This window comes from Hyaena hyaena, unplaced genomic scaffold (assembly GCF_003009895.1).
Source record: "Hyaena hyaena isolate Hyena2069 unplaced genomic scaffold, ASM300989v1 scaffold_421, whole genome shotgun sequence".
NCBI classification, from domain to species: Eukaryota; Metazoa; Chordata; class Mammalia; order Carnivora; family Hyaenidae; genus Hyaena; species Hyaena hyaena.
This window is the reverse complement of record NW_024081057.1, coordinates 66,518-131,579: the sequence shown is the minus strand read 5'-3', so window position 1 is coordinate 131,579 and position 65,062 is coordinate 66,518. Positions and strand designations below refer to the sequence as shown.

Here is a 65,062-nt window from a genome sequence, read left to right as displayed (position 1 = left end):
GAAAAGGAACTGTTTCCACTGCAGCAAACACCAGGGTTCAGAAAGCACGTTGCTTCATGGGCAGCCAGAGAAAAGGAAACTGGAATTCGGCCAGCAATCCAGGATGCCAAATTGGGGGTCACAGAGACTAGGGGGACGTTGGAGACGCTGGAGGACATTGGGGACCATTCGCCACAGGTCCGTTGGGCAGCTAAGTAACCTGGACTTTGATCTGGCTGAGATGGGCCCACGGGAGGGCCTTCAGAAATAAACCACTATCAGCCACAGCGGAGTTAGGGTCAGCCGGGAACAGATCAAGGACAGAGAGGCCAGCCAGGGGGCGCCACACAGCCCCATGAGCAAGAGCGAAGGCAGGCCTCCTCACCTGGCCTCAGTCAGGTCTTCCCAGCGGTGCACCCAAGAGGCTGGTCTCAGGGTGTTCCTACTGAAACTTGGTCCAGGAGGGCAGAAAGAGCGCATCTCTTTGATTGATTAATAGTGGGTGCCCGGAGAGCGGTCAGGACCTCCGACCCCCTGCCCGGGAAGGAAGGCCACCGCTGATTGGTGACGTCTGAGGTGGGGCGGTCAGGGGGTGTGGCAGCGCCCATTTGTTCATCCACACCTGGTCGACAGACTTTCACCTACTCCGTGCCTGATCTGTGTACTCCGACGCTGTCCTCTTCGCGGGAGCTCGGTTCTCAAAAGGCTCTCAGCTCCAGAAAGGGCAAAAAGCCCCACGCCCAGGCTCCACTCTGCTCTGGACCCTCTCCCTTGGAGCCTCTTTGAGGTTTTGGAAAAGGCCTGTGTCCCATTCTCTCGGGGTCTTGAACAAATTAGCTGCATAGTAGCTATTTGTGGAAGGATGGAAGTAAATGCGGGAATCACCATATTTTCCACTTTTTATTCATTTAACAAAGAAACCAATATATAAATTTTTCTAGGCCTTTTCGAGGATTTGGAAATGGATTAGACACCATCTCAGCCCTCTAGGAATTCATAGTGCCACCTGAAGTTTAGACATGTGCCCAAATCTGTAAAACCGGGTCATTATTTATAAATCCAAGTTCCTTGGGGGTGCCTGGCTTCAGGAAGGCAGACAGAGCTTGTCTGGGGTCTGGGGTCTCAGAGGGGAGAAGTGTGTCAAGGTGAGAACCAGGTGGGAGGTCAGGTAGCAAAGGAAAAGCCAGCTGCCCTTCCTCTGGTCCCTCACTGCTACCATCTCGCCCAGGCAGGGCTCCCTCCCTGCTGCCCCACGCTCCTGGAGCCTGGAAACAGATGCAGCTCTGCAGGGGGGCTGCAGCAAGAGGTCAGGGTGACAATGGCATTACAAGTCCCCTTGAAGGAAACTCTTGGAGATGTCAGAGTTTTGTTCTGAGAAGGCCAGGCTATCTGTCACCAAGCTACTGGTGAGGACTACGTTGCTGCTCAGGAAAATAGCATGGACGGAGGGAGGCAGCTGGCCTCCCACAGCACAGCGCTTGCCCACATCTCCGCCCTGGATCACGGGCATGAGGGGCGCTGTGGGTTCCCCTGGCTCCCAGCACAGTCCCAGCACAGTTACTGGTTCCCTGCCCCTGGGACCTGCCCCTCCTCCTCGCAGGCTGGTGAGAAAGGGGGAAGGGGGGGTTGGAGGAAAAAGGACAGCCCAGGCCTTGGAAGACTTGGGCTGGTAGAGGGAGGGTAGGAGGAGGTCTCTGGCCAGAGTGGTGGCCATGGGGACAGAAAGGAGTCACCGTGTGGGGAGACGGAATCCACCGGGGCCCTGGCCCAGCTGTGAGCCCAGAAAAGGGGCCCAGGGACTCACGGACCACCCTCCCCAGAACTTAAGCCTCTCTTCTGGGATGATCTGGGGCCAGAACCAGGAAGCAGTGCAGCTGATGTGCACCGTGTTTGAAGAGTCTTAAAACGCTGGGTGGAGCCGGGAGCTCCGAGTCCTGGCGCGGTTCTTTGTGGGCCGTGTCCTGAGGAGAGCAGGAAGCATGCGTGCTGCAGGAACCAGGCAGGCACTCAGAGGTACACACACGACATGTGTGGCACACTCACGCAGGTCCCCTGTGTCCTTCTGTGGCTGCTGACTGATGAGCCATCACCAGCACGCGGGGCCAGGACCCAACGAAGCAGGAGGCTGTGCCACAAGCAAGCCTGCAGGGCTCTGTGACCACAAACCCTCAGCTGGACTGGGATATGAGGAGGGTGGTTCTTCATAATTTTGTATTTGGCCAAGGGTCTTCCTGCATGGCTGCTTCCATAAAACGGCCCGAAAGAGGGCCAGTGAAATTGGCAAGCTCAATCTACCTCAAATGGATTGCCCTTCCCCAGGAATGTCTGCAAGTGTGTATATAAGTGTGCATGTGTACACAAGAAGGAGTGTACATTTGTGTGTGTGTGTGCGCGCACATGCGCGCGCGCTCAAAAACACAAGCTGCTGTACCGGGGGAGAAGCTGGAAAAAGAAAGAAAAGCATGGACTTTTAATTATTCACACATGTACGTGTGTGTCCATGTGCACATAGAGTTATACACACACACCCACGTCTGCTCATCCACATTTTTGGCCCAGCCTGTATCCCACATCAGTGATTCTAACTCACTTTTTTGTCAGAGACCTGAGCCCACTTAAACCAGTAGCTCTCCATTTTGCCAGCACTTTGGAATCATTTAAAGAGCTTTTTAAAATCCCAAATCTAAGGGTGCTTGGGAAGCTCAGTTGGGTGAGCACCGACTTCGGCTCAGGTCATGATCTCATAGTTTGTGGGTTCGAGCTCCGCATTGGGCTCTGCTTCGGATTCTGTGTCTCGTTCTCTCTCTGCCTCTCTCCCAGTCGCTTGCTCTCTTTCTCTCTCTCACACACTCTCTCTCAAAAATAAAATAAATATTAAGAAATTTTAAAAAAGTCCCAATGCCCCAGTCACACTCCAGATGAATACATCAGAATTCATGGAGATGGGCCTTTGGCATAAATACTTCATATCAGTATTTAATAATCTCCTTAGGTGATTCCAATGTCCCACCAGGGTTAAGTATTCCTATACATAGGAAACTTCTGTTCATCCTCCAAGACCCAACTCCCATGGCCTCTTTGGAGGAATTGCCTGAAATCCCCAACAACATCTTAGTCCTCTGACCGTATCATAATTATTTGCTTATCTGTCTGTGCAGATCCATGAGCTCTGTGAAGACAGGTGCTGCGTGAGATCCATCTCTCGCTTGTGAACACCCAGCTTAGTGTCTGATATGCAGCTGATGACCAATAGATGCTTCAGAACGAAAGGGACGTGTGTAATGAAGGCCAGGAACAAGAGAGGGGTGCGAGTGGAGGCCACGGGCTGTTTCTTAGTGGAAAGGCTGTGGGGTCTGGTCCCCTGGTGGCAGGCTGGGGGTAGTTCCCCACCTTTTAGTAACAGAAAGGGTCCTCTTATGTCAATACGTTTCATGCTGATTGGTCTACATTTCTTGCTTCCCAAGGAAGTGCCACCAGCATTACTCAGAAAGTCAGGGAGACAAGTGAATGGGGTTATAACTTGTGCCTGGAGCCCTAGGTGACCAATCTTTTTTTTTTTTTATGTTTATTTTGAGAGAGAGAGTGGGAAGGGGCAGTAAGAGAGAGGAAGAGAGAGAGAGAATCTCAAGCAGGCTCTGCACTGTCAGCACCGAGCCTACTGCAGAGCTCGATCTCCCCACCATGAGATCATGACCTGAGCTGAAACCAAGAGCCAGATGCTCCACCGACTGAGCCACCCAGGCGCCCCAGTGATCATCCCCTTGGAGCCCCCATCCCAAGCCCACTCTGTCTTGCAGGGCACCTTTGCTCTGAGGAGCGCTCTCAGCAATCTGGGTCCCCCACTTCTGTGCCAGATCCAGGACCTGCCCAACAACCTGGTTCTTGGCAAAGGACGGGGCCAGGCCTGGGAAACACTAGTGAAGGGGAGGTGTCTGCAGATATTCAGGCCTCTGCCCAGGAGCCTACGGAGCAAACAAAGAGGGTGTCGGCTGAACCAAGGGACAAACATGCATCCTGCAGGAGCATAGCTTCTTTCCTCACCACCTCCCTTCTCCCTGGGCAGCCGTGCTCCTGAGAGTCTTCTCTCCATTCTTGTCGTATTATCCCTCCACCACCCCCAAAGGCCCACCGAGGTAAAGCCATGTGACAAGGCCACACAAAGACTTTGGGTCCAGACTGGACAATGGGGTGGGAAGGGAGGTAAGAGCACAGGATTTGGCATGAGACCACCCTGACTGGAGGGGCAGCTCCATCACTGTCTCCTTGGGGCCTTACTTCTTCATCTGTAAAATGGGATTAAAATGACAGATCCCACTTCATAAACTCGTGAAATGGATTAAGTGAGGTATGAAGTGGAGAGAGCTCCTCACATGTTTCTGACCAGGCCTCCTGGTTACTAGTCCAGGTTTGAGGTAATGGTGAGGGGCCCCTACAGGCGCACGCGCACACACACACACACACACACACACGCTCAACCTCTAGGCTGACACCAGCCTCTCCTCTCCCCACACAACTCCCCCGTAACTGACCAGCCAAAGTCCTGGTCACCCACAGAGTCCATTTAACACGAGCAAGTGTTTTCTTTACATGTTTGGGCTTTTACTTCAATTTGAAGCAGATGGTTGAGCACAGATGTGAACAGCTTTGGCCTCTGAGCACAAGGAAGGAATAGGCCTTGGCTTTGAACATGCCCCTTACCACCTTACTGGCCCATTCCCCTGGTCCCTTCCTTTCCTCTGCCCAACCCCTGCATAACCGGGAACAGAATACTGGCCTTCATGTAGGGCGCCATCTTGTTTTCCCAGCCAGGAGGGTGGGCCATGGGCAAGGAGTGGCTGGCTGGGCTGGCTGGGCAGCAAAGACCCTTTAGGCTGGTCACCTTGGGGGGCAAGATCCTGGAGTGGGGTCAATATGGCTTCTTTTCCCCCTTAGTCCCTTGCCATGATGCTCAGGGCTCAAGAAGCCTGGACCCGGAACACTGACAATCAGGGTCAGAGGCCTAGGCAGCCAGTGGGAAGGGGAGAAGAGGGCCAGGATCTCACATCCCAGTCCATACAAGCACCCCCAGCCCCCTCTCACAGCCCCCAGAAGGATTATCTTGTACCCAGCCAGCTCGGGACCCAGCGTAGAGAGTCCCAGGTCAGAGGGTAGAGCGCTTCCAATGGTCACCAAATGTCCATCCCTTCCGTGAGTTTCCGGTGGAATTACTGACTCGTCTTTGGCTTGAGGTGGAACTCAGGCAGCAGGAGGAACAAAAGTTCTAGAGCAATGGTGTGGCTTTTCACCGTGGGGCTTTGTCACCACAATTTCTTCAGTGTCTTTGTGGAATCTTTGGCAATGAATTTTTGCAGCCAGACAGGGGCCTCGGGCTCAGGGCAAGAGGGAGGCATTGCTGTCCCCTCTCCACCAGGCGGAGGGCAAAGTGCGCAGTCACCAGAGTGGCTGAGCGGGGACAGGAAGGCGGGAGGGAGGCGGGTGTGCCCCTGCCCCACCCTGAGAGGCAGTGGCCTGAGCGTCTGGCGGCATCCTGGAGAAGACAAGGCCGGGCTTGGAGAGCTCACCTTCTCCTCAGGCTTGGACAGAGCGAGGGCCCACAGCAGCATCCTTGGTCTAGCCCAGGGCCAGTCACTCCTGAAAGAAACCACCAACCGTCAGAAAAACTCAACCCTCCTCATCCTGTTTCCTAAAGGCCAGCTGATCCTTGCTGCTGGCACCCCAGCACCGGCTCTCCCTTGATCCTTGCTGGCTGCTGCCCCAGGAGGGACTCCTGTGGCCCAGGCAGGGGACCCTGTCCTGAGGGGCACAGTAAGTGATGGAGCCGGCCTCGGGACCCGGGACTAGCTGCTGCCAGAGCCCACACTGTCCCTTTACTCCTCACTCTGCATTTCAGAGCCATTGCTGACTTGGCCGGTTTGGGGACATGGGCAGGGCTGCAGGGGCTAGAGGGGGGCTCAGGAACACCTGGTGCTGATAAAACAGTCCCTCAGGTCACACCTCGGAGGCATGTGAGCCAGGCCTGCCCCCCGTGGGAATGGCCACCCGCAGCCCCTTTTCCCTACGCTGCTCAGACAAGAGCACTATACCAGGAGTCCAGGGGCCTCCTCTAGGTGCTGCCCATCCACCCCGCCAGCTGGGTGACCTGAGACAAGTCACCTAACCCCTCTGGGCCTCGGTGTTCTCATGCCACAGCCAGAGCAGGTCAATAATCTTCAAATGTCTTATAAGCAGCAGAAATGGAGTCTAACCCGCGAAACCCTAACACAGAAAACAGATAAACATGGTCTGGTGGGTTTGGAGCAGCAGGGTAGGAAGGACACAGGGAGAGGGGGTCGCAGGGTGTGTTCCCTCCAACGGGAGGCCTGGGACTTCTCTGGGAACCCAGGGTGCTCCGGAGCATAGTTTGAAAACCACTAGGTCGCAACATCTTTAAGTGCCGCGCAGCCCTGACCTTTGGAATCTTCACTCCGGCAGCTGAACTTGGTGTTGCTCATGAGAAAACTGACCACAGGGTGTGACTTGCTTCCAGAAAGGGACAAGAGACAGGGAAAGGTCATAGGGGCTGCTGGGACTTCAGGTTTGGGGGGGCATGGTCAGAACTGCGGGGGAGGGACGGTCTCCGAGGCCTCCAAGCAACAGAGGCCCAAGAGGAACGGCAGTGCCTTAACCTGGCCCAGCGCACTCCGACTAAAGCAGCTCCAGACCCCGCTTCTCTGGGATTCTTGCGACAGCCCTGAACAAACAGCTAAGCACTCGTGTCTGAAGCAGAACATCTGTCAGGCACCCCCACTGTGCCAGGGGGGCTTTCTCCACATCCTCATCCCAGAGGCGTGCCATTGCTGGTCGAGAGGAGGTACTGGGGGCTGGCGGCACCAGGATCTGAATCCAGATCGACAATGTTTATTCTACCACAGAGAAGCTGCTTCTGCTGAACCGGAGGCTTGGGGAGCCAGGATGGAGCCAAACCGCAGCCTGGAGGGCCTGCCAACCACAGGCCCCGGTGAGCCTCACAGGCCTGGGGCGCTGGGCTTGGCCGGCGGCCAGGATGCGAGGCGGGGGTAAGGCTGGAAGTGGGTCCGAGGAGCTGGGCCTGGAGGGGGCGTGCCCCCCCAACAGAGGCTGAGAAGGGAGAAGGGGAAGAAGAGGGAGCCCCTCGACGTGGAGAGTCCCAGCTCGCACCCTCTGAGCCCCCGGGTGCGGTGCGTGGCTGGCCCCAGCAGGAATCTGCTTCTTGTTAACTGAGCCTGAGGAGGAGGATTAAGAGACGGAAAGGAAACCCGTGGGGATGGCACAGGGTCTGTGGTCCACGGGGTGATTTACAGCCCGCGTCAGCCGGGCGCTGGCTGCCTGGGCGGGCCCTGCGGAGAAGGGCCCAGAGTTCCTCTCTGTCCAGCGGGCCTGTGGTCTGGGAGAAGGCGCGGAAAGCTGGCTGGGCGGGCAGGCCGGAGCTGTCCCACTGGCTACTCGGTCGTGGCGCCGGGGCCCGGCCCCAAGCCCGGTATTGTGTCTCGGGCCCTGCGGAGGCCATGACTACCACCCAAGAGTGAAGGAGCCTGGTTCTTCTGGCCAAAGCCTGACCTTCAATGCTTGCTCCCACCCTTTCCCTGGTGTCTCCACTGGCCCCGTGTTCCCACCACCCACCTCAGTACAGGAATCCCAGCACATGTATCATCCATACGTGGAAGTCTTATGTCGAATGGGGCGTAGCAGGAAGAACACCAGGAGGCCTTGGGTGCCAGGGCCTCCTCTGGGATTAACCAGCTTTGTGTCCTTGGGGAACTCCCCTACCCTCTCTGTGCCTAATTCCTTCACTTGTTCAGAACATACAAGTACGGAATACATGGATCTGCACTCCCCTCAAAGGGTAGGGACATCAGCCAGGTGAGGCTATCCCACCTGGGAGTCTGGGAAACACTTTAGACCTTGGTCCCATCTTGGAAAGTCACTACATATATTAGCATATTAAAGGCGCTGAAAATTCCTGCAATGAAGAAATTTACACGGCTTATTTACTCATTGTTTTCTGACTCCTATGATCCTGTGATCACAACTGCACCCTGAGTCAATCTGTGGCCCTTCCCTCTGGGCACCTCCCAGAAGCGGCACTCAGCCACTTCCAAGTGTCTGCTTCTTTCCTGCCTTACCGGCTGACCCAGTCTCTCAGCACCCCAACTCAAATGTCCCAGTGGAGGCAGCCGGTTGGCCCAGGCTCAGTCAGATTTCTTCTGTAGATCAGCTATGGCTGATGGTTAGGAGACAAACCCATGCATGTCCCTTCAGAAGGGGCAGGGTGTATGCGTATTAATTACAGGCACGTAATTACAAATTCGAGGTGGAAGTCCCCTACTTTGGCAAACATACCACAGCCCCCTTCTCGTGAAACTGGTGGTAACATCCTATGTCATCCCATATGAGAAGCACAGCTTGAGAGGACCTCTTGAATCCCATCCAGTTCTGGCCTTTTATAGGTGGTGTTTCCTCTTTGGGCCATGGCTCTGGGTATAGCTGGGAAAGGCTCTTGGATCACTGCTCGCAGAAGTCCCCTACATCCCCTCCCCTTACCATAGACGATGCCCTTTAAACAGGTCCTGTGGCAAAAATAAACTTTGAACATGACTAGACAAGATGGCCTCCCAGGTCCCTGTCTGGGGGTCTGATGTGCTGAGTCTGATGGAGGTGATTTGGTCAGTGCGGCAAAGTGGCTGAGTCTATTACATTTGAAAATCATCTTTTTAACCTGTTCATTTGTGGTCAGAAGAGCATTTGTGAACAGAACGTCAGCTCCGTGAGGACAGGGACATGGTCTGTTTTGTTCGCTGATGTAGCCCGAGGGCCTAGAACAGTCTGGACACACGCTAGCATTTCGATAAATATTTGTTGAACAAGCGAATAAATATTCCAGGCACAGGCATTTTATTCACCATAGCTTTCATATACCATGGAGTATGTTTCCTGTTTCAAACGTAACTCAGCAGTTTTAAAAATATGCCTATGCTCTAGGGAAACTTGGGGTGATTATTGTGAATCCTGGAACAATTTTGCATCCTTTTTGCTTTTGTTTACTTCCAGTTTTTTATTTCTGATTATATGTCCTCTGCTTATCAAGTCTGTCCCTGGCTTTAGGTGGGTTGGTTTCCTCTCTTGATCATTTCTGTGTACTGCAGGGCAATTTTACCATCTTAGGGGCATTTAAAAATGACTGTGTCTGGGGCGCCTGGGTGGCTTAGTTGGCTAAGCGTCCGACTTTCGCTTAGGTCATGATCTCGTGGTTCATGGGTTCGAGCCCCGTGTCGGGCTCTGTGCTGACTGCCAGCTCAGAGCCTGGAGCCTGTTTTGGAGTCTGTGTCTCCCTCTCTCTCTGACCCTCCCCTGCTCATGCTGTCTCTCTCTCTCTCTCTCCTAGAAATAAATTTAAAAAAAAAAATATTTAAAAAATGACTGTGTCTGCCTTCTAAAGTATTTTGCCTTTTAAATTCATTTTCAGGCCACGTTACCTACTTAACCATTTTTCACTATTTTTAAATTATACATTCTTTTATATTTTTAGCAATTTGGATATAGCCTTCCCATGCAGAAAAAGACATCCAATGGAACTGAAACCCCTATCTTTTTTTTTTTTTGTATTAGTTTGTCCTAAAAAGAACAGTCAGGTTTCAGATGTTTTTTTTAAAACAAAAATACAAAAGACAAGCAGAGAGGGCATGGGAGGAGTATTTTTCAAGAGCCACACTATGAGGTATTATTTCTTCTTTCACTTTTAAGTACACCCATGTGTGGGTTGGGAAGGGGGTCTTGTGTTTGGTTCCAAATGCAGAACACTGGGGTTCACCTTGGCTCCAAAGTCAGCAGGCCCTGGGGCCCTGGGCAGGAGAGTTAATCTCTCCATGCCTCAGTTTCCTCATCTTTATAGTGAACACAGTAATAGTGTGTTCACCACCTTCCAGTTGCCCAGAATCAATGAGACAATGGAGCCGTGGCCCCCCCAGCAGGGCCTGGCACCCGGTGGGAGCACTGGAAGGTGCTGGCTCACGTTCCTGCAAAGAGCTGGGTCCTCGGTTTGACTAACGGGTGTTTAAAAACATAAAATGGCATCACAGGCTGAAATGTCTCAAAATAAGTAACCAGAAGTTCACACTGAACCAACTGCCATCTTGACCAATTTGCTTTCAATTTTTTTTTTTTAATAAACACAACTTCTAAAATCACCTAAGTCACATCCATCACCTCATGAATGGATAACCAAAGTGTGGTACATCCATGCAATGGAATATTATTCAGCCACTAAAAGAAATGAAGCACTAACACACACCAGGACATGGATGGGCCCTGAGAAGAGTACGCCAAAGAAGCCAGGCCGTGAAAGAAGCCAGTCCCAAAAGACCACAAGTCACAGGATTCAATTTACATGAACTATCCAGAATGGGGAAATTGTCCAGAAACTGTCCAGACTAGCGGTTCCCTAGGACTGGGGGCCAGGGAGGAGCGCGGGCTCGGAAGTAATAGCTAATGCATATAGGGTATCTTTCTTGCCTGATACAAACATTCTAAAATTGACTGCAGTAGTGGCTGCACATAGGTGTGAAAATGCTAAAAACCACTGAAGTGGACACTATTTTTTTAAGTAATTTGTTGTTACGTTTATGTATTTATTTTGAGAGAGAGAGAGAGAGCCCGCAAGCATGCACACAAACCAGAGGAGAGGCAGAGAGAGAGGGAAACAGAGAGAATCCTGAGCAGGCTCCATACCATCAGCGCAGAGCCCTATGTGGGGCTCAAACTCACGAACTGTGAGATCACGACCTGAGCCGACACCAAGAGTCAGACGCCTAACCAACTGAGCCACCCATGTGCCCCTGAAGTGGACACTTTAAACAGGTGAGCTATATATGATCTCAGTAAAGCAGTTAAGTTTTAAAAAAATTACCCAGGTAGGACATGTTAATTATAGAAGAGCTAGAAAATACAGAAGAGTGAACAGAAGAAAAAAATATCTCCACCACCTCCATCTTCCCACTGGGAGCAAACCACTGATAGTATTGGGCAACTAATGTTCCATATAGTTTTCTAATGCTTAGACATACCCATATAGCATTTTTTTGTTTGTCTGGGTGTTTATTTGCTTACTTATATTTTTAAATTTTTATTATTTAAGTACGCTTGGCACCTATATAGTAGTTTATGGAAGTAGTTATGTTGTGTAAACAGCTGGTGTTTGTGTTTTCTCCAACACTCTAGCCTGTACAGCTCTGCACTGGGCAGATGTGTTTTCACATCTCCACGGGCCAGGCTGTGCTGAGGTTATTCTGGGCACAAGCACAGGCCTGGGCTTCTGGCCTCCCAACTTCCCAGGGAACTGGAAGCAGGTAGGGACCAGCCCACCCCCAGCGCCTCCCGCCCCGCCTGGCCTGGGCGCCAGGGGTGACAGGCAGGAAATTTATGAGCAGTTGGAGTTGGCTGCTATTTTCTGAGGGCGGGAACATGGTGTGAATCAAGGATCCCACTGTGTCCCGGCTGGGAGGGCCCTCTGAGGTCCCAGCCATCTACGATTTGCAGAGTTAGGGCCAGAGCCCCTTGCGGGCCAAAAGAAGCCTCCTGGGGACCGTGAATTGGGAGAATTCATGTACCCAACAAAGATGTACTGAGTCCCTACTGGGTGCCAGCTCTGTGACAGGCACGGGGTCAGAGTCCCTGCCCTGGGGCAGCTGACGATGTTAACTCCAGGGGGAGGCTGAAAACCATGGCTGCTGGTACGTGCTGTCGATTCGCCCAGTCCCCCTTGTGTTCGTGCCTCTCTGGAGGGGCGGCTGAGGTGGCCAGGGGCTCTGGGCTACGGTGTGCAGACAGCTGCCTGTGCAGCTATGATGCTCCCCTGTCCTCTGGACCCCAGGCTCCCAGGCAGGAAGCATGTGTGGGTCCGGCAGTCTAAGCTCCCCATTAACTGAGGCCTGGGGAGACATTCAAAGCTCAGTCAGTCAGTGACATAGGGAAGGACTTGCCCACCAGGAAGAAGGGATCGCCGCATCAGACGACATTGAGGATGAGAGCTGGTAACCCTGGAGGCCCCTCCTGTGCTAAGATGCCAGCAGCAGAACCGGGTCTGGGTATGCTGGGCAAGCACCCCGAGAGCACTGTCCACACACCCCACGGTGTCCTGAAGCCTGACTCGGAGTCACTCCCGCCGGCGGAACCATCAACTCCAGGAGGGCAGCGTTTTATGGCTGGGTCCCTGCTGTGTCCCCAGTCCAGGACAAGCGAGGCTAACTCAAGTCCAGTCCCCTCACCCCCACTGCAGGCTGAGAAAAATGCGCATCTCCTCTGCACTCCCCAAGCACCATATATGGACTCCCAAATCCCTCCGTGCCACGAATCATCGCTGGCTCCTGAGGGAAGGAAGGGGCCACGTCGTCCTGTCCACCACTGTCCTCCCAGGACTAAGGCCAGAAGTGAGCGAATCGGTGCCCAGAGCCACCATTTACTGAGGGTGGCGCTCCTTTGCACGTGCTGTCATACATGCTCTCTGGGAGGTGGCCATTGCTGCTCCCATTTTGTAGATGAGGAAACAGAGGCTGGTGCAGTTTCCCGGCTCTCTGGGTCATGCTGCTAAGATGCGGCAGAGCGAGGCAGCCCCCTGACCTCTCAACTTCTTCACTGACAAGCGGGACTGGTGCATCCCCAAGCCATCCACCCAGCCGCCACCTTCCTTGGTTCTAAGAAAATCTGTCTTTGTCCCTTGAGCCTAAGGGAAAGGTGGCTGGCCGTGGGAGGCCTGGCATTCCCGGAGCCACAGCCAGAACCATAAGGGGCCCAGCGCGCCTGCAGGGGAGGGCCCAGGAGACCCAAGGCCCCCGCCATGCCGACGCCTTCTTGGGCTACAGGCCGCTCTCTCTGGCTGCCAGTCTCTCCGTTTCTTTCTCCACGCTTCGCCTGTGTGTCTCCGTGCCAACTCTCTCTTGGCCTCTCCCGTGTTTGTATCTCCCCGTCCGTCAGCCTATCTGTCTTTCTTGGCCCCCGCCCCACCCCACCCAGAGCACAGGGCACCATGAGGGTCAAGCTGGCCCGAGAGAGGCCTGAGGCCCAGCTGCCGCAGCTCCCCGTCTGCTTCCCATTCTGTGATGTTGTCCAGCCAATTCCACTCAGCTACACACTGCTCTTCCAGACCCCAGGAGCTCAAGGAGCCCGTGACCTTGCCCCAGAGCCAGGGGAGGCACTAAGGCTGGAGGGGGGAGCAGACAGCTGGGCGGACAGGTGCCCCGGCCAGGTGAGGAAGGCCCTGCTCCCCGGCAGCTGACCGGGGGCCCTGGCCTATGCCCCTCATCCCCAGCCCCCACCCCTGCACGTGCTATACACGCACACACATCCCCCTAACCACAAAGCCGACAGATCCCAGGGATTGCTTGCCATCACCCTCCACATCTCTCAGTGCCTCCCTCTCTGATCCTTACTGCAACTGACAGCAGGGGAGACGGGGAGCCAGGCAGACGAGCCAATCCATGTCCACATGCTGGCCAGCACGCCTTCGCAAAGATCATGATGCATCTCCAGGAGACCCCCAGGGAGGAGTCGAGCTGCGGACATTTCAGGACCAGCAGGGCAATAATGTGTGGTCGTGCAGCCCCTGGAGAGCCCAAACAGTCAAACGACTTCCACAAAAACAGTGTGCAAATGAGTTTTAAGGTGAGAAAAAAACATCCCCCTCCCCCTTCGCATCATTCCTGGCCCCTCGTAGCTAGATTCTGGAGGCACGGTGGGATCTGAGCAAGTGGGGGACATCTTTGATCAGGGCTCCTTGCTCACTGCCACCCTGTCCATCAGTGACACCACAGAAGTAGCTCCCAGCCACATGAGGGAAAGGCCAAGGCTGGAAGAGAAATGATTCTTTTACCCACGTGCATGTGCACTCGCACACTTACTGGCAGGCAATGCAGCGTGGTGGCTGAATGTGCCAGCCACAGTATCACACAGCCTCTGTGTGAATGCTGACTTCCTCATTCCACCAGCTGTGTGACCTTGGGCAAGTTCCTTAACCTCTCTGTACCTCAGTTTCTTCACCTATAAAGTGGTAATAATAGTAATCTACTGCAGGAGGCTGTGGGGAGGACCCGAGAACACAGTGGCGGCCACGCAAAGCACTCAGCATTAGGCAGCCACGTGCCAGAGCTCACATGTGTGTGTCTGTGTGTCCCTGCCATTGGCCCGTTAGCTCCTCAAGGCAGGACTGTATCTCCACCTCAGACTGCCAGGGTCCCACCCAGTACTGGACAGAGGAGCGCCTATTAGATACGGGGGAAGAACTGGAAACCCTTCCTTTCCTATGACTTCCCTTCTTCCGTTCTTCCAGCAAACATCTACGGAGTGTTTAGACCATGCTGGGCTCCCTTTGAGGGCACTGTGGAGGCTGCAAAGAGTGAAACAGACATGGAGCCCTGTCCTCCCCGCCCTGACATCCTAGAACCAGCCCTTGCACAGAAGCAGACTTCCCTAGAGAAAGGAAGCCCCGTGTTTTCTGTGCCAGAACAGCTTGGACAGGTCCTTTCCTAATAATTGAGCCACTTCCCTGCATTCTCAGTCCGATGTTACTGGATGTACTTTAGCTTCCTCTTGACAACCCAAGGTCAAGCCCAGAAACATTGGGCCAGAGAAGGGACCTCCACGGGTCCTCGAGCCTTTGGGGGCCCTTTACTCGGACACCAAATGGCTCAGAGCCTCTGGCACAGCTTTTTGTTTTTCTGTTTCTTCCCACACCATCAGGCCTCTGGCTGTGACCCCGGGCGCTGTCACTGCACCTGCTCCAGGAGCTGGTCCACCACTTCAATGGGTTATTTCTGTTCAGCTGCTCTGATAGGAGACACCGGGGAGTCAAGCTTGTCAGACAGTGCGCAGATTAAGGGTAGTGCACTCTGAAGAAGGTCCCTCTAGGGCTCCCACGTGAGCTTTTATGCATGACCCTTGTGTCATTTAGCCTTTCACTCCAAGGGGTGGGGACTTTGTTTTGTTCTCCAATGTGACCCTGTGCCCAGAACAATGCCCGACGCATCGTGAACACTTCAAAGCATTTATTCTTAAATAAATGTGCAGGAGCTTCATGCTTGCTTCTACCTTTTCTGCCCTGGTTAACTCAAGAGACTGAGCAAGTAAGAATCACTGTGTGTATATGCTAAGGGGGTGGGTGGGTGAAAGTGGGTCAACCTTTGCCAATAAGCATGCTGGCCACCCACCCATGTCTCATGTGTGCATGCTGGTGGGGCCGTGGGGGCAGGAGGACATCACTGTCATGGACTGGGCGGGGTGATTCTCAGCAACACCGCTGCCCACCTGGACAGGAACTCAACCTACCATGTAGGGGGCCAGACACCCACCAGGATGCCCGTGCGTGCATGTGCGTGCAGGACAGACAGGTGTTCTCTGCATGGCGATGGAGTCAAGTCTTCTGTGGGCAGCCCCGTCTGCTATCCATTCTCTAAATCATTGGGTGGGAAGGGAACCCTGGGGGCCTCTCTGCCCAGTGTCCTGATGGACAGGGAGACCTCTCTGACTACGCAGCATTTCCAGATGACAACGCCCTTTCTCAGCCATTGTTTCCTTGGAGCCTGCTCACCTCTGGCCATTTCCATCCATGTTTTAGGAGGAGCAGAGCTTGGAGAAGGCAAGTTGCTGAGGTCACAAAGCCCATGAGTGGTCGGGCTGACACTCAGACCCACATCTCCCGGCCCTGGGCCTTTTACTGCCAGACTCAAAGGGTGAGTCACGTAGCTGCTTAAACCTGCTGCAGTCCCAGCTGAGAGATCCTGATGTCTTTCTCACTTTTGGGGGGAGCACCCCTTCTTCTAGGGAAGGTAGGGGATGTCTGGCCAGGATGACTGATGAGGAAGAATGTTCTTTCCAGCAAAGCCGCTATCCTGCCTTTGGATGTAACATGAGGATAAAGTACCCAGTGCTGTGGCAGTCACTATGTAGCCATGAGGCGAAGACAGAAAGAAGCCTTGGAGCCCAGGAAGCAGCTGCCTCCTTTCAGCTTTCCTGAGAAACAGGAACTTCTACTTAGTTTAAGCTGCTGCTTGAGGGGGGATCTGTGATCTGAAATGCAAAGCCTTCCTCACTGATTCAGGGGAACAAGGAAACAAACTCCCCAAATAGGGGCCTGAGGGAACACAGGGGCATTTCCCTGGTTGTGTTCTGAAGCCCCTAGTTTATCCTTCCCTCAAGTCTCTGCCCTAGAATATCTGCCTTCAGCCTAGGAATACTCAGCCCCAGCTGTGTGGATATTAGTTGAAGGAATGGTGTCCATTACTTGGGGGCTTCCTATGCACCAGAATCCGGGACACAAAAATGAAAGGGCACCCAGTCTGGCTAGAGAAGCAGGCACCAAACAAACACTGTATACCATATGTCGTTTAGTGTGGGAGTTATAATATCACCTAATATATCGTGTAACATACCAGCTAAAAATATAATGTAACGATATAACATGAGTTCCGGTATATCACATAATAGAACATCTTATGTCGTTACTTCACAGCCTAGCTTAGGACACTCTCCTGAATTAGACTATACACACCCCTGTGGTAAGGGCAAGTAGAGTGGCTCTGCTTATGAGGCCCTGAGGAGGAGCCTGGGGTAGGGGTCAGGGAGGGCTTCCAGGAGGAACTGAGCCTTCCAGAATGAGCAGGAGTCAGCCAGCCAGACAGGGGAGAAGGGCATTCCAGGCAGAAGGAACAACATGAGCACAGAGGCCCAAAATAGCCCCTTTGGGCGAGGAGTTCCTTGTTGCTAGAGTGTAAATTGGGACACAGGGAGTGACCGGCTGGCTGGAGCCAGGTCACTTGGGGGAGGGTCAGGTGTCCTACTGGGGGTGTGGCCTCTACTCTTGGCCTGTGGGGAGCCCCTGAGGGTCCCAAGTGAGGCAGTCAGAGCTGGCTTCTTGCTGAGCTGCTGGGGGCGGTGGGAAGCAATGGAGCCTGGCAGCTGGGCCAGGTCCCTGGTGGCTGTGGGTTCTGGGTATAGGCCCAGGAGGGTCCTGAAGGAAGAAATGGCTCCCTACCTCTCCCTCCAGAAATATTTTTACTAGGAGCTCACGGAAGGCAGGGATTGATATTTCCCCCTAGAACCAGCTTTCTGGTCTGCTAGGGCAGATAAAGGGAGGAGCCGGATCAAGGACAGGCGAGGAAGCGGGGCCTGCAGGCGCCCCTCGGAGTGGGCCCTCTGCTGTGCTGGGTACAGGTGCGCAAGGCCGGGCAGGGAGCAGGGAAGCCTCAGGGCTGGAAAGCAATTTCTGCTCACTGGGCTGACTCCACATTACAACCAGGAGCCTGGGGCCAGTGGTCAACTCCTCCATCCCTGGGGCCCTCTGCACCTTTGGCCCCACAAAAACCAATTTCTCAGGCAGAGGACGTGGGGGAGAGGAGGGAGTTCACGAAAGTTTTGCATACTTTGTGCATCACTCCCTGAGTAGATCCGGCAGGCAGGCTGGGCATCTTCCAGATATGACGCTTGAACATGGCCGCCCAGTCACACAGCCCCAGGGCAGAGCTGAGGCTGGCTTCAGAGTCTGGGCCCAGACACCTGCCCACTGAGACCAAGCAAGGAAGGTAGATCTCAGCCCGCTCTGAGCCCTTCAGACGGCGAGATTAATGGCCCTGAAATTGTGATCAACGTAAATATTTGGTCCTTCCGGAGCTGCCTCTCTCCAACTAAAACTGGGAGGGGAGGAAAGGAGGGCAAAAGAATGGCATGCAGGGGCCTGGGCACAGTGTAGATGAGATACACAGACACCCTCCAATGCCCATAGTCCTTGGCTTATAATAAGCCAGCCATGCATAGCCACGGGACAAACACACTTTTTTCCACTGCTGTGGTGAGGGGTTCTGGAGCTTCTGGGTCTGCTGGGGCGGGGGGGGGGAGGGGAGCGACAGTGGGAAAGGGGTGCAGGGAATTGAGAAAGGAAAGGGGAGACCCCAATCCCTTGGCCCTGACCTGTGGGTCCCCCCATATCAAATCAGCACCCCCGACACTTGGGAGGCATCCCTCTCCCCACCCCCACCTGGCAGCCCCGGGACCTGGCTCTCAGCTCCACATCCGTCCTCCACAGGGTATGAGGAAGGCGGGCTCATCCGCCATCGCCTGTCCTCCCGGATGCTGCTGTCCCAGCTGCTGGCCCTGCCCCAGTACCCCATGGCCTCCAGACAGACCACCAGGCGACTGCTCCCAAGAGGTGCCCAGATTCCAGGCACACATCTCCCAGAAGCCTCTGGCAGAGGCAGCCAGTTCTTTAAAAAGGCTTCATGTCATACTGCAATCAGCTGAGGGGCCCAAGCACAAGGGTGTTTATGAACACCACCAATCTCCCAAAGCATCTCCACGGTGCTTTCTGACGAGCCGACGGGGGTCTCTGCATTATCTTCACCCCACAGACATGGCTGGCATCTTTGATGCCTGGGTTTGACTTTCTGCCTCTCATCCAAGACCTGAGCATTGGTGGCCGGGCCCTGCCTCCCAGGCACCTTCTTTCCCTTCTGTCCCCCCCAGCCCAGGTTTTACAAAAACAGTCACTTCCAACTGTCCCCAATCCTAACAGTTCTGAGAAGGAAAGGACTCTGGCAGCATCCAGGAGAACTAATTAGGTGGTCTTCAGGCACCTCCGAGGAGGAAGAAAAGTCGTAAGCAGTGTAAGAAGAGGAAGAAAACAACATAAAAAGAAAACGAGGGGAAACAAAATAAAAACCAGAGATAAAAAGTCCGGAGAAAACGGCGGCGCCTGAGAAACAAGAATTCCAGCCGCCAACTTTTACGGCGTCCAGCCCTGTTATTCATAAGTGAGTTTCCTCTCTCACAAAGGACCTTTTGCACGGTTTTCCCTTCTGCCTCCAAACCAGCTGCTCGCGCTGTTGTATCCTGAGTGATGATGAGGCTCTGAAAGGGTTTTTTGGGAACAGATGGCCAGGGGAGAGCTGGGGAATGTGCCAGCAGAGGGCCGGGCGGGCTGCCAAGGCCTGCGGTGACTGAGTGCTTGGGCTTCCAGCTCGCGTGCTTTCCCTGCCCTCTGCCCTCCGTGGCGCCAGCAGGCCTTCCCAGCGAGCGCTCGGAACATCTGGAGTCTGGGGCTGCCAGGAGGGGGGGCGGCGGCGGCCGGGCGGGGGACCCTCTGTTCCAGCGAAGCTCCCATGGACTCGCCACCAGGCCCGCCTCGCAGAACAGCTAATCAAAACCACAGCGGCCCGAATGGGAACCAGGCGCGCTCCCAGCTGCAGCCAGAGGCCGCCAGGCGGCTTAACCCGGTGTCAAGCCTCGCTGGCGGTGCAGCGCTGGGGGTGCGCGGGGGTGGGGGTGGACCCCCCCGGACGCCCCCCACCGACCCCACCCCACGCCACCCCCAGCGCCACCCCCGGCGGGCTGTCGGCTCCCTGCAGCTAAATAGGGCCTCCACGTGCTGCCACCCGGCTGCTTACATAAGAGCTGCTGCTCGGGGCAAGGTGCTGCCCCCGGCATTTGCTCGGGGCCGCTGGGCACTGGCCACCCCGATGGGCAGTGGGTGAGCCTGAGGGCCTGGCAGGCCCCCAGAACTGAAAAGCATGGGGCTTGGAACCAAAGAGACACAGGCTGGAAACGGCTCCACCACTTGTTAGCCATGTGGCCTTGGGCAAGTGCCGTCTTCTTGGCCTCGGCTTCCCCCCTGTGCAATAGGGAAAGAGGTCCTACCCTGTGGGCTTAGTGTAACCTGATGCAGACATAATGTACGTAAGGTGCCTGGCAGACAATGGCCACTCACCGCATGGTCGACACGATCATTGGGGGCAGTTTATTAGCGTTATTCCTGTGTACAACCAAACATTATCCACGTATTTTGGTATGAATCCATGAACTTGAAAAGCTGGCAAATTTCTGAGTCGGCTGCACATTCACCTTATGGGTGCAGGACCGGGAGTTTGGGCTGAAGTACTGGAGAGGGGAGGGGTCCCCCATTCGGAACTATTCATTCTTATCCGCCTTTTGGTTGGTCAGCCATTCATCCAGCCCAGGCACTGCCCATTCCTGAGACAGTCCTTCCTGGGGTTCCATATGAAGTTGTGACCTTACTGCTATAAATTCCTGAGATTTCCTTTCTGGCACTCACGGAGAAAATGCCAGCCCCTTCTCATATGGGAACCTGCTTAATCCTTCCAGCAAGGTGGCAAGGAAGGCCTGTGGGTTCTCACTTTACAGATGAAGGAATGGGGAATCGGAGAGGTTGAGTGACATGCCTAAGGTCACATGGCTAGGCTGTGCCCATGTCAGGACTCAAACCCAGGTCTCCGGCCCCAAAGCTCTACACTTTGCCTACTTCAAAGTCTTGCTGAGGGTCTCCCTGTTACGCTTTTACATGTCTTAAAGTGACACAGCTCACCAGAGAGAACGGAAGAGAACTGTAGGGTTCAACCTGACCCCCCACCTACACAGACACCCTTTCCCCAGCGTCGTGGATGGAGGGTCACTGAGCCTCTGCAGGCATTTCCAGAGGGACACTCTTGCTCAAAGAGGAGCTGGTGGGGGCGGGGGGTCTCTGAAGGTCTCTGCATTCCCACGGGTGTTTGGTTAGAGCCCAGCGGGGTCCTCCCGTGTCTGTGACCTTCTGACCACGGGCGGTTGGTTCTTTCTTACTGTGCCAGAGACTCCAAGTTTTCACTCATGGACAGCAGGCTCCTGACTCACGTCAGGCGGGGAGCAGTTTGGAAAAGGACACAGGGGAAAAGGACACAGGAGGGGGGTGAAGGGTGCGTGAAGGCAGAGAGGAAAGCAACACCAGCCTCTACCCCACCGTGGGACCACCTGGGGAACATCAGAGGGCCGAGTTCTGCCTTCCGGGGAAAGCTGGCTCTGAGCTCACCTGTGAGGATCCCTGGCCAAGGATCCCCCAACCCAGTCCCTGCCAGACTTGTGGACTAATGATGTCAAATGTGAGAGGAGAAACGGCAGCTGAGAGAACACTGTTAGAGCAAACAGCTGGCGACAAACGTCTATGTAATTGGAATGCCAGAAAAAATAAATTGCATCCATTTTTATGACTAGAAGGGAATTTGATGGTGGTTTCCCACCCACCCCCTTATTTTCCCAGCATAGATGGACTCTATGGGCTTTGAAGGCAAATGGTATTTAACTCAGCAACTTAGCCGGGAGGATTTGGAAATAGAACCTCCTCTCACACGTCCACTTCCACGTGGGAGGCAGGACAGGGAAGGGTAGGGGCCCCTGCACACCTCTCTGACTGGCTAAGGGACCTTGGCCAAATTCCTTACGCCTCCGAACCTCAGCGTCACTATCTGTGCAACGGGGCAGCACCAGTACCCCTCTTGTAGGCCTGGTGGGAAGAGTCACGAGGCAATACATGACAAGATCCAAGCACTGTGCCCAGCACGTAGCCCAGGCTCTAAGAATATCAGGTATGACCAGTGTTCCCAGGACACACCGCACTGGAGAGCCGGCAGTTTCCGTGAGCAACTCTCAGGTGTGTGTGAAGTGCCCACACGGGGCACAGGGAAAGGAACACATTTAATCATTCAGACAGAAAAAGGGGCTGAGGTGACCTCAGCAGGGAAAGCCCGACCAGAAAGGGCCTTAGAAATCACTTCTGGTGACACCTCGCCTCACGGAAGCGGCCAATGAGGCCCCAGTGCAGGTGACTATAAACACGCAAGTGGGGACGGAGCCAGGACGGTGCCCCTTGGTGGACACTCTAGGGACACAGGAGCCCAGACGCACAGGCAGCTGCATCCAGCCAGAGCAGGAGCTCTCGACACTGTCACTTGCCTCAGGGCTTGGGTAGAGTCCACATAAGGCTCTGGGCTCAGCCACTCAAACACTAAGGGGCCCCTTGAGATGCCCTTGGCTCCCACGGACCCTCAGCCCAAAACCAATGTACCACCCCCGCTTGTCCACAGCACCAAAGCTACAGAAGTCCGCACACAAGATGTTCTTCCAAAAAGGAGCCGGTTACCGTGGGACCTGCCATCACCAAGAAAAGCCTCCGCCACCTAAAAAGCAGCAGGAAAAGAGGGAAGACATAATGTCTGATGGAGCTGCCGTCAGCTTCAGGGCTTCCTCTGGCCCAGATCACCCAACGCGTCAGGAGCAACCTCCGGTCTTACAGAGCCAGCCTCCCTCCACCTGGCACAGTCCCCGGGGGGTCCCTAACTGCTGCCCAGGCTTCTGGAACAGCCTTTAACTCAGTGTGTCATGGAGTTTTCTCTCGGCCCATCCCCTAACAGCCTGCAAGCAACTTCAGGGCACGGACTTACTGGCCATTTAGCGCTAGCGTTTAAACTATGCCTTCAACGTTAGTAGCTGTCATTATCACTCAGTAGGTTAAAGTCGCTGGAAAGAGGCATCCTCGATTGTGGGAAATTGGTCCTTTCCTATTCTGCAGGTCTGGCAAGGCCCACCCAGCCCAGGTGTGAAACAGCCTTCTGTTCTTCTTTCTCTTTCTCCTCCTCCTCCAAAGCTCCCAGGAGTTGCTGCTTTAAAAACAGGAGCTGCAGAAACATGGCTCAGAGCCAGGTGCTTAACGTGCATTATCTCTAGCTACAGCCAGAGTCAGAACTGAGCTCTCCAGGGCCCATCCACTCCCCCCCCCCCACCCGCCCCCGCAATCTCTAGGCTGGGCGGCCTCTGACACAGGCCTCACCGCACAACTAGGGCTTCCAAATGAGTCTCTGAACCCTCAAAGTTGCATTCCGTGAGGACCAGAGACAGAGGACCCACCGGTCAAGGGACACAGATCTCCCACCCTGGCAGGGAAGGGCTGAGATGGGACAGAAGGATGCACCTGGGACCAGGGGTGGGGGCTGGGGGAGCTGAATTCAGATAAAATCCTGTTCTTAACACAGGTCTGGCGGAGTGGGCAGGTCAGCTCATCAGCACTAAGGGGGAATCTCAGATGACGTGGTACGCAATCTCTCAAGGAGGCATCCTGAGAAAGAGAGAACACATGAACTGTGTGAGGGAGCCATCGAGTGGGACAGCTGAAGCTGCTATCAGTCGCACTGGTGAGGGTCACTGCCATGTACAGAGGACTTCCTTTGAGCCACTTACATTGGCACGTGTTTTCTAGTTTGTTCCCTTCTTTGCTTTCTACCTCTCTCATTAGGATTTAAGCCTGGCTCACACCCGTCCCCAAACCCTCAGTGGTTGCAGGAGAGAGGTCCAGAGGCTTGATCTGAGCCCCAAATCCATATACTCTGTGTACAGGGACTATGGAGGGTCAAGCCTCAGTGTGTAACTCACTGCACGTGCTCAGTGAACATTGAATGAATGGATGAATGAGTGAGTGAGTGAATGAATGATCAATCTCCAGGGATACCAACCTCCTTCGTTCTGGTTAACAAAGAGGTGGCCTACCCCAGGCACTCAGGGCCACCAGGCAGGTCACTAGAGACCATCCCTGAGGAAGGCCATCTCAGAACTTGTCTATCTGCATGGTGACAGAGATACAGAGAAGCAAGGGTCACAGAAACGGGGTGGCCCTGCGAACCCCCTACCTGCCAGGGCACAACGCTGGGACTGGAGAAGTCCTCAGCTGTCCCGGCAACTCCAGGACCCTGTCCATCCAAGTCCTCTGTGCAGACACAGCCCTTGGGAGGTAGCAGTCCACGGACAGATGCAAGCGGCCCCATGCTCTTCTGAGGTGAGGAATGACCCCTGCGTGGACACAGGCTAGAAAGGGCTTGAGAAATCACTGATGATGTTCCCACTGGGCCCATTTATCAGCGAGAGAACTGAGGTTCAAAGGGGTTAAGAAACGGGTCCAAGATGACACAGCTGGTAGGTGACTGTGAACTCAGGGTTCTTTGACTCCCTGAACCACAGTCTGCCACCTCAGTCTCCCAATCTGGACGATGGGAGAGTTGGAGCGGATGGCCTCTAAGGTGTCTTAGATTTGCAGTGATTTCAGGGGAAGCCAAAAGCTCATCTCTACTGGGCACCTTCACCCCATCCCCTTCTGTCTTCTGCAGCCCAGGACAGGGTCTGCTCCAATCAAGGAACAGGGAAGAGAGGGGGCCTCAGCACTCCTTTCTTGCTGCATGGGGGTACTTTGTGGGGGAGGTGAGAGGATGAGGGGTGGATTTGGAGCAAATGGCGCCTGGCCACCCTGCCCATCCACACCTCCAGACCGCCCAAATGCCACTGGAAGTTCACCCAGAGTTTACAAACCTCCTTTGTCACAGAGCCCTGCATGAAGCCATCAATCACGCCCTTAATTTACCCGTGTCACTTTCCAGAGGAAAGCCACCCTGCCAGCAGCCAGTGGCGCTTCCTCTCTCACCCACTTGATGAGGATTTCATCTAATTGGTCCATGTTAAATCACTCCCAGTAATGCAACGTACAATTACTGCAGCAGCGGCTGGCGGTAAGGACGTGCGTGGCCCTCCGCAGGAGAGTCCGGGGGGTGGGAGGGAGTCCCTGGCTCTGGGCCCAGAGGCCTCTGGGAAACCTGGAGAACCCAGAGAGGAGCCTGCTGGAAAGGAGGGCTGAAGTAGGAACGTCAGGCATGAGAGGGAGAGGCAGGTCAGGAAGGACGGAGGAGGCAGAAGGAAGGATGGAGGATGCCAGTCACCGGGCTTCCCCACCCTCCCCACCCCTGGATGGCACCCAGGGCAGCCGGACATCTCTCACAGCCTCCACCCTCCTTGTGGACACAGCCTGGGCCCCACCCTCTGTGTCTCTTCCCCTAGCCTCATAAGAACAGACATCCAGAGGTTTGTCACAAGCCTTGCTCAGGACTGCCTGGCCCTGCCCCCCAGTTGGAAAGGCTGGAAGCACAGGCTATTCAGAGACCACAGCTGTGCCCACCACCTTTTCTCTTGCACACATGTCTTTAAATACATCAAGTTTTGTAGAGGCTGTTCCCTCTGTCTTGGATGCTGTTCCATGTTTCATCTTCCTGCTGACCTCTTGGTTGTCTTTCTGATCCCAGATCAAATACCACTTACACTAAGATGCCCTTTCAAACTCCCTTGGGCAGGAGAGGTAACCTGTCCCTCCTCTGCCTGGCCTTCCACTACCCTTAGCAGAGACCTCCGAGAGCACCTTGCCATCCCATACCATTCATATCTACTGGCAGGAGGGTTACTCTGACCATGCTGTGAGCTTCATGGGGCCTGGGACCGTATGTCTGTCATTGTTATAGCCCCTGCCCAGCACGCTTGGTATACGGCCGGGGCTCGGCAAAGCTCTTCAGAATGAATGAATGAATCACAAATATCACTCGCCATAACACACAGCCTCAGGTAATCCACGGGCCAAATCACACTCCCAAAACATGTCAAAGGGCTCTCCCGGGCTGTCACCCTGCTCAGAGGATCTCACTCTGATACAAATGTATCAGGGGCCGTGTGGGCACACCAGCACCAGAGCACATAGAGCCAGAAAGAGCTTCAGATACACTATCTTCCACAGTAAGTGAGCAAACCCAGGCCCGGAGGCCCAGGGTGACTGTCCAAGGTACCCACCAGCCCTATTACCGGTAGTACCGTCACCCCCATGATCCCAGGGGCATGAGGAGCTCCGAAGCTGGAGCCACCCCCAGCAAACCTCTAAGAGGCTGATTTCGCTGGGCCACTTAGAAGCCTGGGTGAGAGTGGGGCGGCCCGATTTCTCTTCCCACCTCTCCCATTCCCCTCCGGAGGCTGCTGCCCAGGTGGCCGGCACCTACCTTGCGCTTCTTGGCACGCCCCTCGGCCTGCAGGGTGCGAGTGCAGCGCTGCACACACTCGGAGAAGCTGAGGTTGCTGTGGTCGGCACTGTAGTCGAGGTCGGCCAGCCGCGCCAGGGACAGGATGTAGTTACAGGCGATCCTCAGGATGGCCAGCTTGGACAGCTTCTGCCCATACGAGTAACACGGCACCTGGGGGTTGAGATGGCATCAGGAAGGGCTGCCGGGGGTCTCTGTGCTGAGAAGGCCCAGCAGGGCACCCCGGCCAGACCAATGTAGGGCCTCTCACAGTGATGTCCCACCACCTGAGAGGGGACTGCCGGGCAGCAGAGGTGGCCTGTCTAATCCCTTGACATGGATTTTATTTTCGAAGCACCTGCTATTCCCCACACGCACATCCCAACTCATCCACTCACAAACGCCGGGAGGCATCCACGTTCCCATTTTGTAGGGGAAGAAACTGAGGCTCAGCTCATGCCCACCAGGCAATAGGAAGGAAGCATATGAGTTCCTGCTGTGATGGAGCTCTGTCCTCCAGCTTCCCGAAGGAGTGTCTCTGAGAGACCGGATACAGTTATCCACTCCGACATTCCATTCCTTCACTCACGCAGTGACACTTGTTTGGCTGGACACTTGGGGGCCCAACTACGAACAATAACTCAATTCCTGGCTTCAGAGAACTTAGGCTCAAGAGTCGCGTTACCACGTCATAATGGGATTAGGTACCCAGGGCTCTGAGAACGTACACGAAGGCAAGAGTCAGTGCTTAGCTGGGAGGGCACATATATGGTTGGCTTTCTTTTTCTCTTCTCTCTCTCCTTATGCCCTCTGGGCCAGAGGTCTTGCTGGGCATATAACAGGTGCACAATAAATACTTACAGCCCCAACCAGACATGCTTGTCAGTGACCCATTGCCAAGTACACGCTCGCTAATGGCACACGGGTTTGTACGGTGTGATGAGATCGAACCTCTACCTTTCTAATGTTGTCCTGTGTGAGCAAAGGGTGACGAAGACTACAGCTGAGCTCTGCACTGTGACATGCAAATGACCACAAGGTCCACCTGACCGGTGCTGATACAGCCCACTGCCCCTCTGACGCACTGTTCACCTACACGGCTGAAACGTACTGACCCAGCATCCAGGGCACTGGTCTCCTCTGCTCTCTGGCTCTCCAGGATCTCTACCCAGCAGCCACCCCTACTACCACTTCTGGTACTGATTAACCCCCATCTCACGGAGGGGATCACCCCAGCATGTCCATCCGACGAGTGTTTGGTAAGTACTCCCCATATGCCAGGCACTGTTCCGGGCCAGTGGTTCTCAACTGGGGGATGACTGTGTCCCTCAGGGGACTATGGGCAATGTCTGCAAGACATACCTACCTGTCCATCTTGGGGAGCAGTGGAGGGGAGGTGCCCCTGACTCCTCCTGGGTAGAGGCCAAGGTTGCTGCTAAACAGCCTGCAATGCCCAGAGTCCTCTAAGGCCCCCACCAAATAAGAGTTGTCTCGCCCAAACTGTCAGTGGTGCAGCGACTGAGAAAACATGAAGAAGACAGTCGCCTCAGATGGGGACTCTAAGTGCATCATCTATTTTGATCTTACTTGAAACCTCACCCTGTCCAGGAGCTCTCTCTGACCTTTCCTACCCAACCCTAAGCCAGGGCGCAAGGAGAGGAGTGCACAAGGGAGCACCTCCCCTTAACATGCTCTAACTCACGACTATCGTAACTCATTTAATGGCCAGTCTCCCAGTGAGCCGTTGGAGGAAGGCCCATGTCTGCAGGACCTATCGCAGGCCTCAGCCATAAACAGGCTCTCAAAAGCATTTGCTGAATGAGGGAATGAAGGAATACATGAATGATCTACCTCCATGTTCATCAGGTGTCTCCAGAAGGTTCAGAAGTGGGTCCAAAACCCTTCCCTCTCTCTGAGGATGGAGATTTAGCTATTCAGCGTAGAGCTGAAGCACACGTCCCTTTTGGTCATCTGGGTTCAACTCCTGACACTAGCTCTCCGCAGCTGTAAGAGCCTCAGTGAGTGACATCACCTTTCCAAGCCTGGGTTTCCTCTTCAGATGCCCCCAGGACTGCCCTCCCAGCAGGGTAGGTCTAAGTGAGATGATGGGTGCACCCCACAGAGTAAGGCCTGATACAAGTCAGTGAGTTATGACTTCAGAACCTCTCCAAAGAGGGGCTCCGGAGCAGCTGGCTCATCCCCCACCACCCGGGGTCCTGAAACGGCACCCACCCCAGAGGCAAGGTTTGCTGTCTCCTTCTGAAATCTTCCAGCCGCCAAGGAGTTATCCCTCACCAGGCTGGCAAACTGTAGGAGCAGCAGCTTGGTGACAGACAGAATGCCAGCCTCCTGTGCACTCGCCCTTCCCACCTCCCACACCCGGCCCTGGCTGTGGCTCCAAACCCATCCAAGAAAGGCCAGCAGAATAATGCACTTTGCCTGTTCCCAACCAGAGGCCAGAGAATCCTGCTCTATCAGCCTGAACAAATAAACAAGGTCTGTGGGACAGAAACATTCCCGGGATCAGGTGGGAGGGGGGGAATCTCAAAAGCCAGCCCAGCAGCTCTGGGTCCTCTGCACCCCAGGAGGGAGTGCCTATCTGGCAGAGGCCTTTGGGCACTGGGCGCAACTCCAGGGACACAGGTCCCTGCTGTTGTTTTCACCCAGGAGCCGTGCTGGGAGTTACCCAGCTCATTGAGCTCTTGGGCCCTGAACAGACGGGCTTTCCTGCCAGCGGGGAGCAGGGATCGCAGGAAGGAGCTGCACATAGGGCTCCAGGGACACTGCAGGGTTCCAGAGCAACCGATGAGGCCGAGACCAACTTAGGGGCTACCGTGCCAGGCTCGGGGCCAGTTGTGTCACTCTGTCCCATTGTTTCTATCAAAATCCAGATCTGACAAGGAAACCATCTATCTAGTTGTATATCTGGCGCTATGGGAGCAGTTTGCAGGTTGTCTGTCCCCTTTAAAACCTTCCCCAAAATAAAGGCCCCTGAGCTCCCCAGGCTCCCTCTGCCACAGGTGGCCCTATATTGGACACCAAGGGCACTTTTGGGGTAGCTCACTCTTCCTCTTCCCCTCCCCTGGAGGGAGGTGTTCCTCAGCTCACTTGGCTAATTTCAGACCCTCCTGGAATTTTTAAGCCCCAGGATGCAGCTCCTTGGCCCCAGAAGCCTTTTCAGAAGCACCCTGGCCTGGCCTGGCCCCTGCAAAGAGTCTAGCAGCAGGTCCTAGTTCTGGGAGGCGGAGGTAGGGTGGAAAGAGCCAGTCTGAGTCGCAGACACTTATCCGTGGCTTCACCTCTCTGAGCCTCAGTTCCCTCACCTGGAGAGCATGGATAACGATGCCTGGGGACTCCACATGATTGTGGGGACCGGCCACCTCTTGCTGTTTACTGTGATCTACTAAGGGTATTTTTGAGACAGTGCCTATATTTATCTTTAAACTTTATTCATCTATAGTTTCAATACAATGCCTATATTTATCTTTAAAAAGTGAGGTAGAAATGATCGCTTCCACTTTACAGAGAAGCATCTGATGCCTCAGCTACTGGGCTCCTTCCAATGAGCCAGAAGCAATTCGTTGAGGATTTGGATGAGCCTTTACAGCCAAAGGTTAGGGGACAGGCAGTCCACCCTTCTGAGCTGGGGATGGAGAGTTCTGGACTGATAATCCCAAGGGACCTTAGCCTTTTGCATTACCAGCAACCCCACCATCTGCAGGGGAACCCCTCAGCAGCTGTCTGCAACCCTGGTCAGAGGACACAGGGCACAGGAGACAGCGGGGTCACTTGGCTTCAACTCCTGACAGATGCCCAACTTCCAGGAAAGTAAAGCACCTGCCTCGTGCTCACTCCATCAGGATTCTCAAGCTTCAGAGGACCAGGGGTGGGGATTTTCACAAGGTCCCCTATGCCCCTCCCCTGAAGCATTCCATCCCACCCACCCGAAGCCAGACTCGCTTGGCTCTGGGAAGCAGGAGAAGGTGGAAAGGGCACTGGCCTGGGAGCCTGAGGACCCGGCTCTACTCCTGGCCGTCCAATGTGACCTTAGGTAGTTCCGTAACCTTAAAGGACCTCAGTTTCCTCACCAACAACATGATCATCAAAATACCACTGCCTCAGAGTGGGAGCCCAGTAGGCAAATATAGGAAGCTGCTACAGAGAAACAAAGCCAAGGACCTACCAGTCCCTGCAGGGAAGTCCTCAAAGCCCTCCCCCTCTCCAGACCCAGCCCAGGATGCCCTTCGGGTAGCCCATTGGGACTCCTGCATCAACAGAGCTCCAATATCACCATGTCTCTGAGCTCGACTGCATCTGAAACTATTCTCTAATCGCTCAGTGAGTGCTGGCTGCCTGGGGTGAATCCACGTGGTGCAGGGCTGTGCGAGGTCCTTGTCAAGTTCTAGGGCAATAGGTTCTCTAAAATCCCCTTTCCACCCAGCCGTGAGGCTGGACCCTGAGAACCTGGGCCTTAGTAGTTAAGAGCCACGGCCCCAGGGCTAGACAGACCTGGGTACAAGTCCTGGTCACTCACTTAACCTCTCTGTAGTGCTCTCATCTATAAAATGGGAAGATGGCAGTAGTGATGTGCAACAGGCTCAGGTTTGCCCAGTGCAATGAGGCTTAATAGACAGCCACCTGGTGACCATGGTCATGAGGAGGCAGAGTAAAGCCCTCTGTCACCCCTTAACCATGTGGATGGAGTCCCCAAAGCTAGCTTGCCCCCCATTCCCTGAGAAGGTGTGCACTGGCTGCTGTGGGGTCACAGCCCCTGGCATCCTATGGGGTGGGGACTAAGGGTTGGGGACACCAGCCAATGCCCCCTCACCGTCCACTGTGAGTTCACTCGGAGAGGCTCCCCTGGGAGACAGCAGGGAAGGGGCCCCAGGCCCAACTTGCTTGGCACCCCGTTCATGAAGAGGTACCTCGGCAGGCTCTGAGGGCTCCCCACTGCCAACCCAGGCCTCTGCCCTGTAAGGCTGCCATTCCTCCGTCAAGGCTGAGGGGCTTCAAGTTTTGACGGGAGAGAGGAAATCTGCACGCACACCAGCTGTCCCAACGTTCTGCTGGGAGGCGGAGGCCAGAACTCTGGCCTCTCCCCTCACTCACCCAGCAAGGCCAGGCTTTCCTTCTGACCCCCTCCCACCTGGCCCCGAGCAGCCCTGCACACGGGCCAGGCCCAGCTGTGCACACATGGCCTTCACAGGAGGCGGCAGGGAGGGCCCTATGCAGCTGGGCTGGTGGCATGTGCTGTGGCCTGACCATCTGCCCCGCACACACACACACCCCCACCAAGACCAGAGGGCCTCTTCCCACCTGCACTTCCTTGGCCAAGCAGCTGCCCCCACTTCCCTTTCTGGTTAAGAGCAGAGTGGGCTGGGCCAAACAGAAGGCTTCCTGGTGCTGAGGGTGGACAGCTCCAGGGCTTTCAAGAGCCTGAGAAGCAGAGCTCTCAGAAGCCTGGGCACTGGAGTGACTCACTGACTCTGATCTGAATCCCGGCCCTGCAGTGACATTGGCACACAGCTATGCAGGTTGTGCCTGCACCATGCCAAGGAGGCACCAGCACACGCGAATTTAATGACTGTACGCCAAGGAGACGTGCGTTACAAACCCGCAAGGCCCCATGTGGTGGCAGAAGGCTGCGACCTCGGCCAACTCACATAAGCTCTCTGAACCTCAGTTTCACTATCTGTGAAATGGGGAGAGGATAATAATACTACCTATTCCATTAAATGAACTAATACACATAATATGCTTAGCCCAGTGCTCAACCCAAAGCAAACATGAAAAATGGTAGCTTCTATCATTGTTATTAAAATGATTATTGGGGAGTCTGGGTGGCTCACTGGGTTAAGTGTCCAACTTCGGCTCAGGTCATGATCTCTAGGTTCATGAGTTAAAGTCCCGCATTGGGCTCTGTGCTGACAGCCCAGAGCCTGAAGCCTGTTTCAGATTCTGTGCCTCCCTCTCTCTCTGCCCTCCCCCACTCACGCTCTGTCTCTGTCTCTTTCAAAAATGAATAAATGTTAAAATTTGTTAAGTAAAATAATTATAGAATATTTATTCCATACGTCTCAAGGCTTTGCCTGGCACTGAAGACACTATAAATGCTCAAGGATTGTTCATTCCTCCTACAGCCCATTCCTTTCTTCATTTGCTCTTTGTGAAGAAGCTATGGGGGTGGGAAGGTGGGGAAAGCCTTATCACCATTTTCCAGCTTTAGCGACTGAAGCCCAGAGAGGGAAAGTGACTTTCCATGATCACACAGAAAGCCTGCAGCAGAGGCATGATTCAAACCCAGAGGGAGCCTCTGGACCCCTTACCCAGCGCTCAGTTAGCCAGACCAGGAAGCTGCTCAGGGAAACAAAACCGCAGATCAGAGCCACAGTCCCAGAACTGATCTCGGTGCTGTGATGGCCAAGCCCTCATTTCTGGCAAAACCATCCTCCTCCCTTTCCCTCCTTTGCCAAGGGCCCCTTTCAAACAGTTAAACCCGAGCCTAGATCCAGAGCTACAGCCTGTCTGGACTGGAGTGTCTGGACTGGGATGTGGCTGCACGCACCTTTTACATGTGGGGGACTGAGGCCCAGAGGAGGAAAGAACTCCTTCAGGACACAGGACTTTCTCCATCAGATGAGTGCCGTGGTGGGTGTGGCCTCAGCCCCTGGCTCTGAGACCACAAGTGCCCTTGCCGTATTTCCTTCCCTCCCAGACAATAGGCAGATGCCCTCTATGGCCTAGCAGCATTCTAGGGAAGGGACAGAAGGGTTTGAGCAAGGAGGGGTCAAACTGGAGCAGGCACCTCTGTGACCATGTATTTGTGTGTGCTCTTGGACACATGTAATGATCATTATATAGACACAGGTATGTCCCTGAATCTGTCCTTTTTATGTTGAACTTCTCTGCAGGAAGCGTAGAAGCAAAAAGGGACCAGTATTCAAATAATCTCATCTCAGACTCAACCATGTGTCAACCAGCTTCTGATTGTGAATAAACAAGACACTGGTACTAAGATGGCACTGTGGAAAGCATCTGGCCAGGCAGGCATTCCAGAAACTGCTGTCATCTTCCTTAACCCACTAGGTGATCTTGGACAAGTCTCCTTCCTTCCTTCTCCAGGCCTCAGTTTTCCATTCCGTTGAATGGGCTAATTCAGCCTGACAGGGTGTTCAGATCAAACAAGATGGAATATTACTGAAAGAAGTTAAAAACCACTGAACGCAATGTAGCTGAGTACACAGAGACCAAGAATACTTTCGCAGAAATGAAAGAGGCAGCCAGAGGAGCAAAAGGGGACTTGAACTGGCAGTCAAAGGAACTGACAGCCCTGCCCTGCTACTCACCGGCTGTGATGCTCTGGGCACGTAGCCTCCCCCATTTGGGAGAGTCTCCCTAGCTGCAAGGTAGGCAAGCAGACAGGCTTCTTTCTGCCTTCTGTCATTCTTCTGTCCTTGGGGTGGGTTGTAGGATGCTCTACATGCTGCCACCCTCCCCAGGCATTCAGACACAGAGGTGCTATCCAAGAATAAGCCTGAATGTTCCACTGCGCCCACTGCCCAGGGTCCCAACCGGTGTGGCTGGCCACCTCACTGACCATGCATCTTACCCAAGCCCAAGCAAGACGCTTCGGCTCAAGTTGTAGAGCCTCCCTTCTCTCTGGAGCTCAATTCCCTTCCAATGAACGGACACATGTACCAGTCTACTCTGCCCACAAGAGGAGGAAGAGAGTGGGATCCCAAAAGAAGATCATGTTTTCTAAGATGTTTTGTCATTGGCTAAAGCCCAGAGAGGTTGAGTTACTTTCTTGGAGGCACACAAGAAATCAGCTATAGAGTAAGCAAAAACATCTAAACCAGTCACATCCACCTCCAATCGTTCCCCATGCCTTGTGGGGCCGGGGACTGGGGGCACTTACTAGCCTCTTCTTAGATCTCCCTTCTCTCTAAGAAAACCATAAGTCCAGAACCCCAGGGCAGTCCCAGCCCTTGTTTAAAAGTGCCATTGCAAAACTGCCCCTCCCCACTAAGGGTAATTCTCTGACAAATGTTCTTCTTCACTCATCCCCCCAGAGGACGCTGGTTAGGGCAGTGCCCGCCAGCCCCAAACTGAGAAGCCCTTGACCCACCTCAGAACTAGGCTCTGAAGGTCCCTCAACCATCCAGTCCCCTCAGTAGACCTACCTGCTTCACCATGGGGTAAAGGGGAGCAGCGGAGGGTATCCCCTGGGAGGGCTCTCACCAGCCCATTCCTGAGGCTGCCCCCTGGGGCGGGGACGCAGGCTTGTACCCAGATGGTTAAGGATACCAGGGAAAGGGGCGCAGAACCCCAAAGCGGCCCGAGTGCAGGGGTATCCCTTTTGGGAGGCAGGGGCTGAAGAGTCGCTAGCAAAACTAGGTCTACTCCTCCACAGCATCTGGGCCTCCGAAGACCCAGACCAGCTAAATGCCCGAAGAGGAAGGGTCTTCCCCACTCTTCCTAGCTGGAGACAGATTCCCACATTCCCTCTCTCCACTCCCCACTGTGCCCAAGGGACCCGGGGAGACAAATAACTCGCTGCCATAAAAGTGAACTATGAGGGCTGAAGTCAGATGCGCAGACAGGGTCACCCTGGGGGCTGGGGGAAGAACCGGGGCGTGCCTGGGCCAGAGCTCTCGAACCTTTGCCTTCACTTTGCAAGCTAAGATCCGTAACAACGCTGTGACAAAGGTTACTGCCCTAGAAGGGCTCAAATTTGTCTGAGCCCTGGGGCTGACAGGGCGGGAACAATATGCGCCTCACACACACACTCATCATCCCTACAATCTCGCCGCCACTCACCCACCCACTCCGGCAACCATCCCCCGGGCGCAGTGTGGGTGTGCAGCTGAGAGCCGGTACCTGCTTCCTGAGCGCCTCGAAGGCTGCGCTGATCGTGTGCACCCGCGTCCGCTCCCTGGCGTTCGCTAGGAGCCTCCGGGTCTGCTGTAGGGCTTTGATCTCCGAGGCGGCAGTGGTCGCTTCGCCCGGCCGTTTCCTAGGCGACGCGGAGGAATCCTGGTGGTTATTGTAAATTACGTGTGAAATTGACGAGTAAGAACTTTCCCCCGGGCGCGTGGGGGGCGCCGGGCGCGCAGAAGACTCCGGGGGCGCAGGGGGCGCCGACGGCGTGGGGCGTGCAGGAGGTGCGCACAGCAAGATGCGGGGACGCAGGCCGGGCTCCCGGAAAGGCTGCGCCTCAGGAACCCCAGGTACTTGGCCCTGGGACGCGGGAGCCGGCGGCGGCGGCGGCGGTGGCGGCGGCGGTGGCGGCGTGGGGAGTCCCGGCCCCACTGCGCCCAGGGCAAAGCCGCGTTTCCGCGCGTCCGAGACCTCCGGCGCCCGGGCGCCCCGGCGCTCCCCGGCTGGGTCCGCACCCCCACCTGAAGGAACAGCCGGCGCCACCGGGGCTGGTACCGGGGCCGCGACCGGCTGCAGCCTCTGGGTCCTGTCGCGCAGCCCGTTGGTGGCGGTGGCGCCGTGCTCGGGCGCTTCCAAGTCCAATCGGAAAGTTTTATAGCCGTTCGCGCGCCGCGCCGGCTCCTTGCCTTTCCGCTTGAGCTTCTTGAGGCCGTTCAGCTCCTTCACGCACACGGTCTTCCACGGCCCGTCCTCGAGAACGGGGATGTGCTTCATGGTGCGGGCAGCGCGAGAGGCAGGGGCGTGGGGCTGCCCGGGCCGCGCGCCCGCCGCGCTCGCTCTGCACGCTGCGCGCCGGCTCTGCCCGGGCGGCCGCCGCGCTCAGCGCCTGGGAGTCTCGGGCTCTCCCCCTTCTTGCGCCCGCCCTCCTCCCTCCCTCTCTCCCCCTCGCCCGGGGCAGCTGCGCCGCCGGCTCCGCGAAGCCGCCGGGCTGTCCGTTCCCGGAGCGCTCAGAGTGTCATCTGAAGTCGCTGCCGCCTTGCCAGCATTTCTGGAGAACGCCCGCTGCGCTCCATCTGTGTTTGTTTAGCCTCAGTTTACACAGAAGCCCAGTTCGCGAGATCAGTCAGCGCCGCCGCCCGGAGAGGAGGCAGCTCCCGCCGCCGCCGCCTCCCCAGCCCCGGCCGCCCGAGCCGCGAGCGCCTTTAAAGAAACAGGAAGCATTTTTCAAAACAGCTGGGCTGCCGGCCGCCTCCTTTGTCCGCGTCCTCTCTGCCTCCCCCCACTCCCACCCCTTCTGTCCAGAACCTGCCTCCTCAGGCTCCCCCTCCCCGCCCCCTCCTCAAGTCCGGGGCGCTTCTTTTCCCCCAGAGGACGGTCCGCTCGCAGCGGAACTGCCCGGAGCACGTGGCTTCTGGGCGCTTCGGCCCTTCCCCAAATCTGAGCTGGGCCTTCTCTACCCAGGCTAGCTGACCTCTGGGTGATGCAGCAGCGACCTTCTGCAGCCAGCACCTCTCCGGCCCAACTCACCAATGGAGGGGGCGCTGTGTGACAAAAAAGATTGGCGACTTCTGCGAGGGGCTGGGGGAGGGGGCGAGAGAGTACACGGTGGGGGCAGGGAAAGGCCCTGAGCATCCGAGACCCTCACTCCCACAGCACCACAGTCCAATCCCACCCACTCTGTCACTCGCTGGAGCAGGGAGGCCAGGAGTAGAAGACCTAAGACATAGGGAAACTGAGGCTCTGAAAAGAAATGTGCTTTCCCAGTGGTACACAGTGAGTCAAAGACGCCCCCAAAGAGGCTGAGTAGAGGGAACTCTTTGGATTTAGGTAGACCTAGCATCTGTGAGATTGTGAAGTCGTCTCCCGCTAGGCCGCCTGCTAAGCCCGGGTTTACTCATCTATGAAATGAGAAATGTGCAGACCATCAGTGCCCAAGTCCCAGGCTTGCTGTGAGGAACTGAGCCCCAGGCACACAGGAGGCACTAGTCAAGTGGCAGCTTTGCTTATACTTGTTATTAATAACGGGGCAGAGTAGATCCTAGAGGCAGATTTCCTGGGTTCGAACCCCAGCTCTTCCAATTACAAACGGAGTGATCTTGGGCAAGTGGCTGAACCTCTCTGTGCCTCCCTATACAACGGAGGTAATAATTATACCTTCCTACCGAGGTGGTTGTGAAGATTGAGGCTATGTGTGCAACACTCAGAGCAGTGGCTGGCACTAAGGGAGAGCTTTGCAAGTGCCCACAGTTACTGGCAGGGCGCAGAGGTAGACCCCCTGCTCCCCCAGACCTTCGGTCCCCAGAGCCATCCCACTGGAGATTTGGAAAGAAGAGGTCAGCCTAGGGGGACCATTTCTCCAAGTCTGCCCCGGAGGACCAGCACAGGGCTTCACCCCTCCCAGGTCCTTTCTCTGTGGCAGTTTCTCCTTAAGGCAGTGGTGGCCACTTTAGGCAGTTTGGGAGAAGAAGATAGACCCTCCACCCTGGTCTTGGGCTCTGGCCTCTGCAGCCACTGGGACCCTCATCTTCTGGTTTCATTCCTTCACTCCCGCTGCCATACCTGCCAGACCGGATGGGGGTTTTCGTGTAAAAATGCAGGAGGAGGTGGGTGGCTTGGTGGCCTGTGGCATGCAGGGTCCTGGGAGATAGGATAGCAGTCTAGGCAAAAGTTTTGAGGCAGGAGCATAGAGCTGGGGCCAGGAGCCCATCCGTGATAGACCTTGGCTTTTCAATTTACTGAGCTCCGTGACCGTGGGCCAGACATTTCATCCCACTGGGGTTCTGTTTGCTCCTCTGTCCCTGAGGATGATATTTCTGTCCAGCCAACCTCTCAGGGTAGTTGGGAAAGTGAAAAGAGGTTGTGGATGTAAAAACACATTGACATAGGGCTTCAAAGATACACTCATACGTATACATTCACACCCACGGAGGCATAAAATTTTCTGACTATAGCCAATCTGAAACTACATTTTTTTCCACCAAGATGGATCTCCATAATGCATGTGCTCCCTGGGGTGCCCCTTCCATGGACACCCAGCATCTTCCTGCACCTTATCTCTCTCCCAAGACCAAGAGTGTACCCCAGAGAGGAGCCCTCATTCACTGCTGTTCCCCCACCCCAGGCCAGGACCCTATGCCCTGGCTTTCGCTCATGGGTCTCCCACATCTCCCCTCTGCAGAGGGTGTAATCCTCACCATTTGATGACTGGCACCAGTCAACCCCCTGCCCCCGTAAATCTTGGCCAACCACCAGAGCCCCCTGTCTCACTCTTGCTGTCCTCTGCACATACTCACTCACAGGTATGGCTCCAATGTATCCTTCACTGAGGACCTGGCTGACCCCCTAGGTTTGTGAGCTCCTGGAAACCTGGGATCTCCTTCCTCCCTATCTCTAAGAGTTGGTGCTCAGGAAACCTTTGCTGAAGGACAGCCAGCCCTTATGCCTTTCACATTCTCCAGAACTCAAGCAGAGGCTAAGATCCATGTTTGTGCACTCCCCATGCATCTAGTCAGTCAGTGACAGAGAAGGGAGGAAAGCCAGGCCCCCCTCTCCAGAGCTGCTCAGGTACTCTCTGAGCCTCAGTTTCCTCACCTGTAAAATGGAGATCATAATATTGTGCCTCACAGGGCTGTCATGAGGCTGCATGTACAGCACGGAGCATAGTGATGACGTACAGTGAATGGTGGCCTTAGGCATCCTCCCTTTGCACACTGCCTTGGCTCCTTGCATCCCAGCATCTGCCCCCAGAATAGGGGTGCAGTTACAGGCTGCGGTGTCGATGGCTAGTTGTGGTCGCTAGTGTGGATGTCTCTGGCAGCACTGAAAATCATCCCTAAAGAGCCCAGGCTGTGCTCCAAGAAAAGCACATATCTTGGCTTAGTGTCGAGGGCTCTCAGTATCGTGCTGCCTGAGCCCCTTACCAACTTTCGCCAAAATAGAGAAGGTGGCTGAAATCCCACAGTGTGGGAAGAGGGGAAGGGAATGGATAGGAATGGTGAGCTGCGCTGGGTGGAGGTAGAGCAAGACTCAGACCTGGCTCCAGTCCCCCAGGACGCCTTCCTGCTGCCTCTCCTCTGGTCAGACTCTGGGGCTCAGGGGTCGGCAGCAGGCAAGCCTAGGAGGGATCTTTGCTTTGCCACTTACCAGCTGTGTGGTCCTGAGCAGCCCCTTTACCTCTCTGAGCCTTAGTTCATTATCTAGGGTTTATTCCCTTAGTCATAAGATGAAATGGGTGTACAGGAACAGGGGGCAAACTGAGAAGGGCCCAAGTTATGTGAAGAGTCCCTGTTATTGCTATTCCCAACCCACCAGGTGGCAGATCTTCAAGGTGCAGACTAGCTGCCTATGGACAGCAGCCTAAGGGCAAACCTGCCTCCCAGGGCTCCTCATTCTGCCTGGGACAGCCTCCTTCACAAATGGAGAGAGAGAGAGAGAGAGAGAGAGAGAGAGAGAGAGAGAGAGAGAGAGAGAGAGAGAGACCAGCTGGACAGCGCCCCCTGGTGGTAAGACACTGCCTGTACTACACATCGCCTGCAAGTACCTTCTTGCTGATTTTAGAGCCGGGAGTGGTAGCTCTGCAATGATAGTCATATACGTTTTGTGAATTCATAGAGTTGCCAGGATAAGAAGACTCTTGAGGCTTAAGGTGGTCTCACCCTCTGCTTGGGGTGACACAATGCAGACACCCCAGAAAACCTATGACCTACATTAAAAACATCCCCCACTGAATCATCTGTTTGATGTTGTTATCCTAGACAAGCACGATGGTACCGTTGGGAGGTTCCACGTCCCCTGGCTGGTCCAAGTAAAAGAATGAAGCTCGAAAGGGAAAAGAAGGCAAGAGCTTAGGGCTAAGGCCCCTGGGAACACATACTAGACAGCCAGGCAGCAATAATAACCTCCACGCAGGGACTGATTACAGGCTCTATTTCACTAACTCTTTATGACAACACAAGGAGGTAAACCCATTCTACAGATAAGGAAACTAGTCCTGGAGGAAAACACTTGCCAACAGAAAGGAAATAACAGAAGTGGGATTTGAACCCAGGGCAACTGATGCAAAAACCCAAGCTTTGAGTCATTGGGTTTTGCTGCCTCTTGAGACCACAGTAACTAGCATCTGGGCAGTTGCATAACCGGGCTACCTACACTACTGGCCGCTGGGGCATCCTGGCTATCCCTGAATGTGCTGGCAGCCCGGGTGAGCTTCTTGCTGTCCACTTCTCATCTGAAGCCACGGGCCTTCCTTGGACCAGTCCAGTGTACCTCCCACTCCTTCCAGGCCAGGATCAGATGGCAGGGTGCCACTTCTGGAGATTCGAGGGTCTCAGGTGTATGGATCTCAGGTCTTGGTGTCCAAGCACTGGAGCCATTCGCATCGATGGAACCTGCCCAGCAATCCCTTGGTGCACACGGAACACCCATGGGTGACCAAGGGACAGCTTGCAGGGTGACATCCAATGATAGCTGTGTTCTTAGCTGGATGGGATAGAACCTTGGACACTTGCTACATGAAACTCTACATTCCTGAATCTGCAGGCCTCATTTCTGGCGGTCCCAATTGTTCCAAAGTGAGTGTATCTGTCACCTATTCAAGAAAGGGAGGAAGAGTGGACCTGGATGGCCAGGAGGAAACGGGGTGTGTATGTCTAGAGCACGCGGAGAGGTGCTGGAAGCAGCCCTACCTAGGACCACCCAGGGGAGTGAGCACAAAGTAGAATACAGTCAGCCTGGTGGCCCCAAAGCCCCTCCCCATCTTCCGGCACAGGGTCATCATTGCCAGCATCAATCAGCATCAATCAGCAGGACGCTGGATCCAGAGGACAGGGATGAGTCATCCAGGCAGGAAGCCTCTTTGGACTCACTTTCTGGTCTTCCTTCTACCTTCCTCTAGCCAAGTGACCTTTGCACTGGCTGTTCCCTTTGCAATGCTTTTCCCCCAGGTATCTTCATGGCTCATTTCCTCACCCCTTATGGTGTCTCTGTGTCACCACCATGGTGTCCCATGTAAAGTTTGGAGCCTTCTCCTTCCCTGCTATAATTTGTAAAGCACTTACCATTGTCTGGCGTTGTATATATGTCAGATTATATATCTGTCATTGTACATAGGAATGTCAACTCTATGGGGGCAGGGATTTTTGCCTCCCTTGTCCACTACTGCATCCCAGCCTATAGAACAATCCCTGGTATGCAGTCGGCACTCAAAAATGCTTACTGAATAAACAAAGGCCCACTGCTCAGTGTGGACCAGGGCTTGCTCAGCTGCTCTGACAAAGAACCAGTGGATCCAGAGACAGAGTGGATCACATCACTGGAATGGCTGCTCTGACTACTCAGGAAGGGTGGTCATGTTAGATTCGGTTTCTTCTCTCTGACTTTTGGCCTCTGGACTGATACATCAAGTGGAAGACGATGGGTTTTAATCAACAGTCATCCATTCTTTTGACAAATCTTGCACCCGTTCAGGTTTCATGATGGGACTGGGGCAAAGAGATGAAGCGTCCACATCAGGAGCTTAAGTGCAAACGGCAGACCATTCCCACCCCCTCCCTCCCTGGCCCATCTCTGACAATTCAGTACGCATTTGTGGACCACTAACTGAGTCTGGGAATTCAGCAGTGAAGACAGCAAACACCCTTCCTCTAAGGGGTGGACATTCCAGGGGGAAGAGACGTGATGTCTGCCTCAAGGGGCTCCAGGCCCAGTGGAAAGATAATTCAAGTCTGTTGAGAGCTGCAAGACACAGCGCAAGTGCTACATGCTACAGGAAGAGCTGTGGGAACTCTAAGTGTGGCAGAACCACTCTGGGAGACTTCCTGGAAGAAGGGACATTTAAACCATGCTTGAGAACCGTCAGACTTGGCCCCGCAAACTGTCTCCCTGGCAAATGCTCACAGCTTGCTCCTTCGCCTCCTTCCAGCCTTCCCCATCATGTCACTTCCTCACTGTCATGTTGCGTCCTCACTGCAGCCTCCCCTCACCACCCATTTACAACTGAACCACCAGCACTTTCCTGCTGCTAACCCAGTACTTCATGGTCTGTGTTTTCACCCAAAGGAGATAGGAAGGAGCAGCACCTGCTCCCTTGCAAAGCCCAGCAAGCATTCTTCCCGTTGGCAGGCAAGATGGCCGAGGAGAGAGGGGATGGTCACGTGGTACTGCCTGGACTTTCAAAAATTTGCTAAAAAGCAAGGAGATTATCTGAGCCTCCTGGAGACCTACCCAAGGAAGAAACACTGCTAGCCAGGCTATGCTGGGCAAACATACCCCCAGAGGATGTGCGGGCCGCCCTGGAGTAGCTAGGTCTCCAGGTTCTTAGCTTCCTCTGAGCAGCATCTGACTTGGCCTGCACTCTCCTGTCTGCTTCCCTCACCCTGACTTCCTCCTGTCCTCTGGACTCCTTCATGCTAACGGCTTCTGGTGGGGAAGGCCCAGAGTCTTCTGCTGCTTCTCCTCTGCCCTCTGGGTTCTGCTTCAACAAAACAGCATTATTCATTGTACTGACTTAATGTCACTAATGCTAGATTACCTTTGTGGTTTTGTTTATTAATTTATTGACTTGTTTTGGTTTCTGGTTATATAAGACTGAGTACCACCATGCCATAGCATAAGAGTACAATTAGGTCACAGGACTTCGTGACAATGTGTCGTCTTTTCAGACAAGGGCATACATTCCTCAGGTCCAAGAAGCTCTGGGCTAGATGCCATCAGAGTTCTGCAGCTTTCATCTGGCAGTCTGGGAAGCAAGAGATGCATTCTCTTCCCCGGGATTGGCTAGTGCCCTTCCCTTTGGCACCTGTCTCCCCTGCCTTCCTCCCTGCCCCAGGCTTCAGTCTCTTCATCTGTAAAATGGGAAGAGTGAGGAGGAACAGGAGCCGACCTCTCCCAAGAAACCCCCCGCACCACCACCCCTAGCATCTCTTCATTTGTCATAAAACCAGTGAGGAAAAGTACAACATCCACCTATAGGAGAGAAAGCTCTCCTGCACGCCTAACCTCACTGCAGACGAGACAAGCTGTCTAGTGGAGCCATCGAGCCCACTGGAACACCGAGGCTGGGTCAGCCCGGGAGGAAGCAGTGAGCGAGCAGGCGGCTCATTAGGGCTCCGCTCATCAGCACCAAGTTGTCAACAGCCTAACGAGACCCGGCTTAAGCCACTGATCTCCTGGGAGCGGTTACCAGTCCTCACAGACTTGCTCTGTGGCTAGATGTGAAACCAGAGTGTGATAACTCCTTTTTTTTTGTTGTTTTAAAGGAAAACAACTTTAAATTCCCCAAAGAGCACATTCCTTCATTGTGAAGTATTCCCTACCCATCTCCCCCATTCCCTCAGAAAAGAAGGGAAACAAAAAAAGACTTGGCTGCTTCTTCTGTGCAGGCTTCTTAAAAAAAAAAAAAAAAAAAAAAAACTATTTTTACAGCTCTCTGAAAAAGTCCCCACCGCTGGCGGCAGCCGGAGAACATGAGGGGGCAGAGCGGAGCTGACGCAATGCACATTTATTAGCAGTGAGGAAAATTAATAAGGCACCAGCTCAGCCATGGCCCAGCTCAAGGGCAGCTCCGCAGACCTGGGAAGCCCCAGGGGCAGCTGTCGATCTGGTGGTCTCCAGGCTGAGCCCTCAGATACCTAATCAGTTGCAATCCAAGATCAGCACAGCTGGAGGGAGGCTTCGAGATCCTCTAGTGCCCAGAGGACAAACGCTTTTCTTCATGCATGCCAAATCTAATTGATTGGTAGGGGCTGCCTGAGGACCTGTGTTGAAAAGGATTCTGAGGCAGCATCTGGGTCCCATGGGAATGAGTGCTGTAATTGATTAGCAATGTCTGCCATGGATGAAAGTGGAAGAGTGGTAGTATTCACGCCATGTGTTTGCCACTCCTCATCTAGTCCAACCTTCCCATTTTACTTTTGGAGACACTGAGTCCCAAAGCTTATTGTTCAAAGGATTTTTTCCCCAGCCTTCTCAGGAGTCTGGCTGTTGTTGGTAAGTAGCCGGTAGCCTAAATGTGTCTGAAGACCAAAGGTACCAGATCTAAAGACTGTCTCTGGAAATCCAGAACAATTACTGGGTTTGGTGAATTCAGGCAATTACCTGTGTCCTGGAAATAATTGGTAAAATCAGTTCTCTTGTGGAATTGACCAATCGGTTCAACGAATGTAGGTGATCTGGCAGGCCCAGGTGACCCCAACCCGGTGCTTACCTAATACTAGTGGTCAGTTAGGTCAAAAAGGACCAATGGGTGAGACTAACCAACTATTTGACCTCAAGACAATCAAGCCCCCAGGCGGCCAGTGGAGTCATGCGAATTAATCAGAGAGATGACTGTCCTATCTGATCTCTACCTGGCAAGCTTGGGTCTGACCATCCTGAGCATGACTCCACCTCCCTCTCTCCATCTTCTCATGTCCTGCCAAGCCTGGCTTATTTCCTTCTTCTCTCCCAAGTCTGTGAAAGACCCTGCTTCCTCTGCCAGAGAACCTCTCTGCGGTGGGCTGGCCACCTGAGATAAGCTCACCTCGCCCCACCACCCAACACCTGCGTATCAACTCTGCCTTCTTAGACTCTCCCTCTCCATCTGTGACAGCCCTCCCAGGCCACTCCTCACTTTAGAACTAAGAAAACTGAGACCCGAGCAGGGAAAGGACTTGCTAAACACCTCTAGGAAGTCGTGGAAGTTCTTGGTCTCCTGACTCCAATTCTAGAGCCATGCTGGCTGCCCTGAGAAACTCATTCTGTCTGGTTCACCTCAGTTTCATGCACCAGTCAGAGTAGCAGAGAGAACTTCTGGGACCCCCTAAAGCGGGCAGCCCCAGAGTGAACATCTAGGGTGGGAAAGAACTTGGCATGTGAAGGGGGTATGCTGGGGGCCGTGGGAGGGGACATGGGCATTAGGGAGGTGATTCAGGCTGCAGGAAAGGCCTGGCTTGGCATGAAACCTGGCAGGACTGCCAAGGGGCCCAGCTGCCCCCTCCTGGGATGGTAAAGCCAGGCAGATTCCTTTCTGATCTCCATGGACTTGTCACACTGCCTCTGGGAGGCATTTTAGATCCCAACTTTGAATTTAACAGTTTTATTTCCAGGGGGAAAAAAATAAAAAAACAAAAATAGGCCTTTACTTAGGCAACTTGGCTAAATGGAAAAGGACCCTCTGTATGGTGGGGAGAAATCAGGCTTTACAGTGGGACAGCCCTTGGTTGAATGCTAGCCGGGAGCCTGACAAAGTTCCCTCATCTCTCTGGGCCTCAGTTTCCTTGTTTGCAAAGCCAAATAGAGAGATCGGTGACCCTTGTAGGGTTGCTGGGAAGACTGAAGGGGAACGTCAATGTAAAGCACTTAGCACAGCGCTCGGCACATGGGAATCCTGAACAGTATCCTGAATGCCTCCCCTTTCCTTTCAATGCCATACTTCATGCTTCAGGGCTCAGGCCCTATCACACCTCCTCCAGGAAGCCTTCTCTGAACACCATGAGTCATTCACACATGTGGCTCTGGGGAACTTCCAGGCTGGCCCAACTGTGTTCTGTACTGGGAGACTTTTTTCCCCAAAGAGCCTATGAGTCATTCGGAGCCGGGGTGGTCTGCATCTCCCCTCCCTCCCAAGAGCCCCCAGCTCTGGGCTGGGAACACAATGGGTGCTAGATAAAGTGGCTGGCACCAGCTTCCTACCCCCACCCACCTAATCTCCCTGCTTCCTTGATTTTCCAACCCCCTGTCTAGTTTCTCCCTAATGCTTCTCTCTCCACATCTCCAGGCTCTGTTTGCATGAGGGAGAAAAGTCTACACACACACACACACACACACACACACACACACACAGCTCAGAAAGCATCCAGTTGCTCCTGGGCGGGCTGCCAGTGATTGAGTGACCTGTAGCTTCCCCCCCAAATCACATTCCACTGGCACGGATCTTGCCCCGCCTGACGCCAGCCTCCGAACTCGCCCCCAGAGCAAACATTTCCAGTTGGCAGCTCGGCCTTGTTTTTCTGAGGCCCTGATTCAGGCTCCCTTGTAGAAAACAGAAAACAAAATGCATGCGACCAAAAATGAATTAAAATCTGAAAGGAGGAGGGTGAGGTGGAGAGGCGTTTGCTCTAAGGCACATGGAAAAATAGGAGCTTCAGGATGTGCAAGGAGTTTCTAAGAAGCAAAAGCACGAGCTCTCAACCCCTCCCCTGCTGGCTTGGAGGCTGTGATCAATTCATTCAGGCCAGTGCCTGCTGCTAAAAGACTCACTCTGTTCTCATTCACAGCTGCGCGGAGGACGGGCGAGGGCGGGGAGGCTGCGGATCTGCGGGAGAGGGTGGTCGCCAGTACAGGGCTGGTGTTTGTTCTAAAGGGGAAATGAAAGGAAGAAAAATAAACACAGCCAGCCAGATTTTCACGGCAGCGGGTGAGGCATCAGGGCGAGGAGGGGGTGCGTGTGCGCGTGTGCCAGAGTGCGCACATGCCTGTGGGCGCCCCCGTATTTGCCTTCTCAAATAGGAGCCACTCAGTGGGAAGATGTCATAACCCAGGCTTGGGAGGCAGGGGGACAGGCCAGCCGGGGAGGGCGGGCCAAGGCTGGTGCCCAGGCCTGCCCATGGGGTCAGGCAAAGGCCAGGTGTCTGAAGAGGAGAGCTCAGCCGGGGCCATTAGTCAAGGGCTGGGCAGTGAGGACGGGAAGGTCCATCTCAGATCGAGTGCTCAGTCCCTGGGGAAGAGGGGCATCACTAGAAAGATGGGCTCAGGCCCGGAATATAGGTGCCCCTTTGAGCAGTGGAGGGCTGTGAAGCAGGAGGGAGGGATTGAGAGAGGTCCAAGGGATAGGAGGGGCTGGTGGGGCGATAGGGTGGGAAAGATGACCCACTGGCCTGGAGAGGTGGTGAGCAGACTCCAGAGGGAGGGCAGATCAACCATTAATCCGGCTGAGACACAGAGTTGATCAGCAGGCTATGAAGAACCTCCCACCCAGGGACAAGGGTCCTGTGAAGGCACCACGGAGGAGAGAGGAGTCCCTCAGCTGAGATGCAGGGTCCCAGGCCCAGTAGAGCCTAAGAAGTGTTATCAAGCATCAGGAGCGAGTGGGCTGTCGCTTGAGATGCTGGGCATGTCAGGACAGCTCAGGAAGCTGCAAGAGAGGGGAGAGTAAGCAGCTCAGAGCTTGCACTGGGACCCATACGGCTGGATCTCTTCTCCATGGTGCCAGCTTCCCCGCACAAGGAAGGACCTGGCATCTTAAAGGGACCTGGCAGCAGTAAAGAGGTCCCAGAGAGAGGGGCCTGCTAAAGTCTGCAGGGGTTGGAAGGGCTCAGTGGGACAGGTCAGCCCTGCTGGAGCAGAAAGTCAGAGGCCAGTAGGAGAGATCTGGGAGGCCTGGCCTAGTGTCTCCCAGAAAATGGTGACGGAACCACCTGTGTCCAAATCACTGGGGACGTATAATAAAGTATACATTTCTGCCATTCTTTCCACCTGCTGGAACAGATGCCAATTGATTGGGCTACTGTGAAGCTAAATTTTGGAGAGGCTGCTCAGGGGGGTTCTTGTCCATATTCAAGTTGAAGAACTCCTGCCCTAGATGACGTGGCCAAGTTCTCTGACCCTCCTCTCTAGCTGTACCCCTATCTGTCCAGACCCAGAAATCATAGGACTATCACAATCTCTGAGGATATTAGTTAACAAACTTTTCCCAAGGGTACTTAGGCTTTGACTCAGGACGTCTCCTAACCCGAAGGAATGAGTCTCTAACTCTAACTCTAGAAGTTCAGGCCTGGAGAAAGCCAGAGGGAGAGTTTGGGGAATACATGAGAAGCATTCCAACGAGGCCTCAAGCTCACTATATTATTAGGGGGTCCCAAATTTAGCTTTAAAGAACTTCTTTCCCTTTATTTATCAGTTCTCAGAATGGTGAGTTTTCTGTAAACATCCTCCGAGTGTCTTTATTATTAGCATGATTTTGAATTTTCAGAGTTTAAAAATATTCAATATGTTGCAATTCACTGAGAGGTTTTTGTTTGTTTAGCTTTGATTTTGATGCACAAACGATCCCCTCCTGTCTAGTAGGAGCTCCCTCAAGTTGGCACCTGCGTCCTTTTGACATGACTCCAGTGGTGTTTGATAGCTTTCTTGGCTTCTGGTACAAGATGTTCCGGGCTCCTGTTATATGTTTCCTGCTCCAGACCTGGAAACAGCCAATTCTCCAAGAAGCCTTGTTTTTTTTTCATGAGAAAAGATGTTTCAAGATCACAATGTGATCACTATACATGGTCATAGACAGCTTATTTTCTTTGAGTTTCTTAATCTTCTCCAAGAGGGACCTGAGTCTGGGCCCAAGGGCATCTGAAGGATAGGACACCTTGTCCCGTTAAGTGTGTTTCTCCCAAATCCCAGGCTGTCTCCTCCTTGGAGGTAAGCTCTCAACCCACCGGAGGCAGCCTCTGTCCTTCTTCACTCCGCAAAGATCGATCTCAGTCCCCCAGGGCTGGCCCATCTGCCCCAGAGCCCTCTTCACCATCTCCCTTGGCTGTGTTCTATAATGTGAGGAGCACAGATTCAAAAATCAGACCCCCAGGAAGTTGCTCACCTCTCTATGCCATAGTTTCTTCACCTGAAAAGTGTGGTTGAAAGTATTTTAAAATGAGAGAATTCAGATGAAGTGTTCAGCACAGTACTTAGCTAACAGTAAGCACTAGAAAACTTTATGGCTTTGTTATTACCTGCTAGGAGAACCTACAAAGTCTTGGTGCGTGCAAATAGTTTCCAGCAGTCTTCTCTGACTGTCCTGAGGCAGATCCCCCATCTTGCTGTAAAACAAGGACACAAAAGTGGTTTGTGCTGGCTTTAGGCTTTTGCGAGGGGGAGCCCCCAGTTGAGAAAGGAGCTCTCAAGGGAAATAAGAAGTCCCTGGTAGGAGGTCTTAAGTTAAACGAAATAAGCAAACATGTGTGTGTGGAGAGTGGTGGGCATTGCAAGGTAGGCACGGGGCCATGAGGAGACGAAGATCTTGTGTGAGTACAAACCAGGACCACAGTAGTGCAGGGCCTCATGAAATCTGGACCTGTGCAGTCTGAAGCAGCCCTAGGGACCAGCTCCCCTCTCCCTGGACATCAATAAGGCCGGCCACAAACATTCCTGTTTCTCCTCTTTTCATGCACAGTGACATCACATGACTCTTCTACCTTTAAAATGAGGCACAACCATATTGTATATTGTAAGCAGAAGGGTCACATGTCACGTCTGCGCAGAAGCCTTAATAGCTGATGAGCAATTGACTGCATTTCTTCCACTGCATCTGCAACTGTGGAAGTACTTGCCCAGGTGGGGTGCCTGTCGGTCTGAGTTCTCACGGCACCAGAGCATGCAGTGCCTTCTGGGCTCACCTGCGATGGACAGGTGATATGTGGTCAAGAATAAATTCTTGCTGGGTCAGCCCCTGGCACCTGAGGCTGTGTGTTTCCACAGCCGAGCCGAGTCTATCCTCACTCACTGCTCTCTGTTTCCTTCTCAGTGATGCTCTTCCTTGCTCAGGGAGTCTATTCTTTCTGTGAATCAATTCCACCCTCTTCTCACTACCAACCAGCTTATTCTTGCTCTGGACTCTGGGGTCGTTCTCTTCTTGTAGCTTTACCTGCTCCTTTTTTCTGCTCCCACATAACTTTTACTTGCTCATCATTCTCGCGTGGCCCTGTCTCTGTTTTGTGGCTCTGCCTGTAATTGCTTCCTTCTTCAGACCATCTTAGTTCGGAGAGGCGAAGAAAGATCAATTGCCCTAGCTCATCTCTTCAAGCCAGGCCACACGTGGGTGATTGTCCAGCTTCTAGATACCAATCCCTGGCCCAAAGAGCTGTGGAAGACGGGGACAAGTGGACTGGTGGTTGTACCAGGATACAAAGCAGGACACCAGCCTAAGGACTTGAGAGGGGCATTGCTATCCGGAAAGGCTCTGCGTGGGCAGGCATCATTTGGGGGTGGGGGGGGGAAGGAAGTTTGCTTTTAAGCATTAAATCATGTTAACCTTCCACCTACAAGAAACTCAACATCTGGCTGAAACGAGAACACTTTCGCAGAACATCTGGATACTCACTCTGCACAGTGTGAAACAGCTGGATCCTTGGCAGCATCTGTAGGAGTAACTGATGTGGGGTCTCCTCTGTGTGTTTAACATCACAGTTGTGCTTTCCTTTGCCTGTAACAGAACACCAGACTCAAACTGGTTTAAATGTTTTAAAAGGACATTACCAGCTCGCTGGGCTGAAAAAGTCCAGAGACAAGACTGGCTTCAGGTAAGTACTAATCTAGCAGCTAAGCAGCATCACCCAGGACCTGGCTTCTTTGTACCCTACTAGGAGTGTCATCCCCAAACTGGATCTCCTCAGGGGTCCCCAAAAGACTGCCAGACACCCCCACAGTTACACGTGTCTTGTTTAATGACGAGTGGGATCATATCTGTCTCAGGATCCCTAGCAAAAGGCTTGGTATCTCCTCTGATTGGTCAGGACCGGGTCACGTGCCCCAATTGATCCAGTCCCTGAGAACTAAGGGTACTGGAATGTGCTGACAGACTTAGTCATACACTCCACCCTTGGACCAGAGATGGAGTCAGCTTCTTCAGAACCCCAAGGAGCCCCAAGGGCAAGCTGAAGAATGTTGGGAAATGGAAAGAGGCATGGAAGGTAATGTGCTGCTAAACACAAGGTCGGAACTAGGGTGAAGCAAATGAGAAGCCCAGGGCACAAAATTTAAGGAGGTGCCCACTCTCAGGGTTGGGCCTCAAATTTTGTGCCCTGGGTTCCTCATTAACTTCACCCTAGTCCCAGACCTGGCTGCATAACAGGTTACCCCAAAAGTTGGTGGCTTCAAACAATAAACGCTTATTATCTCATGGTTTCTGTGAGTCAGGAATTTGAAAGTGGCTTCGGTGGGGTGTTCTGGCTTGGGCTTTGTGGTTCCTGAGGTTGCAGTCAAGATGTCGACAGGGACTCCAGTCGTATGAAGACTTGACGGGGCGGGAAGACCCACTTCCGAAATGACTTCCTCACGTGGCTTTTGGCAGAAAATCTCAGCTCCTTCCCACGTGGACTTCCCTCCGTAGGGCTGCTGGAACATCCTCATGGCATGGTGGCTGGCCTTCCCCAGAACAAATGATCCAAGAAAGAGCAAGGGGAAAGCTACATTGTCTTTCATTACACCATTCAATATTCACACACCATCACTTCTGCCATTTTCTATTCACTAGAAAAGAATTATTAGATCCAGATCACACTCAAAGGGAAGGAATTACCTGCACCCTTTGAAGGGTGGAGTGTAAAAGAATTTTTAGAGGTATTTAAAGACTCCACATGAGGCAATGACAAGATGATTGAGTCACTAAGATGCCCTAAATCATGGCTTCCTTACTTCCCATTATCTAAGGTTGAGATGACATATATGCTTTATCTCCTGTGCCAACTTTGTTTGATTGTTAATGACTGTCTAAGAAAAAGAGCTATAATTGATTATTAATATCTGCCTTGAGCCTAACCAGCAGCCGTGGCTCCCTATTTCTCTAGTAACAACATTTGTCTTTGTTCAGGATCCAGCTGCAGTGTGCTCAGAGAAAGTGGGCCGCAGACAAAGACCCATGATTGGCCTAAATCAACCATCCCTTGGGAAGGGGTGACCCTATTCACTCTGGCCAATGGTTGGTGGAAAGATAGAGATGTAACCTTGTCTAGCCAAGAAAAGATTCTGATTCCAAGCAATTCTGATGAAGAGGTTTTGGAAAAGGTTCCCCTTGTAGATAAAATGACTCTGGTGAGGAGAATACTTTGTTCCTTTGAACACAGATTCAGGAGAATATAATGTTTGGGGGTCTAGCTACCACGTTACAGTCAAAAGGAAAAACTGTGAGAATTTCCAGGAAATGGAACCAGAACTCAGACATCACCTTGACTTAATTCCAGAACAATTCCTCCTCTGGACTTCTTGTTTTGAGAAATAATAAATCTTCTTTTTGAGCATTTTGGGTGGGTTTTCTGTTATGTGTGGCCCAGAGTGACCTAACTGATATGTGAAATGATCCCAATGTTATGAACTTTCATAGATCTAGAAGAAAACTGGACAAGCTCCTTCCTTACATCCTGAAAGAATATTACTCAGTATGACATCACATCCTCCTTCATGACCAAAGCTCACTCTGAAACCTCTTCTTGGCTAAGTAGGAAAGTAAAACCTTGCACTTCATCTTCTTCCCTTTTGTTAGATGTAGACCCCTCTCCAGAGACCCTTGCCAAGGCATCCCAACCCACGTCACGTCTGGGCCCATGTAGCAGGTTAGTCCATCTCTGGGGAAGGGGAAGACCCCCCAGCCCCAACAGAGCCTGCCTGACAAACCCCCAGGGTGGGTCCAGGCATGCTGGGAGGTCAGGTCTGGCCACAGGTACAAGTTGCTCCAAAGAATCTTTCCCTCCTTCTTGTTCACTCCCTCCTCCCTCCAAGAGCCTCTCTACCTCTTTATTTCCCTCTATCCCATCACCCATGTCTCCTTTCTCCTGAGGCTTCTTACTCTGGACACATGGGTGCTCAGAACAATGACTGCCTTCCCGAGCCTCTCTTGCAGCTAGAGGTGGCTCCGTGACTACATTCTGATCAGTGACATGGCAAAGGAAGTGATGTGTGCAACAACCATTTGGGTTCAATGGCGACAGGCATACCCTCCACCCCCTCACTTCCTCTACACTGCAGCTTGTACTGGGGGAAATGGTGGAAAGGGAGGAGCCTGGGTTCCCACCCTGGCCCTGGACCATCACCCACAGCTCTGTTTAAGAGAAACTGCCATTCTGTTTGAGCCACTGTTATTTCCAAGTCTCTGTTGCCTGGAGTCCAACCCTTCCTTACACCTCTCCTCCCCTTCTTTCTCCTCTCCGCTCTCACATTTTCTCTTCCTTCTCCCTTTCTTTCCTGATCGCCAATCTGCTCACCTTCCCCTCTTCTTTTTTTTTTTTTTAATATTTTTATTTATTTCTAGGAGAGAGAGAGACAGCGTGAGCAGGGGAGGGTCAGAGAGAGAGGGAGACACAGACTCTGAAACAGGCTCCAGGCTCTGAGCTAGCTGTCAGCACAGAGCCCGACGCGGGGCTCGAACCCACGAACCGCGAGATCATGACCTAAGCGAAAGTCGGACGCTTAACCGACTAAGCCACCCAGGCGCCCCTCACCTTCCCCTCTTCTGTCTTCTCTCCAACCACTGGCCCTTTCTAAAGTGGCAGAGGCAGCCAGCCCCCCTTCTCCCCAGTCCCTGTGAACATGCCCCTGTCCCGAGGGCCCTGCCCAGCAAGGGTTTGTTGCCACCCAGAGGACTCTCCCGCCATGTCCAGTTCTGAGCTCCGAAGATGGCCTGCTCCCAGGGAGGGGCGGAGGGCCAGCCAGGGCGCCAACCCCAGGCAGCCCATCCCGTGGCCTGATGCCCAGTGCCCAGCTCCTGTCTCATGATTCCACAGTGACCGCTCTGATGCCTGGAACTGGACGCTTGCCTGGGCTGGAGACCATCTGGCTGTGCCCTCTGGCTTCCCCAGAAGGGAATGCTCTTAGATGTCAGGGAAGTTGAAGCCAGCCCTAAATGGGGGCTGACCACTTCTAATTCCTTTTTTCTTCAACCCCAAGTTCAAACTGCACAAGTGGGTAACCATGGCAGAAGGAGCAGCGAGGGGGCTCTCTCACCCGGGGGCCCTCCAAACCTGCAGCACAGGCCCCTGTGACTTCCCCTCCCAGCTCTGCCCTCTGAGCCCCGGTGCCAGCCTGCTGTCCCTGCTCAGCTCTGGCGGGCGACAGATGGTGCCTTGAAGACACATCCTGGGTCTGGGCCCAGGGCGCGGATGTCAGCTGTGTCAGGAGCACTCCCCTTTCATCCTGCAGCGTGCGGCTGGGGCAGCCCCAGCTCTTCACCTGGCTAAGCAGGGCTTAGCGGGGCTGGGAGGGCTGAGCTGCAAGACGCCACATGCGGGCTCCAGTGGCCCTTTGGGAGCGGAGGCCTGGCCTGCTGGTGGAGAGATGGTCTGGGCCCCAGGGCGGGGTAGGAGAGCCTAGCGCCGCCACATCAGGCCTCTCCCTGTGTAGGCCGCCCCTCCCTGGGTTCTAGATTACCACTCCCCCCACCCCCCACCCCCCACCCCCAAGCCCAGCTCCTTGATCTGAGCCAGCCCTTGACAGGAGGCAAAGTGGGGAATGGCTTCACCTGGCCACGCCCAGATCAGTTACTGTCAGCTCAGTGTCGGGATGGTATGATGTCACGTCAGAATTCTTGAAACACTTTCCATCTGGAGTCAACACCATCCTTGCAGCTGCTCCGAGGGCTGTGCGCCACTGCCAGCCCTGGGAGGGGATCAAGTGTCCTTCTGGGGGCCAAGCTTAGGGCAGGTTTCAGAAGAACAAAGTCCAGGCGGGGAGCCGCTGAGGGAGCAGGGAAGCACTTGTGGGGCTCAAGTGCAGAGCTCTGAGCCCAGAGACGAGCAGAGAGGGGCCCACAGAGTTCAAGGCCAAGCCGAGAGCCCCAGGAAGGGTGTCCCGGAAGCCAGAGGCCAAGGAAAGACACGTGGACACAAATAGGAGCCTACCCTTCTCTGTTTCTCTGTCTCTCCCTGTCTCCCTCCCTCTCTGTCTCTGTCTCTGTCTCTCTATCTCTCTCACGCGCGCGCATACACACACACACACACACACACACATACTTTCATACCCATACCATCCTTCACACACACACACACACACACACACACACACACACACACACTTTCATACCCATACCATCCTTTCCGTGCTAAATACTCCCAAGTCTTTGAGCTTTGTTCCTGCTGTTCCCTTGGCAGGAATGCCCTCCACCCACTTGGTGAATTTCTTTCATCCTTCCCAGGACAGTTTAAATGTCACCTCCTCGGTGATACAGCTCTCCTCCCAATACTGACCCCACCCTCTGTCCCTTCTCCACTCACAGATTCCTGAGAGCCTTCCTCTGAGCTCGGGCAGCAACTCGACCACACTGAGCTCACACTGCTGTGTTCACAGATGAGTTCACAGCCTACCTGCCCATTCACCCCGCTGGCAAGGGACAAGGAGCGCCGCTAGGGCAGGCTGAAACCTGGCGGAGCACAGGCGTGGCTTGGTCCTCTGACAGACATGTGGTCACCCGGGTCTGCCCGTCGGGGGTTCACAGGCCTCAGGACTCCCTGAGGCAGCTGAGGGCAATGGGGAGCCCACTTTGGTGACTTCTTTGTCTCATGGTGGGCACCCAGTTGAGACTCTAACAAATAACTACCAATTAAGTGCATTTAGGTGTGTTTAGGTGGCTCAGTCAGTTAAGTGTCTGACTTTTGGTTTTGGCTCTGGTCATGATCTCAGGTTCATGAGATCAAGCCCCACACTGGGCTCAGCATGGAGCCCAGAGCCTGCTTGGGACTCTCTCTCTCTCTCTCTCTCTCTCAGCAAATAAACAAACTTAAAATAAATAAATGCATTTAAATTGACCTTTGTCACATACCCACACACATCCCAGAGCACTTCACTTCTCTCTCTCTCTCCAATGTCTTGGAGTTATTTAGGGGTCAGCCCTCAGTGTGGGGAAAAGATGATTAAAAAGGCATTCTGGTTTTGTTGGAACAAACAAATGAAACAAAAGCAGCCCAGATGTTTCCCACACCCAGAAACCACACGCGGAAGAGGGAGAGAGAGTCCAGTAGAAGGTCTGTTCCACCACTCACTAGCCACATGGTGCCAGGTGAGGAATCTTATCAGTCAGACACTCAGTTTCTTTTCTGGTCCCAAGAGAATAGTTATGGTAATAATATTCCCCGTATTGGAAGAACCACATGAGATGACATGTAACAAAGTGTTGGCCAAAAACTATGACACACCAATGGCATAGATTCTCATTCCTCCTCCTCTCCCACTTCTCTAATTTCTAGTTCTAGAAAACTGGTGTCAGTGATAAAGGCCCTGACGATCTCCGTGAAGTCATTAGTGGTTGGAGTAAGAATCCATTAATGTTATGGAGAGGGCAATAGAGAGAGAGAGATCCGTATTAGACATTCGTTAGATGCCTATTGATGAGATTATAATTTAGAACCCTTTCTAACTGCAGAAGTCACATTTCTTAAATGTATCGAGAGTGGCCCTTATGTAACAAGAATGGTTTGATTAACTGAACTCTAGGCCCTGAAACAATTTCTCAGGCAAGCATGACCTCACCTCGCTGCTGCACAATGGGGACACAAAGCCAAGGGCAAACGTCACACATCTTCCAGGAGAGCCAATTTGTACTCTGAAATTTTTTTCTGAGGCCGAAAATGACCGACAAGAATTTCCCTAATTCTGGGGCGCCTGGGTGGCTCAGTCGGTTGCGCGTCCGACTTTGGCTCGGGTCATGATCTCACGGTTTGTGGGTTCGAGCCCCGTGTCAGGCTCTGTGCTGACAGCTAGCTCAGAGCCTTGAACCTGCTTCAGATTCTGTGTCTCCCTCTCTCTCTGACCCTCCCCTGCTCACGCTGTCTTTCTCTCTCTCTCAGAAATAAATAAAACATTTTATAAAAAAAAAAAAAAAGAATTTCCCTAATTCTAAGTTGTGCATTTTTTTCATATAAACATTTCTAAAAATCTGAATGCATTGATGTATTTGTTCATGCAGATGTTCCTGGCTCCTAAAAAAAATTTTTTTTAGACATTCTTATATCCATGGTGCTCCTTGCAATGGACAGCATCTTAGAACTGGACATATAAACCAGCCATTCAGCTTGCTTTATATTAAACTGTAAGTCATTTAATGAGGGCACCTGAGTGGGTCAGTCAGTTGAGCACCAGAGTTTGGCTCAGGTCAGGATCTCAAGGTTCGTGGGTTCGAGCTCCACATCAGGCTCTGTGCTGACAGCTCTGAGCCTGAAGCCTCCTTCAGGTTTTGTGTCTCCCTCTATCTCTGCCCCTCCCCCACTTGCACTCTGTGTCTCTCAAAAATAAACATTAAATAAATAAATAAACAAACTGTAAGTCATTCAAAACATTGGTTTTATGCTAAAACTTATCAAGACACACTAAAAAGTAGAAGTCGAAAGGCATGTGAACTTAAAAAAAAAAAAAAGCATGAGAAGTCAACAAAATGTTCTGCTTGTGGCGGGGCCACTGCAGGCTGGGATCCCAGGTGCTGGTGCTCTTCCCTCTCCCTGGCGCTTGGCTGTGCTGAGAACGACTGCCCAAAGCCACCATCTGGGACCAGCCTGCCGAGAAGGAAGTTACCTGGGAATAAAATTAAAGATTGGCTAAGTAGGGGTGTCCCGTGTGGCACAGGCATTCTGGCGGCTGGTGGGGCACACTCCTGCGTCCATAGGTGGGGACAGAGCACCACTGAAGGCTGCCGGGCCACGGGGGCAAACACAGCTGTGGCAGTGTCTCCAGTGCCCACCTCCCCCTGGCAATGCCATTCCCCTCTGGGACAGTCTTGCGGGAGTACAGAGCTCCAGGGATCACACAGCTTATCAACCGAGAATGAGTCCAGATTGTCAAAGGCTCAGCCAAGGCCGATTTCAAACTTTCATGGGGAAAGGATGTGGGCTGGGTGGAGACAGGAATCCCACTGGGATAAGTGAGAGCCTGTATTGGTGGCTTAGGGCCTGCCCCAGCTCTCTTGTCATCCTTGTGGATGAAAGACCGTGGCAAGCAAGAGGTGGTAGTCAAGGCTAGGTCTCTTCCCCACTGGCTTTGCTGGGTCCTGGAGCCCACTGACCTTGACAACAGATTCATCATAACCTTCTAGCCAGCCTCCTCTACCCTCCCTCGCCATCGTCCTGAACCCAGGCTCGGCCTGCTTCAACTATCCCAGCCCACAACCCGACAAAGGACTTGAGAGATGCAAACTTTATGATCTGTAGAACATTTGATATTCCCTTAGCATCCGATCATTTCCAACGTGGCACCCTTCACCCAACGTCCTTCTAGACCACAACTTTCAGCCTATTTCTCTGCTTCAGCTCGCAGGAAAGATGACTCCTGCAGGCAGACACACTCCCTTGGGCTCCCTCTGAGTTAAGTTGCTACATTATAAACCCACCCCTCTTTCTCCCACTTTGTGCCGCCACCAGATTTCATATGCGCATCTATTGCACTGTACACAGTGTACCTTGGTTGTTTATTTTCATGACAGCGTGCCCTGGGGGGCAAGACCTGTTTGGGATTTTTGTTTGTTTTGTTTTGTTTTGTTTTTTAAACCCAGCACACAGCCTAGCATCTAAGATGCTGTCTGCAGGAAGTGTATGTCCCTGAAGCCCTTCTCCTCACTGGCCAAGATAAGAACCTGTTTGAGGAAGATGAAAAAGTGCTCTGTGAGCAGGATTGTGAAATGATAGGGATGACGTGAGGGACTTTTGAAACCCTGGGAAGGAGTACCCAAGTGAATTACAGCCCCTTGCTATTCTTGGCCACATGAGCGGTTCAGGTTTTGACTCAGGACAGCTGCTCAGAGCCTGCAGTCAGCCGGGGACAAGGCAGCCGGCCAGCGCGGACCTCTGCTGCCCCCTGGTGGCCCCCTGGACCTCAGCCGAGCCGGGTTTCCTGGGGCCCCAGCTTCTGCCTAGTGGGAAACTTCTGGACATCCTCCACCCCACCCCACCACCTGAACGCAGAAAAAATTTTTTTCACCAGAGCCACACTTTACGGCTGCCCAGGGAATGCCTCTTTGCAACATACCACCAGGGACAACTAAGAACAGTGGGCAAGCAGTTTAACTCATGGTGTGATCTTCCTTGACCTTCACCACCTAAGCCTCAGTTTTCTGATCTGTAAGACAGGGATGATAATATGGATCCTACCTCATCTAACTTTTGTGTGGATTTCAAGAGATAATATGCAGAAACCACTTAGCAAGGTGCCTGGCACATAGTGAAGACCCAAAGAAGAAACTGTTGCTGTTATTATAACAGAATCTTGGTGATCCTCCCCATCTCACTCCTCCTCCTTTCTCTGCCATCCCCCTTTCCCATGGGATCCTCTCTCCATTAGCCTGGCTTCCCCCCGCCCCATCCCGCCCCGCCTACCACCACCTCCCAGGGCTGGCAAAGCATCTGTTCCCAAGGAAATAATTATGATGCCCATGGTGGCCTAGATGTCTCCAAAACCAAAATTTGACGACAAGTGAGTGCACGAAGCCTGGCCCAATAATTAAAAATGGGGTTTGTATTATGAGTGTCTCTTTTAATTCCATTTTTCTAGTAATTTGCTTTTATTGCATTTTCGCAAATGTTGGAATATGATGTTTGAAATTTTTAAAATCTTACTCCTTCAACCACAGAGAGTTTGAACTATTCTGCTCTACCAGGGAAGTCCATGAACCCATTGTTATCTGACCTTATGGCCCGGACTGCCGTTAGGTGATCCAGTCTCAGAAGACATGAACCCCTCTGGGTCCTATCAATAAATTACCTGTCGGGGCACCTGCGTGGCTCAGTTGGTTAAGCATCTGACTCTTGATTTCGCCTCAGGTTATGATCTTGTTGTTTGTGAGTTCGAGCCCTGCACCTGTATTGGGCTCTGCACTGACAGTGCAGTGCCTGCTTGGGATTCTCTCTCCCTTTCCCTCTGTCCCTCCCACGTACTCATGCTCTCTCTCTCTCTCTCTCTCTCAAAATAAATAAATAAATAAGTAAATAACCTGTCAACTTAAGCTAATCGGAGGCAATTTTTATTTACCATGAAAAGGACCATAATTAATACAATCATTATCCCACTGTGCAGGTATGAAAAATAAGGCTCAAAAATGCTAAGTAACTTGCCCGTGACCCCAAAACTAATAACTAGAAGAAGCCAGGATGCCAACCAAAGCCAGCCTCCTTCCAAATCTCTGTCTTTCCACTGCTGCACTAAAGCTTTAAAATAGCCACAAGGATTCAGATACGTTCAGTAATGATGAGGGATGGAGAAGCGGGAGTCCTAAATATCACTGATGAAGTGTAAACGGGCAAAAAAAAAAAAAAAAGTTTTGAGGGGTAATATTGACAGCCGTATAAAAATTGTAAAAGCACATACTCTGAATTTTTCAAAAAATTATCCTACACACATACTCGCACATGTGCACAAAGGTACACGATCTAGAGTAATCATTACAGCATTGTTTTACCAGTTTAAGAGGTAAAACAACCGATTTAGCAGGGAACTGGCTAAAATAAATTATGATACATTCATGCAATAAAGTACTGTTCAGTCATTAAACAGAATAGGCAAGTATATTTGTATTGAGATGAATAATTACCAAGTAATATTAAGAAGGAACAAACAAGTACAGAACAGCGAATATAAGATGCATTTTTCTGGAAAGGACATAGAGAGAGAGGCAAGGAACATACACGTATATGCTCACATTTGTACTGACCATTTCTGAAATGACACATAAGAAAGAGGTGACAAGGTTTGACTATGGGAAGGTGGCATGAGAGATAGGAGTTGGGGACGGCTAAGATTACATTTCCCTGTATATCCTTCTGTACCGTTTGGAAATACTTTTCCTTTTGGGGGCGGGGGCAGGCAGAGGGAAAGACAGAGAGGGAATCCCAAGCAGGCTCCATGCCAGCATGAAGCCTGATGCAGGGCTTGATCCCATGACCCTGGGATCATGACCCAAGCCAAAATTAAGAGTCGGACACTCAATCACCTGAGCCACCGAGGTGTCCCTGGAAATTTTTTTTTTTAGCTAAATTTTGTGAGTTATTAACTCTATGACTTAGGCAGTGCACCCCCTCCAACGGTTCTGCCTCTGGGAACAATGGCGAGGATATATTTCACCCTCACCTCAGTTGGTACCTTCTGGGGTCAGGATGCTTGCTCCCTGGGGTATGACACGGCCGCCAGACACCCTAGGCTCTGAAAGGGCAGCAGCCTATCCGGACATGCAATGATTCTGCACAGGAGCGCGGAGTGGCCTGAAACAAAATGCTTTCGGCAGTTCCTTCCCCCGGTGGCTCTTGGTTTTTACGTACATGCTACAGCAAATATCAACTTAGACTTGGGAAATTCAGACTTAACTCGATTTAGGGAGCATCTATTATTTGTGCCACCCGGTCTCAGCTCATTCTTCTGGAATGTGTGCCTTACTTTTCCTCTGGGATCAACCCCCTCAAGAAATTTCTAGGGTCATTGACCCCACCCTTTGTTCCAGGAGCCGTGTGCTGCACAACGCAGGCTGGGACAATCAGAGCCCAGTTCCCTGACTCCTGGGTTGGTTCAGGCAAAGAAAGAAACACGACCCAATGCAAACCACGGGAATGCCGCTGAGATTCCTAGGAAAGACGCACACGCTCCTCCTAGCTTGGAAGGAAATGGGGCTGGGACTGAGGCCTCCCTCTTGCCTCTTGGGGGAAGGCCCATCTGATGAGAGCCAAGAACGGGGAAGAAAACTGGCTCCAGGGACTTCACTTGGGCCTAGGTCAAGCTTCACTTCTCCACTGAATTGTCCACACACCCTGTATCCACTTCTGCGCCTTTCCCCATTCGATTCTCAACCCACAAAACTGCTCGTGTCCAAGCCAGGGTCACTTTCCCGCCTCCTCAGAAAGCAACTCTCTGCCACCTCTCCTTCGGTTAAAAACCCCGTGCTCTCTGACTGGCTAGAAGGCACGCTCCCCGGCTTCCCTCCCATCCATCCGGCTTTGCCCTTTCTGCTTGGCTGCCTCCCACCGCCCCTCCCCCAGCCTTATGGCGATGGAGTTCCCAGGACTCATCCCTGCAGCCTCTTCCTTATCCACACCTTTCCCCGAGGCGAGCCCCTCCATTCTCAAGATGTTAATCTACTGCCTCTACTGGATGGCACCCAAGTTTGTCTCCGGCCCAAACCTCTTTTCTGAGCTCCTGAAAACTGGTATCATTCAACTGCCGTACTTGAGCGTGTCGATTCCCACTCCTTCATTCTGTCCTCCGCGCAAAAGTTGTTTCACACCCAGTGTCCCGTTTCCCAGATGGGACCCCCAACCACCCAGATGCTTAAACTGCAAACCTGGGAATCATCTAGACTTTTCTCTCTGTTCCCCTACTCTCTACATATAACTCATCTGTAAGACCTGTCACTTTCACTACCGAAATATATCTTGAACCCACATCTTCTCCCTCTCCACTGGCATGGGCTGTGATGGTGGCCCATCTTGTCCTGGGTTCCGTGCAGGATGGTGCTTTCCCGCCCTGTCTGGTGTTAGGCATGCGCGTGTGGCTTCCTTGGCCAATAACAGGTGAGAGGAAGAGACATCTGTCACTCCTGGTGGGGAATTTTAAGAGCCAAGACACTTCCCTTCCTCCTGCCATGGGGATTATGGAAATAGTGTTGAAATGGGAACTCTGTCACCCTGAATCCCCTAGTGATTAAGATAAGCAGAGCCCCTTTGTTGGCCCACAAAACACTGAGCGTGAAGGACAACTAAGTATTTATTATGTTAAGCCATCGGGGTGAGGGGCTGTTTGTTACTGCTCTCTGCCCTGGTCTCCTACTGTCCCTTCCTCATTCATTAAGTCCAGGCCCCCTCCTTGCTATCTCTAAGGCACTGAGCCTTTCCCACCTCAGAGCTTTCACGGATGCTGTTCCCCCCTCCTGGAACACTTCCCTGCATTAGTCACCTAGCTGGCTCCTTCTTCTTCAAGCCTCAGCTTAAACGACACCTCCTCTGAGAGGCCCTCTGCCACTACACCCTGCTCATTTCCTGGTTAGCTCTTACCACAAGTTGGAATTGCATTTGCTTTGCAACTTTATGTACCTGTTTATTCACGGTGAGGGCCCTCAGCCCTCAATGACTATTTGTTGACTGGAGGAATGACTGAATAAGAAGCCCTTGCAAAGTGTAGCATATTAAGCAAAGGTTAACTCAGACCTGCCCTGCTGGCTGGCTTCTCACAGGTGGCCTGGCTCACACTCCTCCCAAGGTCTTTTATTCCCTTCAGAAGCTAAAGTGCCTCTCAGATACCAGATTTCTCCAGAGGACCCAGCTGGGTCTCTGTGCTTCCTCTCAGCTCTGACAGCTCACCCAGGGACAGCCCGGCCTGGAGTGGGTCCAGCGAGCGCAGACAAGCGGGCAGCCAGCCCCAGTGAGGAGGCAGCCAGCTGCTGCTGTCACAAAGAGCGCCCTGGCCAGCTCTAGAAATAGCCCAAGGTCAAGGTGGGGTGCTCCCATCCCCTACAGATGCAGAAACCTGGGGAGACCCTCCACCCCACTACTGGGACCCCTGATCCTGGTCTGGAGCTCCCCAGTTCCCAGCCAGCCCTCCACAGAACCCTGTGTTCCTCACTGCTCACAAAGAACCCCCAGGCCTCTGCCCGCCTGTCCTCCCAACTCGTTTCTGAAGTGGAGAGGGTGGGCCTTCTCACGGACAAGGGCACTGTGGCTCAGAGAAGTCAGGGGCCTCTTCCAAAGTCACGCAGTGACCTGACAGATGAGCTGGAATTCAAATTCCATGTCAGAAGCCCATCTCAGACCCCATGCCTTTGCCCACCGGAACCTTCCACACAAGGAATGTGCCTAACAGAGTCCCACAGCCTCTGTCCTAGGACTGATCCCATCTGTGCGTCACTTGCTCCTGAGGGCTCTTTTCCTGGGGACTCCGACTCTTATTCCCTGGTCTCAAGAGAAGAGTTTAGCATCTTTGGCCGCCCGCCCCACCAACTTACCCAGGACCCAGCTCTTTTCTGCCCACATCTGAGGTGTCCATTGTGACCTCTGGTCTGGGGTATTCTGCCTGCTTATCTGGCTTACTATCCGGACCTCACAGCTGGCCCGGCCACCCAAACTGCTGCCCTCACCCCGCAAACACTCCCTCATCTAACAGAGAAGGACACTGGGAGATCCAGCCACAAGCTTCACTGCCACTTGTTCCAAGGAGGGCTCCTAGAATCCCTTCTCCTGGAGCTCCCCACGGGCCTAGGAGAAAGGAGCAAGGATGTGAATCTGGCAGCTGGAGAGGGTAGGGGAGAACCCACATAGGTGAGCAGCTATCCCTTTAAATCAGACAGGACAAGATGGGCACCCAGTATCTTTCTAGTAATCAGTTGACAGCAGGGAGAGGAGGTACAGGATTAGTAAAGAATGAAAGGTGGAATTATTATTATTATTGTTGTTGTTGTTGTTATTTTTTTAGTGTTTTATTTATTTCTGAGAGAGAGACAGCACGAGCACGGGAGGGTCAGAGAAAGAGGGAGACACAGAATCTGAAACAGGCTCCAGGCTCTGAGCTGGCTGTCAGCACAGAGCCCGACGTGGGGCTTGAACTCATGAACCATGAGATCATGACCTGAGCCAAAGTTGGATGCTCAACCGACTGAGCCACCCAGGCGCCCCATGGTAGGTAATATTATTGTTGTTATTATTATTATTATTTTAGAAATACATTTTGTCTTTAAAGGACCTCAATAGGTCCAAGTGAAAGCTGGTAGAATGTCCTCAACCCCCTGGGGAACTCGAACAACCCAAACATGGGGAGCACGTCAAGGCCCTAGGCACACGGGTCCGCAAGCACAGCACACAACTCACAACACGAGATGCAGACACATCACAGACTTCCAAGCACTCCTACCTCCGGTCAGTTTCTCCCCTCACACTCCGGGGCTTTGGGCCAAGTTCTTCAAGACGCAGAATGGCCTCTGTTTCCTGACCTACCCTGACCCATGCCTCTGCCTTCAGGATCTCTCTCTGCTCTCTGGCTCTAAGCTCCAACCTCGTCTCAGCCCTTAGCCTAACGTTCCCACCCTGACTCTATTTCCACCCCCGGCTCAGCAGTGACCCACACAGAGTACTCAGCCCCCTTCCTGGAGCCCCTACCTCCACCCCCAAGGCCAAGGAAGTAGACTTCACAGGAGCCTCAGAAGTTAGCAGAGGAGATCCACCTCACACCAGCACGAAGTAGGATGAACTTTCACGCAGAGTGATTTGTTTTTCTTTTTGAGAGACAGAGAGAGACAGAGTACGAGCAGGGGAGGGGCAGAGAAAGAAGGAGACACAGAATCGAAAGCAGGTTCCAGGCTCTGAGCTCTCAGCACAGAGCCCGATGCGAGGCTCGAACCCATGAACCATGAGATCATGACCTGAACCGAAGTCTACACTCCACTGACTGAGCCACCCAGGTGCCCCAGGCACCATGATTCTTAAAGTTGCTCTCTCCCTTTTTCCCAGGTCCTACTCAGGTTCAGGCCTGCTTTGTGAAGTCAAACAAAGGTCATCCACTCTAGTTTGTAAGCCATCAACAGAAGGAAGATCTGTCATGCACCTTGAAGTTTTCGTTTTCTTTCTCCACCCTCCAGCAACCTCTACAAATAGAAAGGATTAGTACAGGGGCACCTGGGTGGCTTAGTCGGTTAAGCGTCTGACTTTCGCTTAGGTCATGATCTCACGGTTCGTGGGTTCGAGCCCCGCATTGGACTCTGTGCTGACTGCCAGCTCAGAGCCTGGAGCCTATTTCAGAGTCTGTGTCTCCCTCTCTCTCTGACCCTCCCCTGCTCACGCTCTCTCTCTCTCCTAGAAATAAATAAAAATATTTAAAAAAAAAAAAAAGAGAAA

General features: G+C 53.2%; 1 protein-coding gene across 1 annotated transcript; it reads right to left on the bottom strand.

Annotated features, from left to right (window-relative positions):
* Positions 1-4,580: 4,580 nt before the first annotated feature.
* Positions 4,581-35,341, bottom strand: ATOH8 (atonal bHLH transcription factor 8). Its single transcript, XM_039252643.1, has 3 exons — positions 34,554-35,341; positions 25,656-25,847; positions 4,581-5,610 (listed from the first exon to the last, which is right to left on the bottom strand). The coding sequence occupies exons 1-3, from the start codon at positions 35,325-35,327 to the stop codon at positions 5,605-5,607; spliced, it is 972 nt and encodes a 323-aa protein (XP_039108574.1). The 5' UTR covers positions 35,328-35,341; the 3' UTR covers positions 4,581-5,604.
* Between the last annotated feature and the right edge of the window lie 29,721 nt (positions 35,342-65,062).

What these genes read in the sequence shown, in the direction of transcription:
- ATOH8 (XM_039252643.1), bottom strand. Translation starts at nt 35,327, where the DNA reads ATGAAGCACATCCCCGTTCTCGAGGACGGGCCGTGGAAGACCGTGTGC. An exon ending in TCGAGGCGCTCAGGAAGCAG is followed by an intron (nt 25,848 to 34,553) that starts GTACCGGCTCTC and finishes CTCAACCCCCAG; the next exon opens with GTGCCGTGTTACTCGTATGG.